The 69,521-nt window shown below is 48.7% G+C and overlaps 4 protein-coding genes across 5 annotated transcripts in view; 3 read left to right on the top strand and 1 right to left on the bottom strand.

Moving 5' to 3' along the window:
- The window catches only part of rap1gap2b (RAP1 GTPase activating protein 2b), a 51,195-nt gene extending 40,397 nt beyond the window's left edge, over nt 1–10,798 (top strand). Inside the window, exons 11-24 of the mRNA XM_030069186.1 lie at nt 493–576; nt 812–912; nt 1,300–1,429; nt 1,875–2,030; nt 2,501–2,572; nt 3,960–4,046; nt 4,238–4,384; nt 5,351–5,455; nt 6,587–6,678; nt 7,914–8,009; nt 8,253–8,337; nt 9,179–9,236; nt 9,936–10,006; nt 10,205–10,798. Coding sequence (XP_029925046.1) covers nt 493–576; nt 812–912; nt 1,300–1,429; nt 1,875–2,030; nt 2,501–2,572; nt 3,960–4,046; nt 4,238–4,384; nt 5,351–5,455; nt 6,587–6,678; nt 7,914–8,009; nt 8,253–8,337; nt 9,179–9,236; nt 9,936–10,006; nt 10,205–10,213 — 1,293 coding nt within the window. The 3' untranslated portion in view covers nt 10,214–10,798. The remainder of the gene's footprint in view (nt 1–492; nt 577–811; nt 913–1,299; nt 1,430–1,874; nt 2,031–2,500; nt 2,573–3,959; nt 4,047–4,237; nt 4,385–5,350; nt 5,456–6,586; nt 6,679–7,913; nt 8,010–8,252; nt 8,338–9,178; nt 9,237–9,935; nt 10,007–10,204) is intronic.
- Nucleotides 10,799–16,819: 6,021 nt separating this feature from the next.
- Nucleotides 16,820–36,274, top strand: ncbp3 (nuclear cap binding subunit 3). Its single transcript, XM_030069179.1, has 13 exons — nt 16,820–17,031; nt 22,087–22,152; nt 22,467–22,560; nt 22,796–22,921; nt 23,136–23,255; nt 23,373–23,512; nt 29,761–29,869; nt 30,083–30,182; nt 30,483–30,592; nt 30,723–31,026; nt 31,571–31,836; nt 33,001–33,183; nt 33,471–36,274. Exons 1-13 carry the CDS (start codon nt 16,849–16,851, stop codon nt 33,809–33,811), a joined length of 2,142 nt encoding a protein of 713 aa, XP_029925039.1. The 5' UTR covers nt 16,820–16,848; the 3' UTR covers nt 33,812–36,274.
- A 4,857-nt stretch (nt 36,275–41,131) lies between these two features.
- Nucleotides 41,132–58,608, top strand: pcf11 (PCF11 cleavage and polyadenylation factor subunit). The gene is made up of 17 exons (XM_030068081.1): nt 41,132–41,488; nt 44,338–44,463; nt 45,221–45,403; nt 45,787–46,008; nt 46,357–47,351; nt 47,676–47,853; nt 49,019–49,430; nt 49,623–49,760; nt 49,859–51,258; nt 51,379–51,445; nt 51,749–51,883; nt 52,187–52,301; nt 53,566–53,749; nt 54,451–54,606; nt 55,021–55,113; nt 57,484–57,519; nt 57,681–58,608. Exons 1-17 carry the CDS (start codon nt 41,246–41,248, stop codon nt 57,903–57,905), a joined length of 4,908 nt encoding a protein of 1,635 aa, XP_029923941.1. The 5' UTR covers nt 41,132–41,245; the 3' UTR covers nt 57,906–58,608.
- A 6,230-nt stretch (nt 58,609–64,838) lies between these two features.
- ccdc90b (coiled-coil domain containing 90B) overlaps nt 64,839–69,521 on the bottom strand; it is a 7,949-nt gene continuing 3,266 nt past the window's right edge. For both annotated transcript variants that reach the window (XM_030068083.1, XM_030068082.1), the window contains exons 5-9: nt 68,827–68,868; nt 68,359–68,430; nt 68,154–68,207; nt 67,462–67,576; nt 64,839–66,985 (exon numbers count right to left, since the gene is read on the bottom strand). In XM_030068083.1, coding sequence (XP_029923943.1) covers nt 66,930–66,985; nt 67,462–67,576; nt 68,154–68,207; nt 68,359–68,430; nt 68,827–68,868 — 339 coding nt within the window. In that variant the 3' untranslated portion in view covers nt 64,839–66,929. The remainder of the gene's footprint in view (nt 66,986–67,461; nt 67,577–68,153; nt 68,208–68,358; nt 68,431–68,826; nt 68,869–69,521) is intronic.

The raw sequence follows: 69,521 nt of genomic DNA, 5'->3' as shown, positions 1-69,521 counted from the left end.
TTTTTTACTCTTACTAGAGTAACATGTCGACTGAGCTACTTTTACTTGTAACGCAGTAAATTTTGACCAGTAGTACTTTTACTCTTCCTCAAGTACTGGGGTCGAGTACTGTGTCCATCTCTGGACATTAGAGGACGTTCGTCACTTCCACTCACTTTGGCTTGATTCTTTTACCACCATGCCGATGCTATGCTAAGCTAAGCTAAGCTAAGCTAAGCTAGACAGAGGGTCCTGCTAGCGGCCCGCCTGCTGCAGCTCTGCAGCTTCAGGGTGACACGACACACGACCCAACATGTTTTAACGTCATTCCTTTGCATTTGCTGCAATTTGACGATTATTTCCTCCACATGGATGTGACGCTTGACAGAAAACCGCCTTGTTGTCGATGGTCTCTTCTGTGATTCACTGATTAGTTGAAAAAAATAATTGCTAGATTAAATAAAAGCCGTGACCAGCAGCCTCACGTTGGTGTCCCTGTGTGTGTGTGGGCAGGCGTCTCAGCTCATCGTGAACTACGACGAACACGAAGTCAACAGCACCTTCAAGTTTGGAGTCATTTACCAACGCTTTGGCCAGGTAACTAACTGACCTGTCTGTCTGTCTGTCTGTCTGTCTGCCTGCCCGTCTGTCTGTCTGTCTGTCTGCCTGTCTGCCTGTCTGTCTGTCTGTCTGTCTGTCTGTCTGTCTGCCTGTCTGTCTGTCTGCCTGTCTGTCTGTCTGTCTGTCCGTCTGTGGCTGTGGCTGTGGTTACAGTTCTGTGATTGGCTGTCAGGTGTCAGGAACAGCAGTGTGTTCTGTGATTGGCTGTCAGGTCTCAGAGGAGGAGCTGTTCAGGAACAACGAGGAGACGCCGGCCTTCAGGGAGTTCCTGGACCTGCTGGGAGACACGGTGCAGCTGCAGGACTTCAAGGGGTGAGAGAGACGAGGGGGGCTGACTAGACATGTTAGTGATGGGTCACAGCACAACACATCCACACGACACACCAGGTGCAGGACCGGACCTGTCTCAACATGGTGTCTCTGCAGGTTTGGGTCTGGGTGTGTCTCAGGACGGTGTCTCTGCAGGTTTGGGTCTGGGTGTGTCTCAGCATGGTGTCTCTGCAGGTCTGGGTCTGGGTGTGTCTCAGGACGGTGTCTCTGCAGGTTTGGGTCTGGGTGTGTCTCAGCATGGTGTCTCTGCAGGTCTGGGTCTGGGTGTGTCTCAGGACGGTGTCTCTGCAGGTTTGGGTCTGGGTGTGTCTCAGCATGGTGTCTCTGCAGGTTTGGGTCTGGGTGTGTCTCAGCATGGTGTCTCTGCAGGTTTCGAGGTGGTCTGGACGTGTCCCACGGGCAGACGGGCTCCCAGTCGGTCTACACCGTGTACAGACAACAGGAGATCATGTTCCACGTCTCCACCAAGCTGCCCTTCACTGAGGGAGACGCACAGCAGGTACACTGCATGACTCAGCAGGTACACTGCATGACTCAGCAGGTACACTGCATGACTCAGCAGGTACACTGCATGACTCAGCAGGTGGTTGCATGACTCAGCAGGTGGTTGCATGACTCAGCAGGTAATTGCATTTCTCAGCAGGTACACCGAATGATACAATCATAGAAGTAGATTGCGCAGAACCGATGTGGGTATCTCTGGCCCATTCCTGTTGCCAAGGCAACGGCTGAAGGGTTTGTTTACGTTGTGGACGCCATGATGCTCACTGGCAACGTTTCAACTCCTTACACAATGCCAGCTCTGGGCTCAGTTTAGTTTCTATGGCAACAAAACATACAACATGACTCCGCATACGACACACAACATGACTCAGCATGACTCAGCATGACCCGTCACGCAGTGCTGTGCAGAGCCTGATGATGCCCCTCCCCCCTCCCTGCAGCTCCAGAGGAAACGCCACATAGGAAATGACATCGTGGGCGTGGTCTTCCAGGAAGAGGCCACGCCCTTCGTGCCCGACATGATCGCCTCCAACTTCCTGCACGCCTTCATCCTGGTGCAAGTGGAGCATCCCTGCTCCGACAGCACCACCTACAAGGTACCAGCCGCTTCCTGTTCATCTGCTCTGTGTGTGTTCTGTTAATACTACTGTTGCTACTCGTGTTACCACGACAACCTCCACGTACTACTAATTCCTAAAACATCACTACCTGCTCTCTAATATATTCATAACTACTACAAACTACCTAGCCTCTAAACCAGCGGTGTCCAATCATGTGGCACTTCACTGATCAGCTCACCTTGCATCAGAGAGGAGGAGCTAATCAGTGAGGTCACCTGGAGAGGTCACCTGGTGCAGGTCACCTGGTGCAGGTCTTGGCTGGAATGGAAACCTGCAGCCTCCTGGCCTCCATGGCACAGGCCTGCTCTAATCAATCAATCAATCAATCAATCAATCAATCCACATGTCAGGATTCTGTCAAGCTAAAGCCTGACACACATTTTCTCTCCCAAAATATCTCCACGCTTTTCTTCATGCCGGTGACGGTGAGACCTTGTGATTGACAGGTGTCCGTCACGGCACGAGAGGACGTGCCGTCGTTTGGCCCGCCCCTCCCGAACCCGGCGCTCTTCAAGAAGGTGAGAGAGGCGCTTTGTTGTTTTTACAGTTTATATGGCGATGCATCAGAGCGCTCCGCCTCCTGTTTATTCAGTATCAGCTGAGATTGAATCAGATTATTAACTTAGAAAAATAATTTTTGTTTTACCTTTTTTTTGGGTCAAGGAGCCACATGGTTTCACTTTGCTGCTGCTGCCTGCCGTGCGTCAGCCTGCAGAGCTGAGGGGAATCCTGCTCACTGTAGCCCAGGATCCCAGGATTATTGTTACTGCTGTCACAGTCAATAACTTGTCAATAACTTGTCACAGGCAGCAGAAGCTACGTGATGTAAAGCGTTCAAACTTTGAGGAAGCATTTTAGAAACCAAACAAATAGTAAAAAACCACAACATTCAAACTTGAAACATAAACTCTTAAACTTTGAAGACGATTCTGAGTTGATATCGTGTGTGTCAGGTAAAGTAAATACTTAAAAAACTGATTTTGCAAATTTGACTCACTGGAACTTCAATATGCTTCAAAACCAAGAATTTGATCTTACTCATTTCTCATATTTCCATCAGCAGCGTGCACGCCGCTCTTCAGGCAGATTTGCGGAGTTAGAAAGCCTTTTTAGTTCCAGTTTAGTGTTTTTCTCATGAATTTGTCGAATTTTTTCTCTTGTAAATTTATGCCCTTTGTTTCCCTTACAATGGCCCTAATATGCCGCTGTAACGCCCACAAATAATTGTACACTGCAAAAACGCAAAATCTTACCAAGATTATTTGTCTTATTTCAAGTCAAAAATGTCTTATTTCTAGTCAAAATATCTCATTACACTTAAAATCAGACATGATCACCTCAGAAGTCACTTGTTTTTAGACAATTTTCATTTGTTTCAAGTGAAAATTCACTTGAAACAAGTGAAAATTTGCTTGTTTCATTGGCAAAATTTGCCAGTGGAAAAAGTGAAAATTCACTTGAAAAAAGTGAAAATTAGCTAGAAACAAGAAACAAATTTTGCCAACGAAACAAGCAAATTTTCACTTGAAACGAGAGTCAATTGTCTAAAAACAAGTTACTTCTGAGGTGATCATGTCTTATTTTAAGTGTAATGAGACATTTTGACTAGAAATAAGACATTTTTGACTTGAAATAAGACAAATAATCTTGGTAAGATTTTGCGTTTTTGCAGTGTAATTACAAAAACAGGACTTTGTGTTTGCTATATTGTCATGTTCTTCTGTGTTGGTGTTGGTTTCTGTGCTGAAAGTGTTGGAGCTGCTTTAACATGGAGGTGAGTGGAGCCGTACAAACCCAGTGCTGAGGGGAGCCTGAGCCAGCCCATAATATTAAAGTACAACAAGTCAAACAGCCAGGGAGCCAGAGCAGGTTGAGTTAGAGCCCTGACCTCCTGTGTGTCTGCAGGGCCCCGACTTCAGGGAGTTCCTCCTCACCAAGCTCATCAACGCAGAGACGGCGTGCTACAAGAGCGACCGCTTCGCCCGGCTGGAGGTGAACACACACACACACACACACACACACACACACACACACACACAGTGCTGTTCAAAGTGGGCTCCTTGTGGGTCTCTCAGGGCGGCAGAGTGAGGAACAGTTTAATGTCACACATTATGGATTAGAACTTAAAGTTTTGTGTGTGTGTGTGTGTGTGTGTGTGTGTGTGTGTGTGTGTGTGCGTGCAGGAGCGGACCCGAGCGGCTCTGCTGGACGGTCTCCATGACGAGCTGCACAGACGCACCCAGAGCATGCTGGGACTGACAGCGGGACCAGAGGAGGAGGGGCGGGGGGAGAATGGCCACGCCCACGGAGGCCTGCTGGAGTCCATTAAGGTGTGTGTGTGTGTGTGTGTGTGTGTGTGTGTGTTTGATGAGCTTCATTGAGGGACATTCTCCTGGCAGACATCAGGGATTCAGAGAGACTGTCAACTTTACATGAAATTCAAAAACACGTCTCAGCAGGAGCGCAGTGTGTTTACCTTCTGAAAAATAAAAGTTTTCGGGATGATGCCGTCACTGCCCCGTCCCCCCGCCCTGTTCAGGACAGGACAGGAGGCCTGTGGGCCGCAGACGTCCAGCAGGTTCTCAGAGTCAGCTGTGTGTGTCGCTGAAGACGACCGGCATGCTAGAAATGACTCTGAGAAATCTGGTAGCTGTGGAAGAACAGCGCCCTCTTCCTGTTCTGTGCTGTAAAGCAACACAGCAGATTCACTGACTGACAACACACACACACACACACACACACACACACACTGCAAAAACGCAAAATCTTAGCAAGATTATTTGTCTTATTTCAAGTCAAAAATGTCTTATTTCTAGTCAAAATATCTCATTACACTTAAAATAAGACATGATCACCTCAGAAGTAACTTGTTTTTAGACAATTGTCTCTCGTTTCAAGTGAAAATTTGCTTGTTTCATTGGCAAAATTTGTTTCTTGTTTCAAGCTAATTTTTACTTGTTTCAAGTGAATTTTCACTTGAAACAAGAGACAACTGTGTAAAAACAAGTTCCTTCTGAGGTGATCATGTCTTATTTTAAGTGTAATGAGATATTTTGACTAGAAATAAGACATTTTTGACTTGAAATAAGACAAATAATCTAGGTAAGATTTTGCGTTTTTGCACACACACACACACACACACACACACACACACACACACACACACACACACACACACACACACACTTGCTGTCACAGTCAATAAGTGTTCAATAGTTCAATAAAGTGATGTCGTCCTGCATCAAACTTTATTTCCATCTCCTCTCTCTCTCTCTCTCTCTCTTTCTCTCCCCTAGAGGGCGATGCGAGGGCGGAGCGTCTCCATGGAGACCATGTCACGGGGTGGGGCGGGCCTGCCCACCAGTCTGAGTGGGGGGGGTCTGGCACACATCAGCGCTGAGGTGAGCAGAGGTCAAAGGTCATAGGAGGGATGGGCCAAAGTGCCGACAGAGGGACAGCGTGCAGTTCAGTGTTTTGTCCATCGGGGGCAGTGCTGAGCACCTGCTAAACCAAAGGGGGACAAAAACCCTAACCCTAACCCTACGTGGTTCCAGATTTCCTGCATCTAAGCTCATAGAAATGTGGATCTTTTTAACCAGCGTCTGGTCCTTTTCACCAACACACAGGACAAAAAGCCCAGGTTTAGCCTCTGTGGTGCCCCCTGGAGGTGGATCATGTCCCTGCAGAGTGGCTGCTCACAGGCTGTGTTTACCTCTAGTTCACTTTCAGTCCAGCAGTGAAGCATCTCGGTTTGAGCTGGAAACCAAACAGAGCAGATCAGACAGGACCCGCGAGACGAGACTCACAACTGGAAACCAGCAGCTTCCATGAACTCCCTTTATTACACACACACAGTTTTTATGGCCAGTTTCATAGGCTAATTTTTGAAATGTATTTTTCATAAATATATATATTTTATAATATAATTTCACTTTTTTTTTAATTTAAATATTTTTTATATCATTTGTCTTTTAATATTAGGTTCCTTTTACTTTTTTCTTACTTTTGGACTGTAAAAACATACTGTATTATTTAATTTTGTATTTTCCTGTATTTATTTACTTAACTGCTTTTTTTTAGCAGCTGATTTCAGGTGAGAGTCGAGGCCCACTCAGAATGGCCCTGCAGTCCACTTTTGGACCACGACCCACCAGTTGAGAACCACTGCCATCAGCTGATGAGAGAGGCAGATCAGATTTGATGTTTGATGTTTTTATTAAAGGTCACAGGAGATGAACGAGCTGCATCAGAGCGTCATCAACATGTTGTTATGATGAGAATGACAGATTAGTCACTGACTGAGAGCCGCCACATCACAACATGTTCACATCACACACACACACACACACACACACACACACACACACACACACACACACACACGAGGCGAGGGCATGTCTCTATTTATGTGGCCTATTTCCATGTATCATATTTAAATGAATGGATGTGCTGTAGCTGTGACAGCATCATCACTGTTGTTGTTGTTGTTGTTTTGATTGTTGATGACTGACGTGTTTGTGTTTCTGTCTCAGTGTAACGTGAAGTCTCCAGTGAAGAGGCGTTCAGGCCTGTTCCCTCGTCTGCTGAGCGTCGACAGCCAGACCGAGAAACACAGCCAGCGCAGGTAACACCACACCTCGGGTCACCTCGGGTCACCTCGGGTCACCATGGGTCACCTCGGGTCACCTCGAGTCACCTCGAGTCACCTCGGGTCACCTCACGTCACCTCGGGTCACCTCACCTTACCACGGGTCTCCTCGAGTCACCACGGGTCCCCTCAGGTCACCTCACCTCACCTCGGGCCACTTCGGGTCCCCTCGAGTCACCTCGGGTCACCATGGGTCACCACGGGTCCCCTCGAGTCACCTCAGGTCACCTCGGGTCCCTTTGAGTCACCTCGGGTTACCATAGGTCACCTCGGGTCACCTCAAGTCACCTCAGGTCACCTCACGTCACCTCGGGTCCCCTCGAGTCACCACGGGTCCCCTCAGGTCACCTCACCTCACCTCGGGCCACTTCGGGTCCCCTCGAGTCACCTCGGGTCACCACGGGTCCCCTCGAGTCACAATGGGTCTCCTCGAGTCACCTTGGGTCACCTCGGGTCATCTTGGGTCACCTCAGGTCACCACAGGTCACCTCAAGTCATCTAGGGTCACCTCAGGTCACCACGGGTCACCTCGAGTCACCTCGGGTCACCACGGGTCCCCTCGAGTCACCACGGGTCTCCTCGAGTCACCTCGGGTCAACTCGAGTCACCTCAGGTCACCACAGGTCACCTCGAGTCACCTCGGGTCACCACAGGTCCCTCGAGTCACCATGGGTCACCTCACGTCACCTCACCTCACCTCGGGTCAACTCGGATCACCTCGAGTCACCACGGGTCACTACAGGTCACCTCAAGTCACCACAGGTCACCTCGGGCCACTTCGAGTCACCTCACCTCACCTCGGGTCACCTCGGGCCACTTGGGGTCACCTCGAGTCACTTGGGGTCACCTCGGGTCACCCCGGGTCACCTCGGGTCACGTTGTTTCAGTTGAAGTTCAGTTTGTTTCCTGCAGCCAAACTGAACTGTTAACAGTGTTAGCAGTTGCTTAATGACGTTTTGTTCATCCTGCTGTAATGTAAGTTTGACCTTGTTCATAATATTATTATAACTAATGAGGGGAGTGACCAGTTACTGAGCCACCTGATGAACACGAGCTAGGGAGGCAGGTGATCCTCATCCTCAGGGTGACAGGGTGAGGTCTGTCGTCAGGGTGACAGGGTGAGGTTCGTCGTCACGGTGACAGGGTGAGGTTCGTCGTCATGGTGACAGGGTGAGGTCTGTTATGTTTAATGTCTGCTCTGTAAATTCCAGTCATCTCAGTGAACAGAGGAGCTTCGACAGCTGCCACCCAGCACAGGAAGTGAGGTCAGAGATGCCGTCCTATCCCAGCTCTCCAGACAAGGACAGGTGTGTGTGTGTGTGTGTGTGTGTGTGTGTGTGTTTCTTCTGTGTGTCTTTGTCTCTGTTATTTTTCTTTTCAGAGGAATAAATAAAAAACAAAACCAGGTGATCAGCACCAAAAAATGAGTAAGCAGCCAGACAGAGAGAAGAGGAACAGAGAGAGAGAGAGAGAGAGAGAGAGAGAGAGAGAGAGAGAAAGAAAGCAGACAGAGGGAGCTGCAGTGTGACTGTGTTGTGTTGCTCCTGCAGGGTTCAGGTGAAGAAGGAAAGCAGCAAAATCTCTCGTTCATCTTCCAGCACCGGCAGCTTCAGCACCGCCGACGACACACACCAGGTCAGAGTGTGTGTGTGTGTGTGTGTGTGTGTGTGTGTGTGTGTGTGTGTGTGTGTGTGTGTGTGCGCGCGCGCACACGTGCAGCTGGATTAAATGGATAGATTATATTAGGCAGACCCCAACACACACACTTTGATATTTGGTAAACAAACACAGACTTTTAACTGCCATTATGCTTATTGTGCTCATTCAGCTGGCAACCACCTAGTCACACCTTAACAACCACCCACAACACCCTAGCAACCACCTAGCAACACCCTAGCGACCACCTAGCAACACCCTAGCAACCACCCACAACACCCTAGCAACCACCTAGCAATACCCTAGCAACCACCCACAACACCCTAGCAACCACCTAGCAATACCCTAGCAACCACCCACAACACCCTAGCAACATACATTTCATTTGCATTCATTTGCAAAAATATTTATTACATTATTAAATAAAATTTAATAAACAATAATTCATTCAGACAGCTGATTTTCTTCACCTCTTCTGTGTGCGCCCCCTAGTGGCAGTGAGGCCCTACAGGCATGTGCCAAGGACGCCTGTGTGCCCATGTGGCCCAGCATGCTTTGCAGTCTGCTCGGCCGTCATGGCTCCTCCTCCTGCTGACCACCCACTTCTTCTTCTTCTTCTGTTTGTTACCAACAAAGAGGAAATCTAAAACGTGTCACTTCCTGTCCAGCAGGAGAGAGCGAGCAGACGCCCGACACCGACTGTCATCATCAACTGATGTCACCTTTAAAAAAATGTCATTCTTCTGTAGACGAAAAAAATATGATAGAACTTGTAACATCTCTCTCTCTCTCTCTCTCTCTCTCCCTCTCGATCGCCCAGGCTCTGACCGTGGAGGGTCAGAGTTCATATCCGCTCATCGTGTGTCGCAGTCCCACAGGTAAGCCCACCTGCTGCCTCCACACACACTTTAGAAACATGTGAGCAGATTTGACAGGAAAACAGCAGAATGAGGCGAAACGCAAAACGCCGTTTAAAACGAGGAAATCCAAGTTCACTGCTTCAAACTGAGATGAAATATTAGAGTTCAATTTTTGTGACGAGCGCTGAAATAGGAGAAATCTGACCTTGATCCAGCATCACTGACCTGACCTTTAGATGTATTATTTTAATAATTATTATGAATATAGTATTCTTAAAACAGATTGTTTTGGCTATTTTCTGATTTTTTGGGGAGTTTTCCCAACAACAAAATTAATTAAATTTATTTTCTGTTAATGTTTTAATAGTTGTTTTGTTTTTCAAGTTTAAGTTTAAAGTTAATTCCAGATCAAAGTTGAAGTTGCACTGGTGGTTAAATGTAATCTAGCTAACCTGAGGTTTAAAGAATAAAAATGGATTCCTTCATATTTGAAACCAGTGTTAAAGTTTGGTGCAACAGATTTTAGGAAACCAGATTTAATCTGATTCTAAAATGAATCTTGTCGGTGCAAGCCAGCCTCTGGAAACCAGCTGAAGCAGCAGCAAACAAACGGGACTGTCTCACCTGGCAGATTGTTTTGAACGCCTTGTGAAGTGACGTGGAGCTGCAGGTGGAGAGTCTGACTCTGTTTCCTCTCTAACCCTCACCCTCTGTCAGAGCTGAGAAACAAGAACTCTCCCAGATCCAACCTGAAGTTTCGCTTCGACAAGCTCAGCCACTCTGCTGCGGTGAGTGTGTGTGTGTGTGTGTGTGTGTGTGTGTGTGTGTGTGTCATGTATTGCATTAAATATGTATCATGTTTGTGTTTGTGGATCCATGAACATGCAATGACAAACATAGAAACACTGTGTCAGAGTCATGTTCATAAAAGTTCTTTATTATCATTATTATTAGTTTCATAATTTTGGTCTGTCCTCTCTCTTCAGACTCACTGAGGCCGCAGGGTGACCGAACATCTGGCTGTCCAATCAGAGGACGAGGGCTACAGCTGCTCATAATGAATACACACACACACACACACACACACACACACACAGAGCTGTGCTCTGTGCAGCAGCATTACAGCATGAAACTGTTCAGCACACACACTTCAGTTTGGAATAAAGTTTTCTTTGTTTTTTTGGGGGGGGGGCAAAGTCCAAAGAGTCCCAGCCGACATGTGGCACCACGTCAGGAGGACACACACACACACACACACACACACACACACAGAGAGAGAGAGAGGGAGAGAGAGAGAGAGAGAGAGAGGGTCATGTTGTTTGCGGTGTGTTTCCTCATTCCTCCGTCAGGGAGGGGGGCCCAGAAGCTCCGAGCCTTCACAGATTTTTTTTTTAATCCCACTGATTCTAATAAACAGACTTTGTGCGTTAAAGGCTCTGATCTCCTGTTGGTCCACACGTCCGTCCCACGTCACGTCCCTCCACAAACTGACTACAGGACCTGGAAGCTCTCAGGACGGTGCTTCACGTGGGACGTCCTGTTCACAGCCGGTCTTCAGTCTGTCCAGGCCAATCAAGGAGGAGGAGAACCTGAGGGGAGCCTGAGGAGAACCAGAGGGCCCACGGCGGTCTACCTGTTCAGGTTCTGTGATCCTCTGAGTGACTGAGACGCTCCAGAGCTGCTGCAACGTCCATGTCCTCACTTTGACAGAGCCAGGCTAGCCACTCCCATACACTTCAAGTCTTTATGCTAAGCTAACACAAAATGCTAACCCAGAGGAACTGAACCACAGGACGTCCAGAGGTGGAAACGGTTTGCAACATCTGGTCTCCATCTGGGAGGTCAGGAAAGGGGGTTCTGACCAAAGTGGTGGACTGTTCCTTTAACAGCAGGGTTGATGTGAGCTGCCGGTCGCCGGGGGAACTCGTCCTTCACGCCGAACTTCCTGTTACTCACACACTTTAGGATGATTTTCTTCTGTTTCCTGGTTGAACTGTGATGACTGTCCCAGACGATCTGATGAGGGACAAGAAGTGAAGAAGTGAATGTTTAGAAAGAGGCTGAGGTGTGTGGAGTGTGTGAACATCACCTGTACACGTCCACATGTCTACCTGTCTCAGTGTGGTGAGACGTGCTGTCCTGAGTGACAGACACACAGGTGTGTTGCTCACGAGGCGTCCCGTCTCAGACTGAGCTCTGAACGTGACGAACAGCACCTGAATGCCTCGTCACGCAGAACCACACACAACCCAGCAGCTCGGTGTGTGTGTGTGTGTGTGTGTGTGTGTGTGTGTGTGTGTGTGTGTGTGTGTGTGTGTGTGTGGCTGCTCTGTGGGGACGTGCTGGGAAGTGTGGACACACTCAGCTGATCAGAAACAGGACTGCACTGAAGCACAAAGGATTTATTTTTTAACTGTTTTCTCCTCAATTTGTGAATCCCTGATCTTTCCTCGTAACATGTTTTGGCCGTATTACATGGCCGCGGTCACATGGACACTGTTTGTTGTTGTTGTTGTTGTTTTTCTGAAAATGCAACTTTAACTTTTAAAAAAAAAAAAAAAAACTCCCTCTACACGTGAACATTTTCAAAAGTCTCTCTGTCCACATGAAAACACACACACACACATCTGCCTCATGGATGTGGGCGTGACCAGAGGGCAGCGTGGGCGTGGCCAGAGGGCAGTGTGGGCGTGGCCAGAGGGCAGCGTGGGCGTGACCAGAGGGCAGCGTGGGCATGACCAGAGGGCAGTGTGGGCGTGGCCAGAGGGCAGTGTGGGCGTGACCAGAGGGCAGCGTGGGCGTGACCAGAGGGCAGCGTGGGCGTGGCCAGAGAGCAGTGTGGGCGTGGCCAGAGGGCAGCGTGGGCGTGGCCAGAGGGCAGCGTGGGCGTGGCTAGAGGGCAGCGTGGGCGTGACCAAAGGGCAGTGTGGGCGTGACCTAAGGGCAGTGTGGGCGTGGCCAGAGGGCAGCGTGGGCGTGGCCAAAGGGCAGTGTGGGCGTGACCTAAGGGCAGTGTGGGCGTGGCCAGAGGGCAGCGTGGGTGTGGCCAGAGGGCAGCGTGGGCATGGCCTGATGGCAGTGTGGGCGTGGCCAGAGGGCAGTGTGGGTGTGACCAAAGGGCAGTGTGGGCGTGGCCAGAGGGCAGCGTGGGCATGGCCTGATGGCAGTGTGGGCGTGGCCAGAGGGCAGTGTGGGCGTGGCCAGAGGGCAGTGTGGGCGTGGCCAGAGGGCAGCGTGGGCGTGGCCAGAGGGCAGCGTGGGCCGTCACTGTGATCGCACCCCGTTGGTCTGTAAAGGTGTGTGCAAACCTGAACAGTTCGGGCGGTCTGATTCCATACAAAGTGACGCAAAGACGAGACGAGGCGAATGATCCGAACGGGGCGGTGCGAACGACGCAAACGGTCGCTTCGGGATCTTCGGTATCTTCGATATCTTCGGTATCTTCGATATCTTCGATATCTTCGATATCTTCGGTATCTTCGATATCTTCGCCCCAATAGAAAAAAATCCAGCTGGGCGACGTTGGCTTCCCCCTGACTCCAGCCATCGCGTCCTGACAGCCAATCAGCGTTGATGTTGTCTGGAAACCAGGAAATTATTTTTTTCCCGGGGCTTGTTTTTCCCGGGGTTTCTCATTTTCCCGGGGTCGCATCGCGATAAAGCGACTGAAGTGTTTTTTTTAACCAACGCGGACCTGTGCGACCAAAGTGAAGCGATAGATGCGTTTAGATAAAAAAGAAATAGCTCCAGGTTTGCACGCACCTTAACGCAGCCATGTGACGTGTTGCTGTCCCTGAACGCAGCGTCACTCTGCCCTCCCTGATGTGCTGTCACCTGTTACTGAAGGTCTTCAAGCAGAGAGACGATACCAGCCTGACGCGTCTTTCAACAAAGACTGCCTTTGAACTGTCAAACATAAAAATATTCAAGATTCAAGATTCAAGATGGCGCGGACGAGTCCAGACGATACAATTATGCTTGATATAATTGTATATAATATATACACACGTACAATCTATGCTGAATTGATAAAATCACCAAAACATCCCCCCAAAAACTTTTACCTAAAAACCTAAAGTGACTTTGTGAGGGTGAAATAAAAAACTCTTCAGGTTGTTCTTCATTTGATTTTCTCACAGGAAAACACTAAGGCCTCTTTTTGGTTTTCACAAGCTGCAGCTCTTGAGTGAACTTATTAAACAACTCTCCGAACGTTTCTTGGGATTCTGAGATCAATATTTTACTGATTGAGAATAAAAGAGCAGATTTTTGGTTCCTCAGGTGAATGTAAAATGCGTGGAGCAGCCTCGGTCCGTGTTCAGTGTGACCTGTGTTGTGTTTTGATGTCACAGGTGAACGTTTTGTCGCTCCCTGCTGCAGCTGGCCAGGCCGAACTGCGGCAGCCATGTTGGAGCCTTTTGAGCTGCATGTCACTGTGTCTGATGTGAAATTAAAAATAGCAGCCATGATCTGCTGTGTCACAACTCTCTCCTACTGCATCATTCAACCACTGACGTTGTTCACTGGAGACCTCCCACATATCTGCTGCCATGAAAAAGCTTCACATCTGGATGATGGCTCACATCTGGATGATGGAGCCAACATGGCTGCCAGTGAACACTGAATCTCATCTAACCAGCTGGAAAAAGCTGCTTTTTGGAGTCTGTGGTTAGGATTAGGTTAAAGTTAGGATTAGGTTAAGGTATGGATTACATTATGGTTTGGATTAGGTTTGGGTTAGGATTAGGGTAAAATTAAGATCAAGTTAAAGTTAGGATTAGGTTAAAATTAGGATTAGATAGATAGATAGATACTTTATTCATCCCGAAGGAAATTCACAGTTTTCAGTAGTATCCACAGAGTACAAGATTAAGTAAATAAAAAATAAAGAATAATAATAAAAAAAAAGAATAATAAAAAATAAAGAATATAAAAAATAAAGAATAAAAGATGACACTCAAGATCTAAAGATCTAAGTACCCAATGTGCAAAAAACAATGTGCAAAAAAACCCCCAACTAAACCAGTGTGCATCGATGTGTGCATAGATGTGGGCAATGTGCAAATTTACAGTAACAGTACAGGATTAGGTTAAAGTTAGGATTAGGTTAAGGTTAGTATCAGGTTAAAGTCAGGATGGGGTTATGGTTCGGGTTTAAATTAGGATTAGGGTTAGTTTCACTCCCTCCGGGACATAAACTGCACCTCTGTTCTTCATACAGATGACTTCTGTTTAAACGGCTTGTCACCTTGTTGTCACCACGTCACCGTCCAACTATGAGCACATACACAAACATAAATACATGATTAGCGGATAATTATATACAAAAAGATATCAAATAAAAGTACAATAAACATAACTAACAGTGTTGCTGGCTAGCAACCTTACCTCAATGGCTGCACATGACCGTGAGGGAAATGAGTCCAGAGGAAATCTTCAGAACTTTCTTCTTCCAAGTCCAGAGAAAAACGTAAAACTTTGTCTCTAAATGAGCAAATGTCCTCCAAAATGTAGACTAAGAGACAAAGAGGCTGCCACCATGACTTATTGGCAGCTGAGACATGTCTGAACAACGCCAGCTTAGCAGCTGTCCATCTTCACCGTATGCAAAAAAACCCCAAAAAACATAACAATTAGGAATGTTCCTCATAAAATCAAAAATGCAATTCGGTCATAAACTCTACATGTAAATTATCAATTTAAATCAATTTGACTAATTGGACTTTTACAAAATAATAAAATTACAACAAAATAATGGCAAATTACAATTTGGCAGTTAAAGTTAGGGTGTAGTGGTCATTGTTGCAGCTGGGGTAAATCTCTTGAAATGAATGTAAATGCATGTGACGTTCCCCAAAGTGACGTCAGTCAGTGTGTGTCACTGCGCCTTGAGAGATTAAGTCACAAATATGTGAGAAAAATTCTGAGATTTAAGTGATAATGTTCTAAGAGAAAAACACAAAATTTCTGAGATTCAAGTTGTAAATTTACAAGAAAAGACATACGTGTCTTTGGAGATCAAAGTAGGAAATTTCTGGGAAAAAACTCAGAAATTTCTGAGATTGTAAAGCTGCAAGTCTACAATAAATACAAGAAAACTAAATCCCGTCTTAAAGCAGCACATGTGGAGACTCAGAAACTGAAGCTGTGTCCCAATTCAGGGTCTGCATCCTTTGAAGTCCGGGTCCTCCGAAGGACCTGGACTTCCGAGGACCCGGACTTTGGACGACGCGTCCTCCCCGTCAACCAAATGGGACGGTCTAGCCTTCGGAGCAGTGGCGGCTGGCCCATAGGGGGCGCTGATGTGGAGGGGAAAAATCTCTAATTTACAAATTTTATCATCAGTGTCAGTTTTACTTAATAGTGTGTGCCTACATGCAATCTGAATCATTTAAACAACATTTAATGAACTGAAATGAATTAGGACACAGCTTAAGAAGCAAAGCTATTCTCTGCTGAACCCTAAAAGAGCATGTCTGTGAGTAATATTTAGCCTCCCTTTTTATGTTAAATTTACCTGTTACCAGTGTTAGTAGTTAATATTATTAATAGTTAATAATTGTATGGCAAATTAAAAACGGGAGCGATGCTAACGCGTTAGCCTGTTTATGGAATTTGCAATGTTAAGTTAGCATTAAGCTAACCGACAGTTAGTTGTTACATAGTTGCTAATCCCGGATCATTTCAGCACGTTTTTGTGTGTTTGTGTTTTATATAATGATGAATTACCCAGTGTTTGTTGATGTCAAAGAAAGTTACAAATTGTAACATTTGATTTATTTATTCTTTAACTATCTGCCAAGCTACAAATCAACTACATCCTGGCAAGGGCAGAATAGTAAGAGTATAAGAAAGTGAAGTAAAAGAAAACTATTTTTTCTTGTAAATTTATGAATTTATAAGATCAGAATTTTCCAGAGAGTTTTTCAAAAAAGTATTTTCTTGTAAATTTCCAACTTGAATCTCAGAAAGTGGGAGTTTTTAGCCAAATTGTAGTGGCACTGCAGAGGCGATAAAAAGCAGTTTTGGTGGTGTTTTTCAAATCTCTCCAGGTCAGGGAAAACTAAATTACTTTTATCTCCTTGTAAACACTTGTGAGAGAATCAAGAGTGGTCATCTTCTGGCCAAGCAAGAAAGCCAAACTTTATTTAACCAGCTGCAAACCTGATGAGCAGGAAATGGAAAATTAAAATCTAGAAACCACAGAGCGTGATCTACTTTGGCTCGGCGTCTTTTGATCAGGACAGAAAGATTGGATCCTGTTTTTCTTTATTCTCGACTTCATGGATTATAAAGAGTTATTTCTTCAGCGTAATGTGGGGAAAACAACTTTATTTATGCAGACTGAAAGTCATCAGGGATTTAAAATAGGGGTTAAAGGATTAAAATTTATGAAAAAATGTCAGTGTTTTTTTTTTTTTTTCCTCTAAATTGTCCCCACATCCTCCGTGCAGTTCATTCTCAACACAGCAGAAAAATCTGTAAAATATGTAAATAAATTAAAACTCTATCTCGGTGGTCCCGGGCTTGTGGGCGGGGCCATCCCCGCTGCGTCATCAGCCAAGCGGAAACAGAAGCGCATGACTAGCGCCGGGTCACGAAAACAACCGCAACCGTTCCAAGTGGCGCCATGGCGGCTGTGCGCAGCTTACGGGTGTCGGTGAAATCCGACAGTGGCTCCGATCGCTCCGACTCCGACTCCGACTCCGAGTCCGACAGAGAGGCCCGCGAGTCCGAGCCCATGGAGGTGGAGGAGGGCGAGCTGGAGGCGGAAGACATCTCCGTGAACCGCTCCCTGAAGGAGCTGCTGCCGGTGAGTGAGGGGGCCAGGCCCGGAGGCTCCGCGGGCTCGCCTGCCGCCAAGCCCGGCGGAGCTGCGCCGAGTGCCGCCGCCTGTTAACCGCGTCTGCCAGGCTAGCCGGGGAGCAGCCGCTCGCACCGCGGCTGTTTGTGTGCGGCGAACCGCCTCTGACACGGGCCAGCAGCGGCCTCACCGCCCGGGTGGCTTTGTTTATTAGCTAACGTTAGCTATCAGCAGCCTGTTGTTTGAATCACTTGTTGCTAGCCTGCTAGCCGCGGTGCGCGCGTCCCTTCCTGGATGGAGCGCGCCCTCAGCGCCGCGCCGCGCCGGCCTCCAGGCGGAAACCTGCCGCTTCCACGTTTAGTCGCTTTGCGGACAAAATTCAGACATAGATGAAAAACACTCGGAGCGCCTGGCGAGTCGACAGGAGCTCCTCTTTAATTCGGCTTGTATCCTGTAACACTCAACAGTTTTTGCTTCGCCGTCCCGTCAGCTCTCCGCTCCGCCTTGCCGCTCAGTGCCGCGGGCTGGTTCCGCTAACACGCACCGCGCCGAGCGGTGAGCACCGAGGCTGGGGGCTGGAGGCTGCGGGCTGGAGGCTGGAGGCTGGGGGCTGGAGGCTGGAGGCTGGGGGCTGCAGGCTGGAGGCTGGAGGCTGGGGGCTGGAGGCTGGAGGCTGGGGGCTGGAGGCTGGAGGCTGGGGGCTGGAGGCTGGAGGCTGGAGGCTGGGGGCTGGAGGCTGGGGGCTGCAGGCTGCGGGCTGGAGGGTGGGGGCTGGAGGCTGGGGGCTGGAGGCTGGGGGCTGCAGGCTGGGGGCTGCAGGCTGGAGGCTGGGGGCTGGGGGCTGCAGGCTGGGGGCTGGAGGCTGGAGGCTGGGGGCTGGAGGCTGGAGGGTGGGGGCTGGGGGCTGGAGGCTGGGGGCTGGAGGCTGGGGGCTGGAGGCTGGAGGCTGGGGGCTGGGGGCTGGGGGCTGTGGTGATATGTGGCAGAGCCGAACCATTCATCGTCATCATATCGTTATCTCGATATGAACATGCAAGATATTCATAGATAGATAGATAGATAGATACTTTATTCATCCCGCAGGAAATTCGCACATATCTCAGAAGGCAGCTATGGACAATATCAGCTGTGGGGTTAGAGGTTAGCCTGAGACAGTGATTGGGCTGTTGTGATCAATCAGATATTTTGAAGTAATTGCAGTTTCTGCATCCAGTTGGTGTGATTATGCTGTTTGTTTGTTTGTTTGTTTGTTTGTTTGTTTTTTTGAATGCCCAGTTTTCACTGGTTGCAGCAACATGATTGGTTTTAGTTTTTTACCATTTAATGCAGCCTAAGAGATGATTGGTCTGATAAATACAACAGGTTATTTAGCTGCATTTTCTACGGCCATTTGCTGTTATTGTGCTGTTTGTTCTAGAATGCTTAATTTCACTGTTGCTACACTTAAAATTTCAAAAAAGTGTGAAGCCATAGTCATATATTGTCTTTCGTTGAGACACTTGGCATCAGTATTATAATGTCCATATGGAGCAGCTCTAGTTTGTGGCTTGTATATTATTTTGGAGTGTTAAAGTGGCGAGCCTGAGGCCTGCAGAGGTCTTGTTGTGTACGCTCTAATGGTTTGTTAGATATCTGTTAACTTTGAGACTCTCTGACTTCACGCTGAGTTCATGTTTAGTTTTACACTCGTGTTCACACTGCAGTGACCAGGCTGGTCTCATGGTGTGTGGTTGTGGTGGTGAAGCAGCACAGCGTCATGTGGGGTTGTTCCTCTGTGTGTTCTTGATGTCTCTTTAAGAATATGTCGATTTTCAGGTGATTTGCGGTGCTTTGTTTTTGCGTTTCTGTGCTCCTGTCAGTTGCTTTGCCTTGGCCCTGGCTCCACCTGGCACTAACATCTGAGTTCAGGTGGAAACAGCAGCAGTGTGTCCTCAGTGCGTCTTGAGATCTGATCTCTCAGGACATTCAGAGGCCTGAGATGCTTTAGTCCCCATTGCATTAGAGGTGTAAACACACGTGTCCCAGGACGCGTTGAAGGACCGCCTGTTCACCTGACGTCCTCTGTCTTCAGCTCTGGTCCAGACCAACACCCTGACAGACCGGCCAGACCGGCCCTTTAAAGACATGATAGGAGAAATTTGGTGATCTCTAAAATATCTATTGAGAACATGAAGGGTTTTTCTTCAATATAAAATCAGGAGGTGGCAGCCTTTCTTAAATTTCTTGCTCCAGCATAATTAAGCAAATTCCTTCTAACACTTGATGCATTTGAGTTAGTATAGATACCACAGAAATACTACAGGTGCCAGTGTGAATGGTTGAAAGTCATTTTATAGTTCACACACTGTATGCCTGACGCTCGTTTCACCTCTTTTTTTAATCTAGTCTGTCATTTCTGACACACATCAGAGCCGCGGCAGTGGAAGAGGCCCCGCCCACCTGCCCACCTAAACATGCAGGTTGATTTATCCACCGCAGCGTAGAACCTAACCCAACTACAAAACACACGACACAACTAAAAACCTCAACTCAGAAAACAACCTGCAATGGAAATCGTGTGTTTATCTGCACATGGAGTGGGAAAGTTTAAGTAAAGTAAAGTAAAATAAAGTATACTTTATTGTCCCGAGGGTAGCAGGGCAGATCCCTGATACAGGAAGTGAGTGGGCTCTGGAATCCTCAGTGCCTCCCTGAGCCCTGACCTTTCAGACAGACTGCATGTGACCCTGCTCTGGGTGACCCACACTCTGCAGGGCGGTTTGGACCGGACACCCCAACCTGGACTTGAACTGACCCGTCAGACGTCCCAGGTCTGCACGCCGTGCTGTACCACACTCTGTAAAACCATTTGGACAAATCCAAACAGGAGCCTGCTGCTGACAGCGTCCAGTCTCAGTGTTGTGAGAAAGCTCAGTGCAAACACCTGAAAACACCAGGTGCTGTGTGAAGACACCTGACGTGTGGCTGTGTCATGGAGGCTCACTGCAGGGGGTCAGAAGGCGCTCTGGGTCATGGACCACATTAAAGACTAGGTGGTGGGCATCACCCCAGTCTACACACTCACAGAGTGAGACCTGATCACAGGTGAGACGCAGGTGAGACGCGTGGTGATGCCAGGTGTGAACACACACACTGACGGCTGTATACCTGTGTTTGCATCACTTCAGTGCAGGTGGAGACGGAGCGGGACTGGGACCAAGGCTGCAGTGGGCTGATGGGTTTTGGTGGATTTTCCTGTACAGATCAGTGTCATTGTCTGATGTGGGCCACTTACAGCACGCTGCTGACTGTTCTTTCCTCTGCATAGATAGATAGATAGATATACTTTATTGATCCCAAACAGGGAAATTCTGGAGTGTTGGTGATCCCAGCCCTGGATCAGCCTTTACTATCTTGTCAGCCTTTGTCTTTGTGTAACGGTGTCCTTCTGTGTTTGAAACTTTTTTTTTTTTTTTTTTTTTTTTTTTTTTTATGCTGCCATTTTGAGCAGGACTCCCTGGAAGAAGAGACGTTGTGTCTCAATGGGACCTTCCTGGTAAAATAAAGGATAAATAAATTATGAGCCGGTGGAGAAGTGAAGTTGGTTTCCCATTGAGAGTTTAGTGTGATAGAACATGGATGGAGAACACACACACACACACACACACACACACACACACACACCTGTAGAGGTGTGAAGACGGCACACGTCTGTCTGGCAGTGAAGAAGTGATTTCTCAGACTGTGTGGGAGTTATCGTCATGTTTCAGCCTCTGACCTCAGGGTGTGACTGTTGGAGCGATCGACACACTGATCAGTGCTGATTGATCAGTGCTGATTGATCAGTGCTGATTGGATGAAACAATCTCATACAATAATTCATTTAGTTCTTCAAAAGTCCAAAGTAATCTCGTCAGATTGTTCGTCCTGTAAAGCTCAGCCCTGCAGACAGACGTCTCCTCTGTTAAATACGAGGCTTCTCAACTGGAATCAGTGACTTTGATGGAAAAAAAAAAATCAAAAGAGCTGCCACCCGCTGAGTTATTTTACATCAAAGATTTTTTTTCACAGTTTGATTTTCAATTCCAGATTTATTTATTAATGACTTTGCCTTTGATGTTGAGTGATCCAGATTTATTCATATTTTATGACTTTTACTCAGACGCTGGGTTCAACAGTTTATCTAATAAAGTCAAACCCAGGTCATTTTCCACAGCGTCAGATCTTTTTTATGTCTTTATGTTTTTGTTTCCACGCAGGGCGGCCGGGGGGGGGGGGATATTGTCCAATTAATCAGCTGTTGGTGTTTTCCCTCCCCAAAGTATACTTATATTGTTTATGCTGAGTTTTGGTGCTTCAAACTAAATTTCGTTGTGTTTTTATATACAATGACAATATCTATCTGTCTTATACTGGCCTTAAAAATGTGTGCAAGCAGCATTTAGCGCACTGCAAAAACTCTAAATCTTACCAAGATTATTTGTCTTATTTCAAGTCAAAAATGTCTTATTCCTAGTCAAAATATCTCATTACACTTAAAATAAGACATGATCACCTCAGAAGTAACTTGTTTTTAGACAATTGTCTCTTGTTTCCAGTGAAAATTTGCTTGTTTCATTGGCAAAATTTGCCAGTGGAAAAAATGAAAATTCACTTGAAATAAGTGAAAATTAGCTAGAAACAAGAAACAAATTTTGCCAATGAAACAAGCAAATTTTCACTTGAAACAAGAGACAATTGTCTAAAAACAAGTTACTTCTGAGGTGATCATGTCTTATTTTAAGTGTAATGAGATATTTTGACTAGGAATAAGACATTTTTGACTTGAAATAAGACAAATAATCTTGGTAAGATTTAGAGTTTTTGCAGTGCAGCTGTCCAATCAGGACACAGGGTGTGTCCCCGCCCAGTCCATAAGCACACATCCCCATTAAAGCAGTACAGAGGTGTGGAGGTGAGCACCTGAACTCATCCTGACAGCACCAAGGAAGTCAAAGCTCAAACAGACGACCAGGAAAAGTCGAGCTGCAAAGTGTCCCGTCCCCCCGGCTCTGACCCCGTCCTGTCTGTCTGTCTGCCTTTCAGGACACGAGTCGGCGCTACGAGAACAAAGCCGGGGCGTTCATCACCGGGATCGACGTCAACTCCAAGGTACGCCACCGACACACACCTTCACCTGCCCTCAGCCTGCCGGGCTCTCGTCACCGCCAGCCAGCCGGACGTCCTGTCAGCACACGACACACACCGCCACACCACGCCATGCAACACACCACGCGACACACACCGCACAGCGCCACGACACACAACACACCACGCTACACACACCGCACAGTGCCATGACACACAACACGCCACGCGACACACACCGCACAGCGCCACGACACACACTGAGTATGTGAGACCTGCTGTGTTAACTCTCTCTCTCTCTCTGTGTGTGTGTGTGTGTGTGTGTGTGTGTGTCTCAGGAGGCCATAGAGAGGAAGGAGAAGCGTGCGAGGCGGTTCCACGTGTGCCTTGCTCAGAGGAGCGTCGTGCTCGATAAAGACGTGCTGAAGACAGGTACCAACACCAGACCGACTTCACTGCACAGCCACTGCACTGTTGGCTTTACCAAACACACTTCACTGCCCCCGACTGCCCTGTCAGACACATCAAACTGTAGTTTGTACTTGTGTGTGTGTGTGTGTGCGTGTGTGCGTGTGTGTGTGCGTGTGTGTGTGCGCGTGTGTGTGTGCGTGTGTGTGTGCGTGTGCGTGTGTGTGTGCGTGTGTGTGTGTGTGTGTGTGTGTGGCAGCCATCCCCAGGGTGCGTCTGGAGGCGGTCCATGTGACGGGCGTGGACGACATGAGCACGCAGGACGTCTTCGGATACTTCAAGGAGTATCCACCTGCTCACATCGAGTGGATCGATGACACTTCCTGTGAGGCTCACACACACACACACACACACACACACACTCACACAAAACACAGATGGCTCTTCCTCCATATCCTCCTTCTTCTTCTTCTTCTGCCTCCTCTTCTTCTTCTCCTTCTTCTTCCTCTCCTTCTTGGAGCTGTGGCTTCAGAATCTGTTGACATGAAACGCCTCACCTTCCTCTCTGGTTACTGAGCGGCGCTCTCTGTGTTTCCTAGGCAACGTGGTGTGGCTGGATGACATCACGTCCACCCGGGCGCTCATCAACAGCAGCCGCATGCCCGACCTGGAGGCCGTTACCACGGAGATGAGCAGCAAGCCCAGCGAGCCCAGCAAAGGTATCAGAGCAGACCACACACACACCGCTGTTACACACTCTGTGCACAGCAGTGTGTGAGCATGATGTGTGTGTGTGTGTGTGTGTGTGTGTGTGTGTGTGTGTGTGTGTGTTGCAGGTCGGCGGGGTGAATGCTCAGATGAGGATGAGGATGATGAAGAGGAGGGGGAGGTGGAGGAGGAGGCAGAGAAGAAGAGCAGCGAGGAGATCGAAGCTAAAGAGAGCGACACCGAGCAGAAGAGCACCGAGCGCACCCAGGTGATCAATACTGATCAATACTGATCAGTCCTCATCAATACCAATCAGTCCACATCAATACTGATCAATACTGATCAGTCCACATCAATACTGATCAGTCCACATCAGTCCTGATCAATACTGATCAGTCCACATCAATACTGATCAGTCCACATCAATACTGATCAGTCCACATCTATACCGATCAGTCCACATCAGTGCTGATCAGTCCACATCCTGATCACGCCCTGATCACGTACTGATCATGTACTGATCTCGTCCTGATCACGTACTGATCACGTCCTGATCTCGTCCTGATCTCGTCCTGATCTCGTCCTGATCACGTCCTGATCACGTCCTGATCACGTACTGATCACGTCCTGATCACGTCCTGATCACGTCCTGATCTCGTCCTGATCTCGTACTGATCACGTCCTGATCACGTCCTGATCACGTACTGATCACGTACTGATCACGTCCTGATCTCGTCCTGATCTCGTCCTGATCTCGTCCTGATCACGTCCTGATCACGTCCTGATCACGTCCTGATCACGTCCTGATCACGTCCTGATCACGTCCTGATCACGTACTGATCACGTCCTGATCACGTACTGATCTCGTCCTGATCACCAGCCGTCCAGCTGTCCTCCTCTGGTTGGGCTTTGGTTTTGGCTGACCTGCTGTCAAGCCAGTTAGTGTGACGGGCGTCTGGTGGGCGTGTGACGGGCGTCTGGTGGGCGTGTGACGGGCGTCTGGTGGGCGTGTGACGGGCGTCTGGTGGGCGTGTGACGGGCGTGTGACGGGCGTCTGGTGGGCGTGTGACGGGCGTCTGGTGGGCGTGTGACGGGCGTCTGGTGGGCGTGTGACGGGCGTGTGACGGGCGTCTGGTGGGCGTGTGACGGGCGTCTGGTGGGCGTGTGACGGGCGTCTGGTGGGCGTGTGACGGGCGTGTGACGGGCGTCTGGTGGGCGTGTGACGGGCGTCTGGTGGGCGTCTGGTGGGCGTCTAGTGGGCGTCTGGTGGGCGTGTGACGGGCGTCTGGTGGGCGTGTGACGGGCGTCTGGTGGGCGTGTGACGGGCGTCTGGTGGGCGTGTGACGGGCGTCTGGTGGGCGTGTGACGGGCGTCTGGTGGGCGTGTGACGGGCGTCTGGTGGGCGTGTGACGGGCATCTGGTGGGCGTGTGACGGGCGTCTGGTGGGCGTGTGACGGGCGTGTGACAGGCGTCTGGTGGGCGTGTGACGGGCGTGTGACAGGCGTCTGGTGGGCGTGTGACGGGCGTGTGACAGGCGTCTGGTGGGCGTGCACAGCAGTGGAAATGTTGAAGAGTTTTTCTTTCAGTTTCCAGCCGGACGCTTCGCCCCCGGGGAAATCCTCAGGAACCAGCGGAGGCTTTGCTGCTGGGCTGCAGGAGGGTCTGATGTGAGGTCAGGAGCGTCGGGGCGGTCCCACGCCGCTCGGGTCAAACTCGACGTCTCAGGCCGTTTGTCTCTCAGTGTTTCTGTCCTGCTCTGTGACTGGTCAGCTGTCATCAAACTGATGATGTCACATTTCAAAACAGAGGGACAGAAATGATCTGTCCTGTTTATGTTTCAAAACCAATTTAAATAAAAAAAAAAGAGGCTGCTGAAATTCAGACTCTTGTGTGTGCATGGCCCCTGAGGGCCCCCACTGCATCTGCACCTGCTGTGTTTGTTCCCAGGAACAGGAGCAGCTGGCAGGTAACACCTGACCTTGATCTTCTCTTGGAGCCTCTCAGCACAGCACAGCAGCTCTGCTCAGGCTGACACCTGCTGGTCAAATCATGTCATTACACTGGTGTTACTGGCTGGGACGGTTATGTCATACTAGGTTGATTAATATTGATGCATCTAATCAGATTGATTGATCCGCTGGCTGATGTGCTGTGGTCTCATGAGGCTCTGCTCTGTGGTGTGTGTTAGTGTGTGTGTGTGTGTGTGTGTGTGTGTGTGTGTGTGTGTGTGTGTGTGTGTGTGTGACGTCAGCGTTGTGTGTTCCTTGTTTTAAAGGCGGCAGTGCAGTGCAGGAGCTCATCTGTCATTTGTCTCATATCCACATGATGCATGCCCAGTGTACACGTCCTCACAGCTGGGCCTGGGTGACGGGGTCACATGGTCATGTGGTCACATGGTCACATGATCAGCGTCCCGTGCCCGTATGATCAGGCAGCAGACAGCAGCTGTCTGATTGGCTCTGCGCTGATGAAGCTCACATCAAAGCTGCAGACGTCATGGCTGCAGCCGCTGAGACAAAGCCTTTGCTCCAAAGCAGCGTGAGGGCTGATTTCTCTGTGTGAATGTAGGATGAGGCACGGTGCCATCTGTAGCTGCAGAGCAGACCTCAGGTCAGCTGGTTGGAGACACGTGAAAACCGGCATCACGTCGTCTTCATCGACCGGCATGAAGCACAGAGGTCACGCAGAAAAGTGAAGTGGGCCTCAGCGGTGTCACGTCGCTCAACATGGAGCAGGAAGCCCCAGCGGCGCCCTCTGCAGGAGCCACCTCTGCGTGTGTGCATTTTGACAGGAGCGTAAATGGCCTCAGTCAAAAAATGTGCCAGCATTGGAAGCGTGCACAGATCAGCAGTGGACCTCCTCCATCACCACACCTCCACTTTACATAGCCAGATTGTCCATGCATCCATCCATCTTCTATCGCTTATCCGGGGCCAGGTTGTGGGGGCAGCCGTCTAAGCAGAGATGCCCAGACTTCCCTCTCCCCAGACACTTCCGCCAGCTCCTCAGGAGGAACCCCAAGGCGTTCCCAGGCCAGCCGAGAGACATAGTCCCTCCAGCGTGTCCTGGGTCTTCCCCGGGGCCTCCTCCCGGTGGGGCATGCCTGGAACACCTCCCCAGGGAGGCGTCCGGGGGCATCCGAAACAGATGCCTGAGCCACCTCAACTGGTTCCTCTCGATGCGGAGGAGCAGCGGCTCTACTCCGAGCTCCTCACCCTATCTCTAAGGGAGCGCCCGGCCACCCTGCGAAGGAAACTCATTTCGGCCGCTTGTATCCGCGATCTTGTCCTTTCGGTCATTACCCAAAGCTCATGACCATAGGTGAGGGTAGGAACTTAGATTGACTGGTAAATCGAGAGCTTTGCCTTTCAGCTCAGCTCCTTCTTCACCACGACGGACCGGTACACCGACTGCATCACTGCGGAGGCTGCACCGATCCGCCTGTCAATCTCACGCTCCATCCTTCCCTCACTCGTGAACAAGACCCCGAGATACTTAAACTCCTCCACTTGAGGCAGGACTTCTCCACCAACCCGGAGAGGGCATGCCACCTTTTTCCGGTCGAGAACCATGGCCTCGGACTTGGAGGTGCTGATTCTCATCCCCGCCGCTTCACACTCGGCTGCAAACCTCCCCAGTGCCTGCTGAAGGTCCTGCATCGATGGGGCCAACAGGACGACATCATCCGCAAAAAGCAGCGATGAAATCCTGTGGCTCCCAAACAGGACTCTCTCCGGCCCCTGGCTGCGCCTAGAAATTCTGTCCATAAAGATTATGAACAGAACCGGTGATAAAGGGCAGCCCTGCCGGAGTCCAACATGCACTGGGAACAAGTCTGACTTATTGCCGGTAATGCGAACCAAGCTCCTGCTCCGGTCGTACAGGGACTGAACAGCCCTTAGCAAAGGGCCTCGGACCCCATACTCCCGGAGCACCCCCCACAGGGCACCATGAGGGACACGGTTCTCCAGATCCACAAAACACATGTGAACTGGTTGGGCAAACTTCCACGAACCCTCAAGCACCCTCCGGAGGGTATAGAGCTGGTCCAGTGTTCCACGGCCGGGACGAAAACCGCATTGTTCCTCCTGAATCTGAGGTTCGACTGTCGGCCGAATCCTCCTCTCCAGCACCCTGGCGTAGACCTTCCCGGGTAGGCTTAGAAGTGTGATCCCCTGGTAGTTGGAACACACTCTCCGGTCCCCCTTCTTATAAAGGGGGACCACCACCCCGGTCTGCCACTCCAGAGGCACTGTCCCCAACTGCCATGCGATGTTGCAGAGGCGTGTCGGCCAAGACAGCCCCACAACATCCAGAGACTTGAGATACTCAGGGCGGATCTCATCCACCCCCGCCACTCTGCCACTGAGGAGCTTACAAACCACCTCAGTGACCTCAGCTTGGGTGATGGACGAGTCCACCCCCGAGTCCTCAACCTCTGCCTCCTCAGCAGAAGACGTGACGGTGGGATTGAGGAGACCCTTGAAGTATTCCTTCCACTGCCCGACAATATCCCCAGTTGACGTCAGCAGCCCCCCACCTGCACTGTAAACAGTGTCAGTACTGCTTCCCCCTCCTGAGGCGCCAGACAGTTTGCTAGAATTTCTTCAAGGCCGACCGATAATCCTCCTCCATGGCCTGCCCAAACTCCTCCCAGCTTCGAGTTTTTGCCTCTGCCACTGCCCGAGCCGCGGCACGCCTGGCCTGCCGGTACCCGTCAGCTGCCTCAGGAGTCCCACTGGCCAACACGGACCGGTAGGACTCCTTCTTCAGCTTGACGGCATCCCTTACTTCCGGTGTCCACCACCGGGTTCTGGGATTGCCGCCACGACAAGCACCAGAGACCTTGCGGCCACAGCTCCAAACAGCCGCATCGACAATGGAGGACGAGAACATGGTCCATTCGGACTCAATGTCCCCAGCCTCCCTCGGGAGCTGGGAGAAGGTCTCCTGGAGGTGGGAGTTGAAGACCCCCCTAACAGAGGGTTCAGCCAGACGTTCCCAACAGACCCTCACAGTACGTTTGGGCCTGCCAGGTCTGTCAAGCTTCCCCCTCCGCCAGCGGATCCAACTCACCACCAGGTGGTGATCAGTTGACAGCTCAGCCCCTTTCTTCACCCGAGTGTCCAAGACATACGGCCGGAGATCAGATGAAACGACAACAAAGTCGATCATCGACCTCCGACCTAGGGTGTCCTGGTGCCACGTGCACTTATGGACACCAGTTGCTCGAACATGGTGTTCGTTATGGACAAACTGTGACTAGCACAGAAGTCCAATAACAGAACAGCACTCGGGTTCAGATCAGGGAGGCCGTTTCTCCCAATCACCCCACTCCAGGTGTCACTGTCGCTGCCCATGTGAGCGTTGAAGTCCCCCAGTAGAACAATGGAGTCCCCAGTCGGAGCACTAACCAGTACCCCTCCCAGGGACTCCAAGAAGGCCGGGTACTCGACACTGCCATTTGGCTCGTAGGCACAAACAACAATGAGAGCCCTCTCCCCAACCTGAAGGCGCAGAGAGGCGACCCTCTCGTTCACCAGGGTGAACCCCAACACATGGCGGCTAAGCTGGGGGGCTATGAGCAAGCCCACACCTGCCCGCCGCCTCTCACCGGGGGCAACTCCAGCGTAGTGGAGGGTCCAGCCCCTTTCGCGGAGCTGGGTTCCAGAGCCCAAGCTGTGCGTGGAGGTGAGCCCGACTATTTCTAGCCGGTACCTCTCGACCTCCCGCACAAGCTCAGGCTCCCCTGTCCCCATTGCCAGCCGTTGCGTCCAGGGATCGGGTCGCCGAGGCCCTCGCCTTCGACTGCCGCCCAATCCACAAAGCACTGGCCCCTTACGGCTTCCCTTGTGGGTGGTGAGCCCGCAGAGGGTTGGACCCACGTCACCAGTTCAGGCTGGGCCTGGCTGGGCCCGGCTGGGCCCCGTGGGCAAAGGCCCGGCCACCAGGCGCTCACTCACAAGCCCCAACCCCAGGCCTGGCTCCAGGGTGGGGCCCCGGCTCCGCCGTACCGGGCGATGTCACGGTCCTTGGTAATCTTCTCTTCATAAGGGCTTTTTGAACTGCACTTAGTCTGGCTCATCACCTAGGACCTGTTTGCCATGGGAGACCGTAACAGGGGCAAGATGCCCCCGGCAACATAGCTCCTAGGATCATGTGGGCACACAAACCCCTCCACCACGGTAAGGTGGCAGTTCAAGGAGGGGATAACCAGATTGTAGAATGGCATATGATGATGATGATGTACTTTTTATTTGTCGGGTATATCATTCAAAGTGTAAAAGCACAATAGGCCTCTCCATGTGCTCACCTTCATATGAGCTGTGCGTTCATGTGGTTTACTGAGAGATCACACTGCATCCTCAGTGTTCATATGGAGGTGTCAGGTCACAGGTACTCTGCAAGGCTGAAATGGAAAATGTGTGTGTGTGTGTGTGTGTGTGTGTGTGTGTGTGTGTGTGTGTGTGTGTGTGTGTGTGTGTGTGTGTGTGTGTGTGCGTGCGTGCATGCCAGGTGTCAGACCTCTCTCAGGCTGAAACAGAGTCTCTGCTCAGAAACGACCTGCGGCCGGCCATCAAACCTTTTAAAGGCAACAAGCTGTTCCTGCGCTTTGCCACACAGGGTGAGACACACACACACACACACACACACGGGGCTGGAGTGTCAGTGTTGGTGAAGCAGGGTTTCTCTCAGACCAGAGTGTGTGCACGCTGCTCCGTTAGCAGTGACCCAGTCAGTCAGCTCAGCCAATCAGAATAAAGCATATGAAGTGTGTGAAGTCTGTGCTGCTGCAGCGTGATTGGCTGAGCCTGTGTGTGTCACTTCCTGTTGTCAGACGATAAGAAGGAGCCGGGCGCCGCTCGCCGCAGCCGATACTACATGAAGTACGGAAACCCCAACTACGGAGGCATGAAGGGCATCCTGAGCAACTCCTGGTACACACACACACACACAGTTTTTTGGTATAAAAACATGCGGGCGTGACAGGCAGAGTGGGTAAAACAGCTAAAAGACAGTTCACTTCACGTTCCATTTTAAAAATAAATCTTTAGTGAACATCCTCTGGGGTTCAGTTAGGCTCCGCCCCCTGACGGACAGGGGGCGGAGCCTAACTGCTGCTCTCCTTCACCGCAAGGAGGATAGATTCACATATTTACTCTGGAAAAACAACTAAGAAATATCAAATATTTGCTGACGTGTGTGTGTGTGTGTGTGTGTGTGTGTGTGTTCCACAGGAAGAGGAGGTATCACACCCGCAGGATCCAGAGAGATGTCATCAAGAGCAAGAAGCCTCTGATTGGTGACAGCATGGGACACACCCCGCCGTACACACACCGCCACTCTGGTACACACACACACACACACACATGCAGTGTCATGGGTTTCAGAAGAATTTCAAACAGACAGAGCAGGGCGGCTCTGATTGGCTGAGTGAGCAGCCAATCAGAGCCGCCCTGCCGTTGCTGTGTGTGCAGCCGACCTGGTGAACCTGCCAGAGGAGCCCATCAAGGAGGAGGAGGAGGAGGAGGAGGAGGAGGAGGAGCGGGCCGAGGAGGACATGGACTCGGACGACAGGGTGGTGGAGTACAAGGAGCGAGGGCTGCGCTCGGCGGGGGCGGGGCTCCGCGGCCGGGCGGGGCGCTCGCCCTCGCCCTGGTCCGAGTCGGACGAGATGGACTACGACCTGGAGCTGAAGATGATCTCCACGCCGTCGCCCAAGAAGAGCATGAAGATGACCATGTACGCCGACGAGCTGGAGAGCCACCTGAAGAGCATACGGTCAGACAGAGCCCTTACCTTACTCACATCACCCTTAACTTAATGTGCTCACACTCACCTGAAGTTCACATGTTAACTTAAACTTTACCTGGAGCCTTATCCTGTCACCTTTCACCTTTAACCTTTAAACGTCACCTTAACCCACATCCAGTCAGCCAGCTGCTCATTAAAGTTTAACTTAAACTTCACCTGTTTACCTTTAATTTGACCTTTTAACCATTAAACCTTCTTTACTTCTTCACCTTTTTACCTTTACATGTCACACGGACCTTAAACCTCTAACCTGCTCCTCGACTCTGTGCTCCTCTGTTTTTACCTTTAGCTTTGAAATGTTCAAAGATACCTTACCTTAAATTCACCCTTTACTCCTGCACCGGATCGTCTCACCTTGACCTTTTTACATTTTCCCCTGTATGTGTTTACAGCCTTTTTATCTTTGAAAGTTCCCTCTTCACCTTCACCTCGTCTAGACTTTATCCTTTTCCATGTTCCTCTTCGCGGTGCCTGGCTCGGTGTGGTGATGCTTCTGTGCTCCTCTGGTCAGGAACTCGGTGCGGAGCGACGGCGGCTCGGCCAGCAGCTCGGCTGGCAGCTCGGCCGGCAGCTCGGCCGGCGGCTCGGCCGGCGGCGTCAGAAACCGAATCGGCAGCAGCTCCATGAGCAGGACCAAAAGCACGTCGCCCAGCAAGGTGACGGACGTCAGGCAGCTGCTGGAGGAGAAGAGGCAGGGCCTGTCCCAGCACCGGCAGCAGCAGCAGCAGCAGCAGCAGCAGCAGCAGCGCCCCCCGCTGGCCACCGCCTCTAAGACAGGTGAGTGCGGGGTCACGGTTCGCCTAAAACTGCAGAGTGATCATCCTGGCTGCTTTCCCCACTCCGGTGGAAGCAGTGAGAACCAGAATCAGAAGAAAAACTTTATTTATTTAGAGGTTGTTCTTTAGATGGAAGATTTCAGAGATTAAAGTTGTAAATTAATGAGAAAAAAACTTGGATATTCTGTGAGATTGAAGTGTTAAATTTACAAGAAGAAACTTACAAATTTATGAGAAAAAAACTGAGATATGATAGTCACAAATTTGCAAGAAAAAACAGTGAAACCAGTTTGTCCTCCTCCTGTTGGGATCCAGTCTGAAGGAAATCCTGCTGGTCTGAGTCCAGAACCCCAACCTCCTCCTCAGCATCTGGACTCTGAAGAGACGTTGCTGTGACTTGGGCCGATTCAGAAGAAAACAATCTGCTGATTCTGGGCTCAGATCAGCAGGATCTCCTTGTTCCTGAATCCCATGTCAGAGTCGAATCTGCTGAGGGGATCAACTGCAGGGTTAGGGTCAGGTTAGGGTTAGATGGCACTCGATGTCTCACGCCAACTCCTTGATTGGGAGAAAAAAAAAAAAACCAACAACACAAGTATATGGGCTGGGTTGGTTAGGGTAAGGAGAAGGTTAGGGTTGGGTATAGTAGAAGCGGTCTAAGGTTAGGTTTAGGTATGGTTAAAAAGGTTAAGGTTAGGGTTAGGAGAAGGTTTGGGTTAGGTATGATTTGGAAAGGTTAAGGTTCGGTTTACAAAAAGGTTAGGGTTAGGTATAGGTTTGGGTTTGGTTAGGTTTAGGAAAAGGTTAGGGTTAGGTATAGTTAGAAGGTCAAGGTTAGATAAAGGTTTGGGATCGGTCAGGGTTAGGAAGAGGGTTGGGTTGGGGGTTGGGAGATTAGGGTTTGGGTGGTGGGAATCGCGAGGGGGCTTAAGGGCCGCGTGGCTGAGCCTGATGCCCAGGACTGGGATGCAGGATCCGCCAATCATGGTCCGGTTGGTCCCTCTAAAATTGATAGGGCTCAAATCAGCAGGATCTCCTTGTTCCTGAATCCCATGTCAGAGTAGAATCTACTGAGGGGATCAGCTGCAGGGTCAGGGTCAGGGTCAGGGGTTAGGGTTGTAAGGGGTATGTAAGTGTTGTGTTAACTGAGTGTGTGTCGCTGCAGACGTGAGGCAGCGGTTGGGGAAGAGGCGTTACTCTCCGGACAGACGACGCTCCGCCTCCCCCGTCTCCCACAGAGACACGCCCCCGGCCCGAGAGCCAATCAGTGACGTGCACAGCAGACTGGGCGTGGCCAGCCAAGACGCCAGAGGCCATTACTCCAGTTCATCCAAAGAGAGAAAGACAGGTGGGGACAAGCTGCTGAATGTGATTCTGGCTCATAAACATACACATAACGCTTTATTTAGTTATTTAGTTATTGTTACTAATCTCTAATACACATTTTTCTGTTTCTTATTTCTTAGAATTTCACTTCCGCTAATAATTCAGTTTTTCTCTTGAGGATTTGAGTGTCCCGCTTTGGGATCAGTGAAGTATCTCTGAGGCTGATGAGGCTGATGGGGCAGGTGGGGGCTCAGGTGTGTTGGGGGGTGAGGGGGGGTTCGGTGTGTGATGATGCCTCTGTGCCTGCAGGCCTGTGGAGCCGCCTCGGCTCCGCCGACGACGACAGCAGAGCCGAGCACGACCGCCGGCCGAGCGTCCGGGCGTCTGGCCTCTTCTCCTCCTCCAGGCTGGGCGGCGCCGATGGTGTCAGCAGCGGCGGCGGCAGCAGGAGGCGGGGCCAGCAGCGGGAAGAGGAGGATGACGAGGAGGAGGAGGAGGAGGACGACTCGACGCTGCAGAAGGTGTGGGGAGCGATGATCAAGGAGAAGCAGGAGCAGCTCTCCCACCGCATGAAGAAGAGCCGGCTGGACAACCTGCCGTCGCTGCAGATCGAGATCAGCCGCGACAGCAGCGACGAGTCGGAGCCATGAGGCGCGGCGCGGCGGGGAGGGAGGGGGCGGGGTTTCCTCACCTTTTACAGTCACCTTCATCACCAAATAAAGCTGAAAGCACCACTGTACACCGAGTCCCAGCAGAGCGCCGCACATCACCACGGAGCCGCCGGGACACGAGATCCTTTTCCTGCCAAAAGACTCCCGACGCTCCGCCTCCCCCCTCCGACCGCCACACCGGCTGCCCCTCGTTTAAAGGGACACGTCACCCATAATGCATCATTTCTGAGTCTGCACCGTGTGCTGCCTCGAATCCCCTGACGAAAGCTTTTCTCACAAGCTCTCATGTCAAACTGCTGGAGCGCAGGACAGAGGGTGGAGGCTCACAGAAACACCCCCCGAAACTAAACAGGCCCGCAGATTAACAGGAACCGAGACAGTGACCCGAAAATTAGCCACAAAAAAGAAAATATTTTTGCTGTATTATTGTAATTATTATAATGATTATATATACACAGTTTTTTAATAGTTGGATATTTTACTCTAGTTCCAACAACTTTCCAATAATTTCTTTAGGTCAGTTTCTTTTTCCTGTGTTCCTCCTCCATCGTCATCATCCTCTCCTTTTAGAAAGCTAGCGTCTTGATAATTTGGTGAAAAAAACAAACAAAAAAAAAAACAGATCTTTGCTCGAATCTTCAACTGTTGTTCTCACTTTTTAAAGCCCGCCTCCAGCTTGCTCATTGGTCAGGAATTCTGCCATTCATTTAGCTGTCTTAAAAGCGCGGATCTGCAGCTTTGGAATATTTTTTTTTTTTTTACCGTGAAAGCTTTGGAGTGAGGAGGCGGCACACGGCGAGGACTCACGGGGTGAACTGTCCCTTTAACAGGAGCGACGCCTCGTGGCTTTGGAGGCGAACCTGAACGACAGGCCGAGCTTTTCTTCTTTCATTCCACAACTTTATCGTCTGGGACGGCCCACGAAGACCCACCACTCCAAACCGGTTCAAACCGGTTCAAACCGGTTCAGGCCGGCTGCAGCGGCGTGCGTCTGAACCTTCGACCCCGACGGCGCCGGGGCCCGGTCAGCTGGTCTGTGTTCAGCTGTGGGCGTCGAACCTGCAACCTCATGTGTGTTTATTCAGTTTGTTTCCTTCCTCTTCCTTTCCCTGCGGCTCTCCGCTCACACGCCTCAGAAGTTTCAGGACTTTGGGATCAATAAATCAGTGAGCGGAGTTTTCCTTATTCCTTCAAAATAATTTATGACATTTGTTTGAATATGAAAAAGAAGGATGGATGAAGCTAGAAACAGCAAACTGCTGCCAGCTGAGACGCTTCTGTTGTCGACAGGAAGAGGTGGAGGGGGGAGGGGGGGGGGGAGGAGGGTGATGATGGGACAAAAACATGGAGTTTCAACACTGATGAATTATGATGGAGCCAGAATTCCAGATTTGGGAAAATGACTGTAGTCCAATATGACCTTTGACCTCTGAGGTGCGTGTCACAGCCCCTCGTATGGCGGTGAATCAGGGCCTTTTGTAAGAAAAAAATCATTCTGAGATAAAAGTCGTAAATTTATGAGGGAAAAAAAATCAAATTTACAAGGAAAAAAAAAAACATTTATTTTTATTATTTTATTTTATTGTTTTGGTCAATGAACTAAGAACCTGAATCAGCAAAGAAAACCTCAGAATTTTCTGGATTGAAGCGGAAAATGTACAAGAAAGAAACCCTCAAAAAATAGTTTTATTTTTATTATTAATTTTTTTTCCGTCAAGTGATGTGATTAGTTTCCTCGACCCCAAAAAAATGGAGTAAACTTGAGTTTTTTCTTGTAAATTTCTGACTTTAATCTCAGAAATTTTTTCTCAAACCCCCCTCCCCCCCGCTCCTCCATTTGTTTTGTGTTTTCTTGTTGGACTTTGTGACACGAGGCTGTGAGCTGTACTTCCTCAGAAGAGCCTTCATCCCGTGTGTCCTCCTCCTCCCCCTCCTCCTCCTCCTCCTGCTGTCGGGGGGGTCAGGCTGCCGGACGTTCTGATTGGCCGTCTGGCCGCTTCCCTTTTCCTGGTTTGAGGACATTTTCTGTCTGTTCTTTTTTTTTGTACATCACATCTTTGTGGACCTTTTTTTTTTTTTTTTTTTTTTTTTTTTAAGAGGTGTCTTTCAGCACTGTCACATGAAGTGGGGTTCAGCTGTCTGTTACACACACACACACACACACACACACACACACACACTCACACTGTATCATATCTGTCAGTGCTGTTTAAAACTGGTTGTGGCATTCATTCTTATTTTAGTGATGAACCCCGAGGCTCGGCCCATGCAGGCTGAGCTGCTGCCGTGTTTACACACACACACACACACACACACACACACACACACAGAGCGTGACTCTTCCTCCAACATGGCCGACACCACTGACGCCTGCCAAGAAACTCCTGCCCGACACATTCACACCAGGGCTGCATCTGACTTTTTTTTTTTTTTTTTTTTTTTTAATGGTCAGTCAGTCTACTGTTTATTTTTTCAGTGAATCATTCAGTGTATAAAGTGTGAAAAATAAAGCCAAAGTCTGATGGGAAATGATCCGTCTAAAGTGATGTGTTCAAATGTCTGAGCAGCGCCAAAAAAAAAACAAACAAATCATTTTATTGTGAATGTTTGACTGTAGGAAGGTTTGACTTGATAAAAGGTTTTTTTTAAAAAATTATTATTCCTTTGTTTAAATTTGGCAAAACATCAAGCAACAGCCCAGAGCACCATAGCAACGGCATAGCAACACCCCTACGTATCATAGCAACCGCCTAGCAGTACCGTAGCAGCTACCTGGTAACCACCCAGAACACCCTAACAACCACCTTGCAACTCCATAGCAACCATCAGGAAAACCATAGCAACCACCAGCAGCACCATGGCAACAATTTAGCAAAATATTCCGTATCAAATAAATAAAGGACAAGGCGGTTCGCTCACGGCCACCAGGCGTCAGGCAGCTCGGTTGAAGGTTCGAAACCTTTAGCCAGTTCTAGTTGAAGTGATGGTTGAGTTTTCTGTTGATGGGCGAACTGGTTGGACGTTTTCCTCTGAAACCTTCGACGCCACGCAAGTTCATAAAAAAATGAATATCATAGAAATAAAGGGAGGAAGAAAGAAAGAAAGAAAGAAGAAGCAGGTAAATGGAAAACGACAAAAATGACAATCACAGCAGAAAGAAGTCTGAGACGCTTCTGTCCACATGGCATCAGAGGTGTCAGTCATGTGACCCAGGACGGACTGAAGCCCCGCCCACTCACCTGCCGTCCTCTGTCCTGAGCTGTGGTACAGAGCAGCTCAGCGTCTGCACAGCTGGGAGGCAGGTCAACATCTGGGAGGACGTTCACCTGCTCCGACAGGCCGATGGCAGCTGAGGCAAGAACCTCCAGGCCTCGGGCCACAACAGCTGGCAGACATCACAGCTGTGCAGAACGAAGGAGCGTCCAGGAGCCGGACGAGAGGCTGGAGGCTGCTGGGATGGAGGAGGAAAACCTCCACCGGCAGCCGGAGAGCCTCGGTGAGACCAGTGAGACCATGCCATACCACATTTATTTATACAGCACATTTAAATACAAACAGTTGTGCCAAAGTGCTTTACAATAGATTATAAACATAAATCAATCAAAACCATATCTACAACATACCCAGTGCCACATAAAACATCAAATGCTCAAGCTGAAGATGGAAAAGCCAAAGTGTAGAAATGAGTTTTGAGGCGTGTTTTAAACACCTGAAGGGGAGGGGCTTGGGGGCTGCCACAGCACAGGCCCGGCTGCCTCTGAGCTTCAGTCTGCTTCTGGGCACGGACAGGAGAAGCTGGTCGGAGGATCTGAGTGTCCTTGAAGGAACATGGGGCTCCAGCAGGTCCGACCGGTATACGGGTGCCAAACCATTTAGACACTTAAAAACAAAGAGCAAGATTTTGAAATCAATCCTGTATTGCACTGGAAGCCAGTGGAGGGAGGACAATACAGGGCTAATGTGGTCTCGTTTTCGTGTACCTGTAAGCAAACGGGCAGCAGTGTTCTGGACTAACTGCAAGCGAGAGACGGAGAAGGAGGCTCTCCGCCCAGAACTGGACCAACTTAAAGAAAAGCTGCAGATCTGTGAGGTGGAGGACAAGAACCTCGAAGAAAAGTGCCGCACCTCCAAGAGCTCACTGATGAAAAAGACAAACCATCGGCCGGTTTCACCTCAGGCTCCGGGTCGATAAGAGCAAGACCAGGTCCCTACGCTCTGAGCACAAGGAGCTCAGATCCATCCTCCAGGAGCAGGAGGAGCGGAGCATGAAGCTCCGTGCAGGTGGAGGCCGTCCAGCAGGTGAAGGAGCTGCTCCTCCACCAGCTGACCTCCAGGAGGACCCTGTCCTCCAGAAAAACTCCTCCACACAGAGAACAGGAAACATGCGATAGCGACCGCGACACAAAGAAAGAAGAGTTTAAAGTTCAACAGTTTGGTTTATTTTCCCAACAAAATCAAATAACTGAAGGCAACTGACGGATAAACGTTTGACTCACTGACGTCACAAACCAGAGCTGCCAGATCCTCCAGGTTCCCGACTCCTAGAAACACATCAGGGACACGCATGGTTTCCTGAAGGGCTTCAGGCAAAAACACGTTTCCCTCAACACACACACACACACACACACACACAGACACACACACACACACACGTCCCTGTGTCTTTATTCATGCAGTAAAAGTGGCTCCTCCTCACTCCTCTCACTTTGTGCGGTGTTAGATCGACTCGCTGCGTTCAGAATATCACAGTTGGGCTTATTCTGGCTGTTTGGATGTTTTCTACACCAAAATGGGTCAAAATGACCACATTGTTGAGATAAAACTACCAAAACCTGGGTTGAAAAATCGAGCCCAGTCTCTGGGTTATCAGCATCACTTGGGTTAAAATTACTTATTTTATTTTGATCGACTTCTGCATAAAGAAATGAGTTGAAGAAATGAAATTTTTATGAAAAGCAAAAAAAATCAAGTTAATCACATATCAAACCAGCTGACCTGGAACCCAGCACAGTTTCAGCCTTACGGGCTTGAACCCCTAATAATAATAATGATAATGATAATAATAATACACATAATAATACACATATTATTATTATTATTATTATTATTAATAATATTATTATCATTAAAGTATAACACCAGTAAATAATCATTAAAAATAATTCAGCTACTATATTCAGCTAATATTCAGCAAGATTACAGATTAACTGGTTATTTGTTATTCTTCTACAAGGTTTTGGTGTGTGTTTGGTTTGTCAGACTGTACAGTGAAACACAAGGTCAGCAGGCACATCTGAACACACACACACACACACTCACACACACACAGCAGGCTGGTGTCCCCTCCCTGTCTAAAAATAATATCCTCCTGCAGCTTCATACATGGCAGCTGCACGTCCACAGATCACCTGTCAGTCAGACGCCGTGGGCGGGGCTTGGGTTGTTTTCAAGTGAACCGCATCGATCTGCAGCGCCGCACAAACGTACAGCGGCCTATCAGGGCCACGTTCCAGAGAAAACAATTACAGAGCCGGAGGAGAGAGAGAAAAAAAACACAGCCTCTGAAATTAAAATGGGAAATTTACAAGAAAAAAACTTGGATATTCTCTGAGAAGGAAAAAAAAATCACAAATTTATGAGAGAAAACCAGTGAAAACCAGTTTGTCCTCCTCCTGTTGGATCCAGTCTAAAGGAAATCCTGCTGGTCTGAGTCCAGAACCCCAACCTCCTCCTCAGCATGTGGACTCTGAAGAGACGTTGCTGTGACTTGGGCCGATTCAGAAGAAAACAATCTGCTGATTCTGGGTCAGATCAGCAGGATCTCCTTGTTCCTGTAGGATCTGCTGAGGGGATCAGCTGCAGGCCTGAGACACGGCCAGCAGGGGGCAGCACAGGTGGAGCCACAGGCAGGAAATAATTAATAAATGATTTTTAAAAAATTCCTTATGGTTCATGAGACAGTGTGCACAAACAGCAAATGGCCCAGTCGGCTTACGGTCATGTGTGGATTGTAGTCATATCCACGTTTTGGATCAGAAAAAAATTATCATCCTCGCTCATAGCAGATGGGTGGAAAAAAATTAAATCCTTTCAGTGTTGATAATAATGACAATAATACGAAGTGCGGTATAATTTCAGCCTGTAGGCCTTCTTAACAACATGTATTTATTTATTTTTTAACATCATTTTGTAATAAAGTGCAAATGTAAATCACAAACTTATGCCATTCCCATTTCCACATTTTTTCATCACTGTTGTGTTTCTTTGTTGTATAATATTAGTATAATGTTAGTTGTATAATATTACTTAATATTTTTCCGCCCAGAGAGATCAGACTGCCCGCGGTTTTATTACACTCTGATCTTATTTTATAATGCTTGATGAGTAAGAAACAAGAGAAACAGAACAGAACAGAATGTTGCAGTAAACAGAACAAATGTCACAGTAAATATGAAATATGAATATTTACTCCACTTTATAATGTTTGCTATAATATAGACAAATGATTGACAGCCTGTTTTGAGTTTTGGAGGCTTGCGGCAACTTTTCATAGCTTCTCTTTTTGATTTAATTTACAGAATAATTTCTCCAAAAATGTATCCAGACTGGCTGATATTATTACTCATGTTCAACAACCCCAATTTTTCAGCTGATGAATCTTACATAATTCATTTGATCATTATTTTGGCCAAATTTTATATCCATTAAAATTATTTGGCCTAAAGAAAAAAAAAAAAAAAAAAAAAAAAAAAAAAAAACTCCTCTTAGATTTTTAGATATTCTGACTTCAAAACATTTGACTGCTGTTGAAAATTTTAAAACTCAGAAACGACAAACTAAAACTAAAAACTATTAAATCATTCAGACATTTCAAATTTACTCTGAAGGGTTTTGTTTGTCTGTTTGTTTGTTTGTTGCTTTCTTTCTTGCCCCTACATTTTGTTATTTGCCTTTCGTTGTAATTTATTAATATTATTTTTTTTATACTGGTGTGTATTTACAGAGTCTTTTCACGTACTTGATCTGATTTTAATAAATAAAAGAAAAAATAACAGGATATCAGGTGGGGGGGCTCTCGGGGTCACGTGAGGTTTTCCGAGCGTTAGGTAATCGTCTTTTGGAAGCGTATTACGTAACAGGAGCGCTCTGATTGGCTAATTTGTCTGACCGTTATCTCTTCGGACCAATGACAGCAAATGACCCGGTCGCGAAACCACGCGCCGAGCCTATGGAAGGGCACTGACGTCACGGCGGGTATATATAGTTGTATGTGACGTAGGAGGCGACCAAGCAGCAGTCGCCATTTTCTCCGAAACGGAAAAGAAGGAGAAGGAGCAGGCGGCGGCTGAAATACGAACAACTTGACGTCTTTTTGCAGCGCGTCGGGGCATAATTAGCTAGCTAAATGTGTTCATGGACTGTCTGGTGATCAATGGTTATGGTATCGATCAGATTGGGTTAGATTTGTGCCGATCGCTCAGCGCAAAGATGGACGACGACGCGGCGCGGGAGGACGCCTGCCGAGAGTACCAGTCCTCCCTGGAAGACCTGACGTTCAACAGCAAGCCGCACATCAACATGCTGACCATCCTGGCCGAGGAAAACCTGCACTTCGCCAGGGACATCGTCGCAATAATTGAAGCACAAATAAGCAAGGTTTTTATGAATATAGAATTTTTAATTTCAGATGCTTTTGTGTCGACGTAACGTGCAGGTCGAGTTAGCTGGTAGCTAAACATGGCGGCTAACGTTCCACGACATGTCACCTGCCCTCGGCGTGCGGGCTAGCGGTTAGCCGTGTAGCATGGCGCCTCTGTTTGCCCTCTCTGTACGCAGGAGACCACAACCAGTTAACAGAACCGGCCTCAGACAGAACAGCTGCTTTTTAAACAGTAAATCCTCTGTAGAAAGTCGCCTCATTGCTTTGAAATCAGCTTCAGCGAGGCTCCGTGAAGTGAAAATCCACCGGCACCGAGCGGCTCCGCGCCGTGACTCCCGCAGCAGGCAGCAGGCTCCCGGGTCAGACCGGAGCCCGGAGCCCCGCTGAGGCTCACCCCGAGACACCCGAGCAGATCCACTCAGTCTCAAAATCAGGATATACTTTCTATTAAATTACAAAGAACTTATTAAATTAAAAAAAAAAAAAAAAAAAAGCTGCAGGGTGGTTATAATGAATTCGCCAGGAAATTACCAAAGTAATGGTTAAAAAATACGTGAATATTACTACTAATGCATCCCATTTAAAAAAAAATCATACAAAAAACGACCAGAAAATTGGTAAAATAAAATTTGTAAAACCTGAAATAAAATACACGACTGGAAATGAATCAAAACATTACCAGAAATTAAGTTTTTTAAAACAAATAATTATTCTAATTATATATTTTAAATTAAGTTACGGTAGAACTAGCACTAACTTGCAAAATAATGTTACAGGCAGTTATCCACTAGGAATTAACCAAACGTCACTAGAAAATTAGTAGAAAAAAAAAATGTACAGTTAAAATCAATTTTCCATAGGGCTACAACTAAATTGTAAAACAAAAATATCAAGAATGAATAAATAAAAAATTAAAAAATTAAATTTACCTTGAAATTGCCACAAAATTACATCACATTAGTCACATAAAAAATAGTGGGATTTGTCAGAAAAGTAGCAAAGTTGAATCAGTAAAATGTGAAAGAAAATTTGCAAATAAAGTTTAATGGAAATGAAAAATTAATCTTAATACAGAAAATCCCAGGCAATTATCCAAAATCCCACCCAAAGTAAAAAAAAAAAAAAAAAAGAGAGAGAGATTTTGTTTAAGTGTTTTTGGAATTATAGTGTAAAACTGTTAATTTATGGCTTTTTTGTTTTGTTTTTGGAATTTAATCTTAGCTACAGAATGCCTTATAAGTGAATGTGCTCAGGTTTCTAGGGGTCATAGATGGTAGTTGAATGAAAACTTTTCATATGCAAGCAGCCCTGGAACAAAAGCCTCAACTGGTTGTAACATAAACCATTGATGAGCCCATAAAGTCCGACCCCCGTTCATATCAATGGGGCAGAACGTGTCCGTCCTGTTTGTCAGGCTTCACCAGCGCCGCGCTGACTGGTGGATTTTGACTTCCATGTTGAGCCTCAGGTCTGATTTAACTCCCTTTCCCAGAATAATCCCGCTGCCCGTCACTGTATTTCCACCACACATTCATTTCTCCACATGATGACAAATGAGAAATAAAGCCCGTTGCTGTGTCCAGCTAGCTGCCATCGCCACTTCCTGACCTGCTTCTCAGTCTAGTTGATTGTTAATAAAGCTTGTCGACTAGCTGCTATTGAATATGGGAGTCAAAGCCCCTTCAGAGGGGACACCCCCCACCCCCACCCCTTTTGTAGAAATGCATTGTAGTCAGCAGTTTGAGATGCAAATGAATCTTTGTGGTCAGTGTTTGCATTTTGACGACTGGCAAAGTCATTCTTCGGTCACCTGAAGCCTGACCGGATAGTTATTTTTCTTATATCTGATAATAATTAATTCACTAGTCAATCTTGAATTATTTTTTTGAAATGTCAATGAATGGTTTAAACATGTTATAATAAAAAATGTGAAATGTGCTTTTTGTCATTTTTTATTTCCCAGTGTAATTTATTGGTATGACTCTGGTTCCATTCACTCATCAGTAGCAGATGTGTTGGCTCTGGTTTGCACATACAGTCTCACTCAGTTTGGTAACCTGTTGGCACTAATGCTGCACTCTAGTAACAGTAGGCTTTGGCTTCCAGCCTTTTTAGTGTAAAGAGTTTAAATCCAGCTTCTTAAATGCCTAAAAACCAGCCTGTCATCACTATTTGTAATGGGTTAACAGTTTATTTTTTAAAAACTGAAGGGAAAACATGTTTAAATGGTCACATTTTCCAAGAGTGTGTGTGAATAAAGCTCCTCTGTGGAGACGAGTTGAACTCACTGACTTCTGGGTAAAGTACAAAGAGGGTGACAACAAACCCTCTTTGGAGGTAAACTGAAAGGTTCCTGACCAGCGGACACAAATCTCAACTTTGTTTTCCCCTTAACGGATAATCTTTTTGACGCTTAACACGTGGATCTGAATTTTTTTTTTTTTTTTTTTTTTTTTTTCCCTTCAAGTTTTGTGATGGAATTTCAGCTTTGATGTTGGACTTCATGGACACAACAGATCATCTGGCTCCAGCAGCTCCTTTCTGTTTTGAAAGTCCAGTGTGAGGATTTTTCACCCGTTTTGAGAAGATTTTTTTCTTCTGGATGGGGAAGGATTTGGATTTTTTTTTTCCCTGTCGTGATGCTCTGGACATGTTTTCCTCACCTGACACAAACTTTTTCATTTTTTGTCCTGAGTTTTTTCTTTTTTGTGACGTCTGTCTCCTGTGTTTTTGTGGGTGGGGATGGGGGTGGGTGGTGGTGGTGGGTTGGGTTGGGGTTGATGCTGAAATGTTGGTTTTTAACCCCTGTTGTTTTCTAAACTTGTTGAGTTCTCTATTGCTCCAGGCGCCACCCTCCGAGAAGCTTCCAGTTTTGTACTTAGTGGATTCCATAGTGAAGAATGTTGGAGGAGAGTACCTTGCAGTGTTTGCTAAAAACCTAGTCACTTCATTTATATGTGTCTTTGAAAAGGTACACACCATTTTCTCTTTGCTGCCGTTTAGCACTGTTACAGATAAAGCACTAAGACACCTCCCCTCCCTCCTGCTGTGTTGCTTGCTTTCCATGTCAGTCTCATGCACTCTGCCTTGTTGTATTTAATGCCATTTAATGCCTTTTTTACTAATAAAGTGGTGGGTGGATGGATTGTATGCATCGCTTTTAAAGTTTTACAAATATATGCTGAAATTGTTTTCACTGACTAATTTTTTAACTCTTTGAAACCCAGAAGCCTGTGGGTGGGCTTTTATACTGAAAAAATTTATTTCACCCTCCGATCAAAATTCACTTTTGTATTATTTTTGAAAATTGTATTCACTACTTTTTTGATTAATTTTAAGAAAACGGATTTGATAATTTTATGGTAAATATTTTGCACATTTTTTTCTTTTGGTCATTTAAAAAATGTTTTTTTTTTTTTTTTTTTTTTGTATCTTGCATTTTTGGGAGATTCGGTGCCAATTTTATCATAATTTTGAATTTTTTTCCAGTTTGGTTTCTCTTGTGGTAATTCAACATGAATTATCTTGTCATTGAATTCTAAATATACAATGTTTTTGAAAGGAAAGTGAATTTGCTCAGGTTTCAAAGGGTTAAAGTGTGTCCTACACTTCCCAGTTGAGGCAGTCAGGGTATGGGGGGGGGGTCAGACTAACACCAGAACAGTGAGTGAGTGATACTGCAGGTGTGTGTTGGAGGCTGTGGACCAAGCACTGTCCTCTGTTTGTAGGTGGATGAGAACATTAGAAAGAGTCTGTTCAAGTTACGCTCGACGTGGGACGATGTGTTCCCGCTGAAGAAGCTGTACGCTCTGGACGTGCGGGTCAACAACCTGGACCCGGCCTGGCCCATCAAGCCGCTGCCGCCCACCGTCAACGCCAGCATTCACGTCAACCCAAGGTTTTTAAAACAGGTGTGTGTTGTGCTGCGGGGCTCATCTGGGACTCTCTCTGTTGAGTGTTTGTTTCCTAAATGTCTCACAAGCGGGAATGAAAGTCTATTCATTCTCAGCTCCACTTTGTTTTGACCAAAACCTGAAGCTCGCTGCCGTCAGGTTCAGTTTGACACCTGGAATCTGAGGAGAATTTGGGACCTGAGTGGTGCAGATCACTGGATCTCAAGTTCTGGTCCACAGAGCTTCTTGGCAAAGTGTCAAAAACCAAAAAAGTCACCGCTGGGTTTCAGTTGAAATGTTAAGCACCAGTCAGATCTGAATAAACCCTCTAGATGTCATGTCTCACATCTGCACTGTTTCTTCTCTGTCCCACTCTGACTGAACCCCGGCTGTGTGTCCAGTCTGAGGAGGCGTCCTCTCCACGGGCCACCACACCCCAGCCGACACCCCCCGCACCCGTCCCGGCCCCTGCTCCGGCCCCCGTCCCTGCGCCGGCGGTGAGCGAGGCCAGCCTGACCCAGGAGCAGCTGATCCGGCAGCAGCTGCTGGCCAAGCAGAAGCAGCTCTTGGAACTGCAGCAGAAGAAGATCGAGCTGGAGCTGGAGCAGACCAAGGCTCAGCTGGTAGGAGGAACAGCCGCTCCACTTCTGATCTTACATGTTTCACAGGCAACACGGCCACTGGTTTCTCCTGATGAGAGACTTAACACACCAATCCTTCCTGACCTGTCATGGTTGTATGTTTTTTTTTTTTCTCAGCTTTGATTTCTTTTCAGCTTTGTGTTGACACATGCAGTTCAGGTTGTCTTGCCAGTTTTCATTTCAGTTATTTGTGCCTGTGTCTTTGATACTTTCATGTTGTCTTATTGAACAGAGAGTGATCTGCACACAGAAACTGGGTCACAGGCTGAGAAGTTTCTTTTTTTCGTTGGTGGCTGGCTTGTGAATAATCTTTGCCGTCCTCTTTTCCAGGCAGGGGGCTTCGTGTTAACCACCCCTTCTACAGCCAACACTCCACCGGCCTCCGGCAGCTCAGCGCCAAAGGCAGCCAGCCAGCCCGGCCCTGTCATCCGGCCATGGATCCCTCCTCAGCCCGAAGCAAAGCCTTCCACCAGAGATCCCCGCCTCAACCGCTCTGGCCCGGCGCCAGGCCCCCAGCCCAAAGAACAGCCGGCGGGTAGAAAAGACGAGTCCGGTACGGTAGGCCCCGCCCACACACCGGAGAAACGTCTGCCAGAGAAATCCAGCAAGCCAGACAAGAGCAGGACTCTGAAAAGAGATGCACTGGAAGAGAAGCCCAAATCCAAATCCCCGTCTCCTATGGCCAAAGGCGGACAGAGCAAGAACAAGCACGCCGAGGCCGAGAGCCCGAAGATGCCCGATGTGGCCAAGAAGGACCCTCGGCTGCGCAAACGCCTGCAGGACAAGAGCAGTGAGGCCCGAGATGACGAGCAGAAGGAGAAGAAGCGATGTGGTGACAAGAAAGAGAGAGAGGAGGCGACACGGGCGGCCGAAGCTCAGAAGCCCAAAGCGAAGCTGGTGAACGGCTCGGTGAACAAACACGAGCGCGGCGCCTCCGCCGAGAAAGCAGAGTTCAAGAGCGGCGGCAACGCGCGTACCAACGCCAGGAAACGCACGCGCTCGCGGTCCAGGTCACGCTCGCCCTCCACGTCCTCGCCCAAGAGGAAAGACAGGAGGTCGCCCAAGAGCCGAGCAAGGAGCAGCTCCTCCTCCCCCTCGCCGTCTCACAAACTTGGCAAACCCAGGAGAGCGCACGGCGACGAGCTTCAGCACGGCAAACCCGGCCGCGAGGAGAGGCCGGCGCTCAAAAAGAACACGGCAGAGAGCCGCAGGAACAAGAGGCCGGCCGAGGAGAGACACTCCGAGTCCAGAGAGTCCCACTCGCCCCGCAAGGAGAGCAAGGAGCTGCCACACCGCTGGAGGAGCGGCTGGGAGGAGAACAAACAGTGAGTCAGAACTGCTCTGGGGTCAGAGGTCACACAGGTTAATCCAGCGGCGTGCAGGCAGACTCAGCTGGGCTCAATGAATAATCTGTGTAGAAACTTTTAAACTTTAATTCAGAAGAGCTTTACTCTAGTCATCAATGTTCTGTATTTTTTGCGTAGTACAAATTTAGAGTCATTGAATGTCGACAGCCTCAGATAAAAATATAAATAGGGATCTGTGTTGGTTTGAAAAATCCCATTTCAGTCTGTTCTGCTGCTTTATCATTGGGAAATTGTTAGTCGTGGCTCCTTTTCAAAGTGAAAACTCATCCTGTGTCTCCTCAGTCTGAAGCAGTGTGAGGATTCGTCCCACGGGAAGGCCAGCGCCCAGAGACACAAGCCATACAACACGCTGCCACGGCCCACCACGCCCCGAACCCCCAAACACCGGCTCAGCGTGGACGCCAACCTGCAGATCCCCGAGGTCCTCAACTCGGCCAGCAAGAGGGACCTGCTGAGGAGGGTGTGTCTCAAACTGTTCACTGTCACTGTTTGTCTTCTGATGCCGCCTTCATGGCTTTGTGCTCTTTGCCTCCACAGCATCTATGATTGGTAATTCATATCTCTAGCCCCTTTTCCACTAGTACCTACTCAGCTCGACTCTACTCGGTTTAAGAGCTTTTCCATCAGGTGGTAGTACCTGCTAGCAGGTCCCATTTTGGGACCCACTCAGCCGGGGTTCCAAGCGAGCTGAGTCGAGCTGAAAATGTGACGTTAACGCCATGCAGGCAACTGATTGGACAGGGAGTGACAAGAACGACTCCTGCACGAAAACAAAACCCAACATTTAAAAAAAAAAAAAAAAAACGGCAACATGCAAAGTCGGAAAATGGCAAGCAAACCGCTACCGTGGTCAAATAAAGATGTGGAGACTTTTCTGAGCTTGATGGCGGCCCAAAGAATCCAGAGGGAGCTGGACGGTGCGCCGCCTTGCTGTGACGACTCCACCCACGGCGAGGTGCCACTCAACTGTAATGGAAAACCACCTAAACCGTGTCGAGTCGAACCGAGTAGATACTAATGGAAAAGGGCCATCTGTTACTGCACCAAAACCTCAGGCGTCCAAAGTTTCCCCATAATAATCCTGAAGCCACAAGGGGAGCTTTCACTGCCTGTTTTAACTGGACTGCGGTCTGTTCCTTTGTTTATTCTTATTGAGATGTGACAATTCAAAATTTGATTCATAATGAACAAACAAACTGATCTGAAAAGTCAGGACTTGCTGCGTTATTTCAATTCAGAACGGGTGAAAAACAAGTGCAGCAACAGTCATCCAGCCGGGAATGACAAGCCGGGTGTCCTTTCAGAGCTCCGTGCTCTGATGTTCTGTTTCAGTGACGTTAGAGCCGACAGGGGTTTGACAACAAGTCACCCTTTGTTATGGTGAGATCTGAATCAACAGAGAAATGTTTCTTCAGCACTTCACTAAATCCTGCTGCAGACAGCGGCCCCCTGGAGGAAAATGCGGTGTTTGCTCTTCTTGGCGTCCACTTTTTCTGAGTCAGCACCTTGAACACAACATGGTGGAAAATTGGTTAGAAACGTAGTGGTAAATTCCAGTCCAGTTCAAAGAGGATAATCATGATCTCAATATTATAATAATACTGAGCCGTCCTCTGTGTCTGCAGGCCAGCAAACGTCTAGAGAGCGGCGAGATTTCCCAGGAAGACTTCTTGAACGTGGCCCACCAGATCAAGCAGCTCTTCCAGTACCAGGAGGAGAAGCAGCAGCGCTCCGATATCTGGGAGACCTCCGGCGACCAGCAGAACAAGTTCCCCGGCAAGAAGCAGCCACTGCTGGCCACGCCCCCCTCGCCTCAGTCCCGGGCACATGACGCCATGGGCGAAGCCGAGCTGTCGTACTACGAGCACAAGTCCAAGCTGAGGAGGACGCAGGTGAACCGCCGACCGGCCGGGGATGAATGGAAGGACGAGGACAGTCCCGAGGACGGTGAGGACGCCGGCCAAGGGAGCAAGCAGGGCGGCCGGGGCCCCGCACACCCCCCACACAAATACAGCCTTCCACCACGGGACAGGCAAGGTAATCATCGCACTCTCACATACATACACTCACACGGGACAGGCAGGGTAATGTGAAGGCAGCCACACGCACACAGCCTGTATTTGCCTTTAGAGTGTCCAGAGTCTTCAGCCTGGCTGGGACACTCAGATGTGACCAGCTGGTTGTCCCGTGGCCACCTGTCCTGACTCTGACTCTGGTGTGTTTTGGCAGGGGAGCGGCAGAGTAAGGAGCGTGAGGAGCCGCCTCAACCGGCTCAGACTCCCATGATCGAGGAGTACAACCACGGCAAGGAGTTCCCCACCCTGAAGGGGCTGCGCTTCAGGAGGAGGGCGGACCCCCGAGAGTCCAGTGAGTGTAAAGGTGTCCTCCTGTGCAGAGGTGGTGTTTGTTCAGGGGCTCAGTCTTCAGGTTAAATGTTCTTTGTGTTTCTTGATGAACCCTTCCAGGTGAGCGGGAGTGGAACTCTCCCCTGACCGAGCGCCAGCGTTACGACGAGAGGGAGGAGCAGAAAAGCGGTTATGATGCTCCAAGGAGGTTCGGCGAGTCCCGCCACCCTGACCCACGGAGGCAGGAGCGCCTCCCTCCCTCGGCCACCGTGGTGCACAGGAACTGTCCGAGCCCGGCCGGCCTGGAGGCGCCGACCCGCCAGTCCCCGGTGGCCGGGTACGAGCGGGAGCGCCTCTCACCGCTCCACCAAAAAGACTCGGCAGAGATGAGCCCCATCCCGCGGTTCGAGAGCCCCAACAGTGAGCACTCGGACGACGGGCCGTTGAACCTGGACGTACCACCTCCTCACCCTCACCCCCCTCCCCGGTCCATCCTCAAGGCACCCCCCCGCGGGGGACCGCTTTCCTCGGTCCGCCAGCACAGCGACTCCCCGGGACACACGCCGCCTCACGAGGGAGCCCACGCTCACTCACGGTATGACGGCCCCGGACACACCGGCCCGTCCAGGCCGCACCCCCCGGGACGGTTCGAAGGCGGCGGCCCCGCGCGCTTTGATGAACCCTCTCGGTACAACGGCCCTCACCACCAGGGCCCCGGCAGGTTCGAGGGCGGCGGTGCGCCTGGACACAGCATGCCAGAAAGGTTTGACGGACCCGGTCGCTACGACCCACCCATAACTCACGGCCCGATGAGAGGTGGGGACAGCATGGTGAGGTTCGAGGGCCCGCCCCACTCTCAGGGCTCCGGCAGGTACGACGGTCCCATCGGCCAACAGCCACCGGGCCGGTTTGACGGCCAGGGGCCCGGCCCCGCGCACTTTGACGGGCCCATGCAGCGCTTCGAGGGGCCGCGGCGGTTCGACAACAATATGGCGCCCGGGCCGGGACACGGGCCGATGGGCTTCCAGCAGCAGCAGCAGCAGCAGCGCCCCATGCGGTTCGACTGCCCTCCAAACCAGATGGGCCCGATGCGGTTTGAGGGCCCCGGCCCGATGCGGTTTGAGGGGCCTGGACCGATGCGGTTTGAAGGGCCGGGCCAGCCCGGGCCCCGGTTTGAAATGCACCAGGGCATGCCCCCCCGCTACGAATGCTCCCCCGCCCAGCAGGGCCCGCCCCAGTACGGCCCGCCCCACAACATGCAGCACCCCATGAGGCCCCTGGGTCCCCCCGTCTACGAAAACCCGGCCCCTCCTCAGCAGAACTTCAACGTGGCTGCCCAGCGCTTCCCGGAGCCCCTGAACCCTCAGTACCCCGCCGGCCCGCTGGCCTTCCAGACGCCGCAGAACCAGAACCTGCAGGGGGCCGGCTTCAACATGCAGCCCGCCCCCCCCTTCAGCCAGCCGGCCCCCGGGCCCTTCTACAGCCCCGCGGCCCCCGCAGGCTCCATGCAGCAGCAGCAGGTGAGCCACCGCCCCTCTGTCTCTGAGCAGCACCATCTGACCGAGTTTGTAGTAGGGTGTGTGTGTGTGTGTGTGTGTGTGAAGTGTTTACTGACCACTGACCTGGTCTTCTGTCTTCAGGTGAACTTGATGGCCAACCTCAACCAGCCCTTCCTGCCTCAGAACGCTGTGCCTTTCAGACAGCCAGGTGAGCCCCCCCCCCCCTCTGTCAGGACAGGTGCACACAGGTGCAGGTGCAGGTTCAGGTGATGACATGCAGAGTGTTTGAGGGAGCAGAACTCCTGAAGGTCATGTCAGGTTGTTTTTCATGGAGCAAAATGAAGTGCAGCTGCTAAACCTCTGAAGCACACAGGTTGATTTTAGTGTTGATTCTTTACCTCTGAGATGTTTAGAGACCCTCAGAGATCTCAGTCTCATAACTCAGTGCTGCATCGCTCTGCGTGCTGCTGGTCTCTGGTTTCACTAACTGGTCTCACTGGTTTCCCTGCAGCTCCCCAGTTTGTTTCTCCAGAAAGCCACTTTGGTCAGGTTGATGTCAACGACTTGCTGTCCAAACTCATCTCCACCGGCATCATCCCCGCGGCCAAGCCTACCCAGACCGACACCACGGCAACCACTGAGACCGGTCAGCACACACACACACACACACACACACACACACACACACACACACACGTCTCTCTGAATAGAATGGTGCCATATCCAGTTCGACAGGATTTTTTTTTTTCAGTTTTGTGGAAAATTTGCATGTCTACTCATAAAATGAATAATTAGTGTTGGTGATTTTTTTCTCGTTTATGTTTTAGTTGCAGGATTTTAAACTGCCACCTTAACAGGTGATGAGCTGCTTGAGAGGACTGAAATATTTCCCAGAATGCTCTGTGTCAGGAGTTGTGCATTTCAGAGGCTGACATACGTCTCGTTGCAGAGTCTGCGGTGGCAGCTGCCCCCGGGCCGGCGGCCGAGGAGGAGGAGGAGGAGGAGCAGGAGGTGGAGGAAGACGTGCCCGACCTCACCAGCTTCCACATCGAGGACATGAAACAGTGAGTACACCTGTCTGACTGCTGACACACACACACACACACACACACACACACACACACAGGGCTCAGTGTGGAGTGAAGGGTTTGCATAGTTAAGTGTTGACTCCCTGTGGTGAGAAGTCGATGTTTGGCTGAAACTCTGACTACGTTTACATGCACACCAAATTCCGGTTCGACTCTGAATTCTCTCCAACCGGAATATGACCTTAATCTGGTTCAGTGTGTTTACATGACACGTGCACAACCGGAACATTGAGGATATTCTGGTTAATACAGGAATAAGGTGTGCATGTAAACGTGCTCAATAAAACATGAGAGGAGCTGCCGGCCTGTGCCACGTGATGTCAGGAGTGAGCTGCATCACTCCTCCACCTCCTGCCTCACCTCCTGCCTCAGCCCCTCCTGCCTCACCTCCTGCCTCACCTCCTTCCTCAGCCCCTCCTGCCTCACCTCCTTCCTCAGCCCCTCCTGCCTCACCTCCTCCTGCCCCTCCTGCCTCAGCCCCTCCTGCCTCAGCCCCTCCTGCCTCACCTCCTCCTGCCCCTCCTGCCTCAGCCCCTCCTGCCTCACCTCCTGCCTCACCTCCTTCCTCAGCCCCTCCTGCCTCAGCCCCTCCTGCCTCACCTCCTCCTCCCTCAGCCCCTCCTCCCTCAGCCCCTCCTCCCTCAGCCCCTCCTGCCTCACCTCCTCCCTCAGCCCCTCCTCCCTCACCTCCTGCCTCAGCCCCTCCTCCCTCACCTCCTGCCTCAGCCCCTCCTCCCTCACCTCCTGCCTCAGCCCCTCCTCCCTCACCTCCTGCCTCAGCCCCTCCTGCCTCACCTCCTCCCTCAGCCCCTCCTCCCTCACCTCCTGCCTCAGCCCCTCCTCCCTCACCTCCTCCTGCCTCACCTCCTGCCTCAGCCCCTCCTCCCTCAGCCCCTCCTCCCTCAGCACCTCCTCCCTCAGCACCTCCTGCCTCAGCCCCTCCTCCCTCAGCCCCTCCTCCCTCAGCCCCTCCTCCCTCAGCCCCTCCTCCCTCACCTCCTGCCTCAGCCCCTCCTCCCTCACCTCCTCCTGCCTCACCTCCTCCCTCACCCCCTCCTCCCTCACCTCCTCCTGCCTCACCTCCTCCCTCACCCCCTCCTCCCTCAGCCCCTCCTGCCTCACCTCCTCCCTCAGCCCCTCCTCCCTCACCTCCTGACGGCGCAGGGCGTCTGTTGGTGTCGTGCGTTGTGGGATGTTGTCCTGTTGCCGTGGTGATGATGTGCGTGCTCTGCGCCTGCAGGCGTTTCGACAGCGTGGTGACCAAGCTGTACACGGGCATCCAGTGCTACTCGTGCGGCATGAGGTTCACCGCCGCCCAGACCGACGTGTACGCCGACCACCTGGACTGGCACTACAGACAGAACCGCTCAGAGAAGGACGTGAGCCGCAAGGTCACACACCGCCGCTGGTACTACAGCCTGACGGTGAGCGCACACACACACACACACACACACATACACACACACACACACACACTCTGTCCCTCTGCATTAGACTGCTGGGGGGTCAGAGTGTGATAGATCCTCCAGGTTTGGTGTGTCGGCTGCTTCCCAGAGGAGAGAACGAGCAGCACGACTGCTCCTCTCCAGAATGAATGACGTGGACGAGCAAACAACATTCAGAGCTGAAAAAAAAAGCAACACGTTTGTTTGGGATTCATTTTCCACGGTGTTTCCCAGCCCTCTTTCTCACCAACTGGTGGAACTACTTTGTCTGTGTATCCCTACGCAGCAGCAGCTCTCCCTAGTGCTGTGTGTTTGACAGCTGCTGGGCGGAGTGACACACAAACACAAGAGCTGAGGAAGGGAAGCAGCTGATTGGTCAAACCCAGAGGATCTGTTAGACTAAAGCAGCGCTGGAAGAAGCTGGTCAGGAGAATATTTTGTCACATGCGTTTTCTACATCCAGCTGGTATCACGACGCTGATTCCTGAAGAATGCAAGAATTAAAATGTCAAAGAAGTGTGTATATCATGTTGCTCTGTGATATTTGGCATGGAGGTATTGAAGCTTGTCCCTGTCATGCAGCTCCAGTCTGGACTCTATAAAAATAACACCAGTAACACCCATCTCTGACTGTGTGTGTGTGTGTGTGTGTGTGTGTGTGTGTGTGTGTGTGTGTGTAGGACTGGATTGAGTTTGAGGAGATCGCTGATCTGGAGGAGCGGGCCAAGAGTCAGTTCTTTGAGAAGGAGAACGAGGAGGAGGAGCAGAAGAGCCAGGAGGCGGCGAGGGAGAAGGAGTTCCAGAGCGTCCGGGCCACGGCCGACGTGGTGGGAGAGGTGAGCTCGCCACACCTGGAGACGGGACGCCGCCCGGCTCCCTCCAGCAGGAGGAGTGTGTGTTCTGCTGCTCGTGTATCATCATGAGGGTTTTTTTCACGTTGTGAGGAAATCATATTTGATGTTCGTCGGTGCAGCATCACCACATTCTGGCTGTGTCGTTGCCATAGTAACTTCGTTTCGGTTTACACCACTAAAACTGGATTCTGGATTTACTTTACTGGCTTGCAGCAGGACAGGGGGATTCTGGGTAATGAAGTTCAGTTTTCAGGGCCTCTTGCTGGAAACAGTTCATTTCATTTGGTTGATTCAACTGAAACAGGAAGTGAAGCAGAAAGACTGATCTGCGGTGTGTGTGTGTGTGTGTGTGTGTGTGTGTGTGTGTGTGTGTGTGTGTGTGTGTGTGTGTTGCAGTCATGTGACATCTGCCAGGAGGCGTTTGAGATGTACTGGGAGGAAGAGGAGGAGGAGTGGCACCTGAAGAACGCCATCAGGGTGGACGGCAAGGTATGACATCACCAGTGACATCACTGCTCAGGGTTGAGTGTGTGTGTGTGTGTGTGTGTGTGTGTGTGTGTGTGTGGACTCAGATGAGCGTCAGTCTGAAACCTGCTGCAGTTTAAATAGATTTTAACAAAGAATTTTAAAAACTGAGCGTCTGCGGCACATCAGGATGACTCAGCAGCTTCAGCCTCAGCAGGCGATGACGCTTTGTGCTGAGTCAGCTCGTTGGTGGAAGAGTCAAGTCAACTTTATTTCATCCAGAAAAACAGAAATTACAGCGCCTGTACCCTCCGTCATGCCCACAAAAGACCTCAGTGAAGAGTAGGGCTGCACAATTAATCGAATTTTAATCGTGATCACGATTTTGGCTGCCACGATTAAATGAGCCTGATCGTCGGCGATATTTACATTTAAAATGCGGCTCTGCTGCGAATCTAATCAAGCACTTTCTCAGCCAGTAGTCAGCCAACCACCAGGGGGCGAACGCACGGTTAAGGCTTCATTAAGCTGCCTAAATAACAAGCAAGCGCACCTGCAGCAGCAGCCTCAAGTTACTCGGTGGACTAATGAGAGCGAGTCATGTCGGGAGGAGAAGGGAAACTACGGCAGTTCCTGCAACAAGTTCCCCGTCAGAGAGGCTCCTCAGGGCCGCTCACACAGGGCTGTTTGCTCCGTATCGTGCTAAAGCAAAAATCCCCCCCTCCCCAGTCCCCGGCTGGCCTGCACTCACATTACCTAAAGCCCAAACGCGCCCAAGCGCGATTTCCCCTGGTGTGCACGTCGTCACGTTCAAATATGACAACAGGCATGTTCAGACGTCATCATGAATCAATGTAGTTCAAATACATTCATCATGTCTTCCTTTTAACTAAAAGACGTTTCTGTTTCTTTTAATCAGACATGGGATGTTTATTTACCTTGACAGTTTCGGAGGTAACTGCCTCCTTCAGAAAGGTCCAACTGACAGCTGGGGCAGCATGTCAGCTGGCTGCTACATTCACCCGGGTGGCCACGCACACAGCGCGGTGCTGCAGCCAGCCCACCTGATGCTGGCTGGTGCTGCGGCCGGCACCGCGCCCACCTGGTCAGGTCTGCCGGATCTGACAGGTGCGCGGCGCACACAGACTGCTATATATACCTTTCATCATAAATCAACTTTTGTTTATACACGGTTGCAGCAGCACAATGGACAGCGAGACAGACAACATGGTTGATTATTGATTGCACAACGCGGCGCTGCGCGCATTAAGCGATTTTGCGGAGGCAGGAGGAAAGTTGCATGATTTACGTCATATCCACGTTCGCGCGCTGCGTGCGTGACCGTGCATGTGCTCGTGCATGAACGCCCGTACCGTGCTGGAGCACACCCCTTCCAACCGTGTCAGAGCGGGGGAAGTGTGCTGTATTCAAGCACGGAACGGAGCGATCACACTAGTCAAATAATTTTATTAATTTATTTATTTTATTATTATTAAGCATTTAGTCTTATTTAAAGTTTCATTTTGCATTGAAAACTGTTCATATATTGTTTGTTTAAAAGTAGTACAATAAAAATACAGATGCTTTCCCTAACATGATGAATAATCGTGATGAATAATCGTGATCACAATATTGATCAAAATAATCGTGATTATCATTTTGGCCATAATCGTGCAGCCCTAGTGAAGAGTAAAAAATAGTTACAGGCCAAGATAAAACATTAACATGAATTCACACTAAAGAAGATCATAAATAAACATTAAATACATTAAATCCCTTAAAGCTAAAAGTTCTCCTAATGTACGTTTAAAGTCTCGCTAAAGAGCACCTTAACCATGACCTCTGCTCCCACAAGCATGAGGAGGAGACAGGAGGCTGACAGGAGGAGACAGGAGGCTGCGTGGTCTTAGACGTCAGTTTGTCCAGGAGGTCAAAGTTCACATCGTCCATGAAGGTTCATGAAGTCTAAACTTTATATTTCCATGGTTCACATCGTTCACTCCGCTGTGACTGTCTGCCCGGCCATGAGGGCCTTTGTGGGGAGAAAAAAATAACTGAAGTGAAAATTTACTGAAGTTTTTTTTTCGTCGCGAATTTATGAATTTATTTTCTCATAATTTGAAAGTTGGTTCTCATAAGTTTCTTATGTTTTTCTTGTAAATGTACAGATTTAATGTAATTGTCTCGTACAGCATCGGCAGCTAAACTCAGCTTTTTAATCATCAGTCAGCCTGAGCCCACTTTAAAGTTTAGCTGTTCTGCCTGACAACAAGTGACACCGAGCAAAAGCTGCAGCTGATTGGACGGACGTCAGCGTGTTCACCTGGAGGGCAGACAGACAGGTGTGCTCAGGTGATCCAAACTCTAACCTGTCCTCTGTCTCCTCTGTTGCAGCCGTACCACCCGTCCTGTTACGAAGATTACAAGAACGTAAGTATCTTCTGTTTAAAGGGACATTCTGCAGTAGTTTGCTGTAGCTCAGCGGGGGGTCAGGGTCAGGGTCAGGGTTAGGGCCTGGGTATCAAAGTCCCATCAGCCTTTGCGGCTCAGTTTGATGAGTTGTGCTGACCGGCGTGCGTTTCCCTCCTCAGACGTCGTCGTTCCTCGACGCCACGCCGTCGCCCAACAAGCTGCTGACCGAGAACCCGCTCAGCGCCTTTGTGAAGCGCGAGCCGGAGGAGGACGAGGTCACTTCCTGTGACGCCGCCGTCAAACAGGAGGCGGAGCCCGAGGACGGCGGGGCTCCGGACGTGAAGCGGGAGCAGGAGGAGGTTCCTGTGGAGGCGAGCGTCACGCCGGCGAGTGCAATTTCCTGAAGCAGGAAGGGCAGCAGAGCGCGTTTTGTTTTTTAAAGGAGAAGATATTGATATTTTTTTACAGCTGAGGCGGGGCTTCAGCGACGCCACGTGATGAATACATTTTTGTATTTGGATTCTGCCTGTTCCTTTCAGGTCTGTTTACTGGACTGAAACATCAGAATTGCAAAAAAAAAAAAGAAAATATATGAAAAAAGTTCTTTCGTTTTTCGGGGGAAAATGTATGTAAATAATTTAATTTATAAATTAAAGTATTTTTTGGTATCTCTTGTGTAATATTGATTGAATCTAAAAGGGCCGTGATTATGACTCTCAGAAATTTGCTTTAATGGTTTTGGCTCCCTCAGTCAGTTTGTACAGAGTTTAATTTTATTCCTGAGGTTTCAGTCTGAGTTCTTCCTGAGTTGGATGTGAATTAACTGTAGCTGAAGTGCCACTCGTTGTTGTTGTTGTTGTCGGCTCCGTTAACCAAGGTAAGCATTGAAACCCCGCCGGTTTGGATCCAGATTGATCCGGTTTGGTCCAGTTCGCCTGCGCCGAGGCTTCCCGGTCGGAACAGGAAGGTGCGTTTGATTTGTGGGCCGGTCTTCAATAAAGAGGAGTCTGAAAGTGGCTTTGTGTTGGTGTGAACAGTGATTGGTGTGTCTCACTTTTTATTGTCACTTCGGTTCTGAAAACTAAATAAAGGTTCTGTGGATTTAAAGAGCCAGTGTCCCGATTCTGATTTCGTGTGAAGGAGTTTCTGTCTGTCTGGCTGTCGCCAAGGAAAACTGACCAAACAAGAACGAGGTGTGAAAAAACATTTTCATGAACTGAAGGAAAGATGAAAGCAGGGCTTCACTTTAAAAATCAATAACACGGGGCGTCCCGGTGGCTCCCTGCCTGAGAGGGCGTCCCGTGCACCGAGGCTGATCCTGGGTCTGGACCCGACCTCAGGCCCTTCACTGCAGCAAAACATGTAAATGTAAAATCACAAAGTACAGAAGCTGCTCCGTTACAGAAACTAAAGTAAAAGCCATGAATTCCTTCCTTCCATCCTGCTGCTGTATAAACTTCCAACCACAGGGGGGCGCTGCTGTCCCACATCATTTAATTGTATTTTCTTCAGGCGAATTAAACTAAACAAAACACTGAATAAACAGCTGAGGAGGAAACATTTCACTCAGGTACCAACAAGACACTGCAGGGAAATGTTTCACCACCGTGTCCAGCGTCCCACGGGAGGAAGAAACACACCCGACCGGGTTTCTGGCAACATCAGACGGGCCTGAGCGTCACCCCTCCCCGTGTGGGACGGTCTCACAGACCCGCTCTCTGCACAGTCAGACTGTGAGGGCAGATCTCCTGGGGTTTCTGCTTTATGTGACCATCACAGCAGAGAGAGAGAGAGAGAGAGAGAGAGCGTCATCTGCACCATGGACGAGTTTCCTGACAACAAGGCGTGGATGACAGGATGGAAACCTCCCGCTGAAGGCTCACCTCACCGGGGCGAGCCTGCAGAGGAGCATCAGGGACCCAGAGCCGCTCTGGCACCTCAGACCTCCTCCAGGCGGGGCGGGGCGGCACCATCGCACCAGCAGCAGCTCCAGAAAAGACCAGCGACGACCACCGAGCCGGCCCACGGGGTGTCACGCCACAGGGCGGGTCCTCAGAGGCTGTCCATTATCATGCCAGCTCCAAAGCAGACAGGGGTGACATCCCTCAGGCCTGTAATCCTGAAGAGCCTGGGCCTACTGTGACCGGCTGTGTCTGAGGAACAGACTCAGGCGAGGATGTCTGTGGAGGCAGTCTTCATTTAATCTGACGAGAGTAGCATAAATACAAAATCCTGCGGTCAGGATCTTCCATAAACTGTGCCCCTACACAAATCAAATGACACAGAAACATGCACATCGCAAGCACCTCAAGACAAGTCCAGATCCTTACACTGGCTTCCTGTGTGTCAAAGAATTGACTTCAAGATATTGCTGTTGGTTTATAAAGCACTAAATGGTTTAGGGCCAAAATACATCTCTGATCTGCTGCTAAATTATGAACCATCCAGACCTCTTAGGTCGTCTGGGACTGGTCTGCTTTCTGTCCCCAGAGTCAAAACTAAACATGGAGAAGCAGCGTTTAGTTTTTATGCTCCACATATCTGGAACAAACTCCCAGAAAACTGTAGATCTGCTGCGACTCTCACTTCTTTTAAATCACAGCTGAAGACTTTTCTGTTTGCCGCTGCCTTCCATTAAACCACATTAAGGTTTAATATTTTACACTGCACTGTAACTTTTAACTTCCTGTTCTATCTTATTCTCCTTTTAGCTTCTTTTTATTAATTGTTTTTATGTATGTTTTCTTATGTTGCTTTTATATTGTTTTAATGCCTTTATGCTCTAAGTAAAGCACTTTGAATTGCCTTGTCGCTGAAATGTGCTACACAAATAAACTTGCCTTGCCTTGCCAAGCTAGCCAGCAAACCTACAAATGCAGTCAGCAGAGGCTAAAACACACATTTCTCTCACCTCTCCCACGGAGATCAGCAAGAAAAGGGGAAGGTCAAGGCACCAAAACACGAGTTACAGAGGCGCTGTCGCACCGTACGGGAACGTAGGGCTGCAGACTCAAATTAAAGCTCCACATAGTTTTCAGATGTTTTGAAAATACCCATAGACCCCTCTGCTATTATGGCAATATTTGGAGTAACTCCACCAAATGTACATGTTAGTCAGGCAAAAAATATGATGGCTTTTGCATCCCTTTTAGCTAGACAACTAATTTTGCTTAAATAGAACAAAATCCCTGTGTATTTTAAGCTGTGGATTAAACACCGTATGCTTCATTTCACACCGGAGAAAATTCGCTATTCTACAAGAGGGTGTGCTCATAAATTTTACGATATATGGCAACCATTTCTTAACCATAAAGAAAACATGAACGCCACTGATATTTTGTAGCTTTATAATTTTGACCCTGTTTTATATGTAATTTTATCCTTTTTTCTTCTTTCTTTCTTTTTCTTTAAATTGTGTATGTGTGTATCTATGCATATGTGTATATGTATGTGTGCACATACAGTTTTTGTCACATTGAACGTATTAATTATATACACGATTATTTGTGAAAATGTTTATTTGATGGTACAATATTTGGGATGGGGCTCTGTTGGAGCAGAAGGGGGTGGGGGGTGGGGGGCTATGTTGGGGTTTATTCAACTGGACCTGTGTATATATAAGTATATATAACTGTATTTGTATAATCTTAACTACAAATAAAAAGACCTTGAACAAAAAAAAAGTTCCACATCCTGACTCAGAGGCCCAACCTGTCAGGTATAGACTAAAATAAATAAAAATAAAATAAATTTAAGGTCACACAGATTTTGTGTAATTATAACACAGTAACTACTGTACATCATCTTTTACACATAAACATATTGCTGCTGCACAATTGACCCTGTTACACTACAACACACCAAGGCTGCTCTGCCACCCGTCCACCCCGGACCACCAACCAAACACCTGCAGAGGGACGAGGCCAGCAGAGGGCGCCACCTCCATCACCTCCACGCTGCACCGCACCACCTGGAGCAGCAGGGGGCGTGTGGGCGGCACGTTGGCACTGAGTGTTCCAGGTGTGTCTGCAGCATTCCTTTGTTTTCATGACTATTTATAACTTATTTTAATAAATGAACCAGGCCCTTGAGTGCAGATGGTTTTCAGTGTCAGTGTTAGTGTCAGTGTCAGTGTCTGTGTCAGTGTCAGTCTGTGTCAGTGTCAGTGTCTGTGTGTATCAGTGTCTGTGTCAGTGTCTGTCTGTGTCAGTGTCAGTGTGTGTCAGTGTCTGTCAGTGTCAGTGTCAGTGTCTGTCAGTGTCTGTCTGTGTCAGTGTCAGTGTCAGTGTCTGTCTGTGTCTGTCTGTGTCAGTGTCTGTGTGTGTCAGTGTCTGTGTCAGTGTCTGTCAGTGTCTGTCAGTGTGTGTCAGTGTCTGTGTCAGTTTCTGTCTGTGTCAGTGTCTGTGTTAGTGTCAGTGTCCGTGTCTGTGTGTGTCAGTGTCTGTGTCAGTGTCTGTCAGTGTCAGTGTCAGTGTCTGTCAGTGTCTGTCTGTGTCAGTGTCAGTGTCTGTCAGTGTCTGTCAGTGTCTGTCTGTGTCAGTGTCAGAGTCTGTGTGTGTCAGTGTCTGTGTCAGTTTCTGTCTGTGTCAGTGTCTGTGTTAGTGTCAGTGTCCGTGTCTGTCAGTGTCTGTCTGTCTGTGTCAGTGTCTGTCTGTGTCAGTGTCTGTGTCAGTGTCTCTGTCTGTGTCATTGTCAGTGTCTGTCTGTGTCAGTGTTAGTGTCTCTGTCTGTGTCAGTGTCTGTCTGTGTCAGTGTTAGTGTCTGTGTCAGTGTCTCTGTCTGTGTCATTGTCAGTGTCTGTCTGTGTCAGTGTTAGTGTCTCTGTCTGTGTCTGTGTCAGTGTCTGTCTGTGTCAGTGTCTGTGTGTGTCAGTGTCTGTGTCTGTCTGTGTCAGTGTCTGTATCAGTGTCTGTCAGTGTCTCTGTCTGTGTCAGTGTCTGTCTGTGTCAGTGTTAGTGTCTCTGTCTGTGTCAGTGTCTGTGTCAGTGTCTCTGTCTGTGTCAGTGTCTCTGTCTGTGTCATTGTCTGTGTCAGTGTCTGTGTCAGTGTCTGTCTGTGTCAGTGTCTCTCTGTGTCAGTGTCTGTGTCAGTGTCTGTGTTAGTGTCAGTGTCTGTGTTAGTGTCTGTGTCTGTGTCAGTGTCTGTCAGTGTCTGTGTTAGTGTCAGTGTCTGTGTTAGTGTCAGTGTCTGTGTCAGTGTCTGTGTCCGTGTCTGTGTTAGTGTCTGTGTCCGTGTCAGTGTCTGTGTTAGTGTCAGTGTCTGTGTTAGTGTCTGTCAGTGTCTGTGTCAGTGTCTGTGTTAGTGTCTGTGTCAGTGTCTGTGTCAGTGTCTGTATCAGTGTCTGTGTCAGTGTCTGTGTCAGTGTCTGTGTCAGTGTCTGTGTCCGTGTCAGTGTCAGTGTCAATGTCTGTCTGTGTCATTGTCAGTGTCAGTGTCTGTGTCAGTGTCTGTCTGTGTCCGTGTTAGTGTCTGTGTCAGTGTCTGTGTCAGTGTCTGTCTGTGTTAGTGTCTGTGTCTCTGTCTGTGTCATTGTCAGTGTCTGTCTGTCTGTGTCTGTGTCCGTGTCAGTGTCTGTCTGTGTCAGTGTCTGTGTTAGTGTCAGTGTCAGTGTCCGTGTCTGTTAGTGTCAGTGTCTGTGTTAGTGTCTGTGTCAGTGTCTGTGTTAGTGTCAGTGTCCGTGTTAGTGTCAGTGTCTGTGTCAGTGTCTGTGTCTGTGTCCGTGTCAGTGTCTGTCTGTGTCATTGTCAGTGTCAGTGTCTGTGTCAGTGTCTGTCTGTGTCCGTGTTAGTGTCTGTGTCAGTGTCTGTGTTAGTGTCTGTGTCTCGGTCTGTGTCATTGTCATTGTCAGTGTCTGTCTGTGTCCGTGTCAGTGTCTGTCTGTGTCAGTGTCAGTGTCCGTGTCTGTTAGTGTCAGTGTCTGTGTTAGTGTCTGTGTCAGTGTCTGTGTTAGTGTCAGTGTCTGTGTTAGTGTCAGTGTCCGTGTCTGTGTTAGTGTCTGTGTCAGTGTCTGTGTTAGTGTCAGTGTCAGTGTCTGTGTTAGTGTCTGTGTCAGTGTCTGTGTTAGTGTCAGTGTCTGTGTTAGTGTCAGTGTCCGTGTCTGTGTTAGTGTCTGTGTGTGTCAGTGTCAGTGTCCGTGTCTGTGTTAGTGTCTGTGTCAGTCTCTGTGTTAGTGTCAGTGTCTGTGTGTGTCAGTGTCTGTGTCTGTGTCAGTGTCTGTGTTAGTGTCAGTGTCCGTGTCAGTCAGTTTCTGTGTCAGTGTCTGTGTCAGTGTCTGTCAGTGTCAGTGTCAGTGTCTGTCAGTGTCAGTGTCTGTGTCAGTGTCAGTGTGTGTCTGTCAGTGTCTGTGTCAGTGTCTGTCAGTGTCTGTGTCAGTGTCAGTGTGTGTCTGTGTCAGTGTGTGTCAGTGTCTGTCAGTGTTAGTGTCAGTGTCAGTGTCTGTGTCAGTGTCAGTGTCCGTGTCCGTGTCAGTGTCAGTGTCTGTGTCAGTGTCAGTGTCAGTCACACCACAGGGAGCAGCTGCAGGCAGTTTCAACAGTTTCTTCCTAAAAACGTCAGCCTTCAGTTCAGTGAGAGAGGATGGATCAGGATATGTCAGAACCAGAGGAAACTGTCAGGAGACGTAAGAATTAGACTCGCTCAATTTGAAATCCTGAATGGTTTTTATTGGACACACTAATCCACACTCTGTGGCCTCGCCGCCAAATGCAGGACTTTTGGGGGGAAAATCCTTAAATGCATAAAAAAGAAATGACTGGAAAGGACTTTGAAGCATCACGTGGGTTTGATGTGCTGGGAGATGTTACTGCCATAAAACATGTCCTTATGTTTTTATCGTCGCCTCCCTCTCTCTCTCCCTTCCTCCCCCCTTTACCTGATATGTTTTTATTTATTTACACCTCCTCTTGTTCTTCTGCTCCATTTAAAGTTCCCCTCCAGGCATTTATTAATCCCCTAAAAATCAATATTACATATTTAGAAATGTTTTCCATGAAAAAAAAAATCCCTTGACGTAACATTAAAAATGTGCAGATCTGTGAATATGCAATAGGCTCCGCCCACTCCATGTCCTGAATATTGTGCCATATTTTATAATCTGACCATGAAAAGGTGTTGGGTTTTTTTTCCAGTGAATCTTTTAGTTGCACTGATGTTGTTGATGTGAAGCCGTCGTTTCAAATCAGCGCCCCGACATCTGGCAGCTGATTGGCTGTGGGGTTTGTGACCCGGGCTCCATCTGAATCTCTCTCTCTCTCTCTCTCTCTCTCTCTCTCTCTCTCTCTCTCACACAGACTTTGACCAGATACAGTCAGCAGTCAGACTCACATTTTAGACAGAACTGAATGATGACATTAAGTTTATTCATCAGGATATGAACCCCCTGGTTTTCGACGGGGTCCTGACACACACTGCGAGCCAAAGCCAAAGACAAGAAACAAAACAGAGACTTTTAAAGTGACAGAAAAGACAAAAACACAACAATAATTCAATAAACACAACAGAACTGAGAGAACCAACTCACAGCCATCAGAGAGATGAAGGCGACCACTAGAGGGCCACAGAGAGGCCATGAACACGTCGTGCAAAGCTTGGCAAAAATAGACTAAATAATATAGAACACACTCTGAATTTTATGTTGTATATAGATAGCATCATCTAAAACATGCACAATTAATGTCAAAATAAGAAGACAGACTATTTTTAAAGCTGTGAAATGACGTGTGAAGGTGAGAAATTCCAGACTGAAGGAGCCTCAAACATAACAGCTCATTCTCCAGCTGTTCTTCTGACTGAAGGAGTGGAACAGAGGAACGCCTCATGAATGTTCTCAGTTCATATTTGGATGAATATGGCGCCAAAACCTGCTGCAGATCATGAGCAGAGTTCAAATGTCCACATCTGAAGAGGAACTGAAGCCGCTGAGTGTCTTCCTACACCGAGCCGAGGCCGAGTTCTGCATCACACAACGTGGATTTCTGCAGCAACATCCTCGAGTATGAGGGGCTCCAAGGTTAGTTTTAGATGCATTTTGATAAACAACATCAGCAGAGTGAAAACATGGCAGCTGTGAGGCAGGTTTCTTTCACATCCGGAGAGTAAAACGGTTTCTGGATCTGACTAACACGCTGGCTCCAAAACATTTTACAGAGACCAGAATTAATGTGAGGCTTGAATGTAAGTTCAAACCCGAGTATTTAATTTGATCAGGACCATCATGACACTTTATTATCGGATCATTACATTTTGTTTTAAGGCCACGTCTTGATCCAAGGGTCATGATGTAATATTTTGTTTTTCTCAGCAATAATTTACTAGATAAGAGTTTTGTAAGGTATTGAAATCAGATTGGAGGGCAGTTTGGATTTGCAGTAAATGAGGTTTAGAAGTATAAATGAGTATCATCTGCATATGGCTGTACAGAGGAATTAGAGCAGATTAAAGAGAGATCATTAATAAAAATAAAGAAAAGTAGTGGACCCAGCATCGACCCCTGGGGTACACCTCTTTGTTAGACAGAGACAATTTACTCCCTTGAATAACAACATATTGTTTATGTTTGTTGTTTATATAATGGAAATATAACATACATGTTTAACAAACAAACGTTTCATTTTTGTGACTTTACAATAAAACAAAAATTTAAAAAGCAGGTTAAAAAATCTTATTTTATTATTATTATCTAAAATGTTATTACTTTGCAAGACTCATACTTCCACGTTTTAGGATTGCAGAATTGTCAACACTCAAATTCCCATAATGCCTTGTGCTACACACAACGGTCAACTCCGCCCATCTGCGCTTGCTGCCACCGCCCTGATGGAGGCCAATCGGTGAACAGGGACGTTTTGTGACAGGAAGTACAAGACGCCTCGATGCACTTCATAGGATTCCGACTCCCCGGAGGTTTAAACTGCGTGAGCTCTGCAGGTTCAGGCTCCACGCGGTTTTTAGGTCAAGTGTTGTTTTAATTAGCCTCTTCAGGGATGACCAGTAATAATAATAAAGATGTCTGCCACTTTAAAAGAATTAAAAAATGATGGAAAGGAGCCAAACCTGCAGCCGAGCTGACGATGTGCTTTTGGTTTAAAAGATGAAACAAATCAAAGGTCGGCTGAGGTTTTTGTTTTGTTGTTTCTTTGCGTTTCATTGCAGCCCAGCCAGCATCACTGAACATTAGAGCCGCACCGGTCCACTGTCTGTTATTATCTGAATGAATCATTTTGTGTATGAAGCGTGAAAAATAAATCCAGAGTCTCCTTCAGGCCAACAGGTACGGCATGTAAAACCAGACCAAGCAGCTCTGTTGGTGTTTCCACTGGATAAAATCAAAAACCTTTCAATGACTATCAATATTAGAAGTGATTGGTGATGCGTGGGCTGGCTGATCGGCTGGAGGTTTGAACGTCGGTGCCGCGGCGCTCTGGGCTCCTTCACCTCCACAGCCGGTAGAAGCCGAGAGCGATGGCCAGGCAGGAAAACACCGTCGCTGCAGACAGGAAACAGGAAACAGGAAACTTTAGTCCGTCTGTCCGAGAGCCGACACACACCGACACACACCGACACACACTGACACACACCGACACACACCGACACACACCGACACACACCGACACACACTGAAACCACGGCCCCTCACAGCGGCTCGTTTAGCGCTCAGGTTCCTGGATCGTGTGGAACCAGACTAGCGGAGAGACATCGGCTCCATTTTGACGAGGAAAAAACTGGCATGTCGCTCTCTTGACCTCTGACCTCCACACGTCTGAACGAAAAATATATTCCCACCTGAATGTACTAACACTCACACACTCTAAATAAATAGAAAAATAACCAAACCACAATGTTTATTCAGATTTATGACCATAATAATGTGACACGCAGAGCGGAGCTGCAGCTCAAATTCATCTCCAGGCTCTCAGCTGATGGTCCGGACACACACACACACACACACACACACACACACACCTGCCAGGTAGCGGATGGTCTCCAGCTTCAGAGACTCCAGGATGGTTTTGAGCGACGCCACCTGCAGGTCGATCTTCCGGTTGGTCTCCATGTTGTCGTGCTCGATCTCCGCCCGCTGAGCAAGGCAGCAAAGAAACACACAGAGTTTCACTGAACTGATTTGAACTGAATCCCAGCTGCCCTCCCTCTCCAGCCAATCAGTGTCATGCAAACATGTAAACATGTGAGAACGAGCCAATCAGAGGCCTTCTTGCATGACGTGGTGAAAAGCAGCAGCAGCATGAAGGGCCCTGTTCTCTCCTGGGTGTCAATGACTTTTGGCTCATGTTACGTTTTATTTTGACATTTTTTGCCCATTTTCTTTCTTTCTTTCTTTCTTCCACTATTTTTTTTTTTTTTTTAACAAATTTGCTGACGTTCTGGTAATTTTCCTACAGTTTTTACCAGACGGTTTTCTGAGACTATGTGCTGGTTTTCTCGTAACTTTGTAGTAAATTTTTCCTTTTTTTTGCTGATGTTGTGGTCATTTATGTGCTGATCATCTCTTTTTTTCTGACGTGGTCGTGAAGGAAATCGAGCGTTTCAGAGGATTTATTCCAACATTTCTGTTTTTTAATCTGTGGACGTGCGCGGCTCCATCATGAACACAGAGCAAAGTCTCTTTTCATTCTTAGTTCATTCATTTCTTTTACCTTCCGGTGAAACTCGCTGCTCGCCTCCATCAGCTTCTTCTCCTGCTCCGTGAACTGACACACACACACACACACACACACACACACACACACACACAGATTACACACGTATACACACCGGCTGCTGTGTGCTCTACAGAAACAGGTGTTTTGTGTGTGTGTGTGTGTGTGTGTGTGTGTGTGTGTGTGTGTGTGTGTGTGTCACCATGTCGGACATCCTGCTGCTCTCCAGGTTGATGTCCAGTTTGGCCTCGGCTCTGATCCTCTGGCTCTCCTCCTGCAGACACACTCAGATCAGTCTGCAGACACTCCTCTGCTCTTTGGTTTTTTTTGTTTTTGTTTGTTTGTTTTCTGGTCATGTGTCACTAAGTAATTAACTAACTAACTCTTTGGCGCCTCTGGCGAGAAATGGCCCAAAGATTTGCAAGAAATTAGAAAAAGTTACAAGAAAATGATCTGCCAACCAAACAAAAAAACAAAAAAGTGAGTAATGAGAGAGAGAATTAATAGATAATGATGACAAGGCTGGGAAAAATGTCCAGAAAATGATCTATAAAATATCTATAATTATCTTATAGCTATTATAATAATAATAATTATTATTATTATGATTATTATTAGAATTTTATTTATTGGCAAGATTTTTTTCTTGTAGCCGAGAGGAGCTTCTCACCATCAGTCTGTTCTTCAGCTGGTCCAGCTCGCGCTTCATCTTCTGCACACACACACACACACACACACACACACACAGACACACACACACACACACACACACACAGACTTCAGTGTCTCTTCATCTCCATGCTAAAACCTTCCAGTGTTTCCACATCATTATTGTTATTATTGTTGTTGTTTTCATGATTATTATTGTTATCATCATCATTCCTGCTCAGAGGCTGTCCTCTGAAGGCTCCACATCCCCAGGCTGTGTGTTCACTATCAGGCTCAACCAAACCTGAAGCTCCAGTCAAAGTTAAGTGGTGTCACGACGGCGGTTCTCATCAAGGTTTGTTAAGCCCGGCTGTCAGCTTTGTGCTCTGTGCGCCTTCACAGAAAAGGGGGCGTTTTGGCATCATATGATTCTACTTCCATGAAAAATGGACCGTTCACGGGCTGCATAGTTCATGCAAGAGCAGCAGCTTGTCCTCATGGAAAGATATGAACATTTTAAAAATAATATTAACGCTAAGAGCAACACTGTGGCCGCAAATAAGGCGAGAGAGGAGAGCTGGCAGAAAACTGCTGACCGAGTGAATGTGTATGTCAACACTGACTCTCATTATATTCTATACATTCATTCAGTATTATGGATTTTAATTTAGAAATATGTAACTTCAGTAGCTTTATGGGAGTGTTGTAAAGCCTGAG

This window comes from Myripristis murdjan, chromosome 14 (assembly GCF_902150065.1).
Source record: "Myripristis murdjan chromosome 14, fMyrMur1.1, whole genome shotgun sequence".
In the NCBI taxonomy this organism is placed as follows: domain Eukaryota; kingdom Metazoa; phylum Chordata; class Actinopteri; order Holocentriformes; family Holocentridae; genus Myripristis; species Myripristis murdjan.
This window is presented reverse-complemented; position numbering and strand designations above follow the sequence as displayed.

Bases quoted from the DNA above. Each gene is read 5' to 3' on its own strand.
- ncbp3 (XM_030069179.1), top strand. From the start codon at position 16,849: ATGGCGGCTGTGCGCAGCTTACGGGTGTCGGTGAAATCCGACAGTGGC. The intron at 23,256-23,372 runs GTATCAGAGCAG...TGTGTGTTGCAG, and splicing joins GCCCAGCGAGCCCAGCAAAG to GTCGGCGGGGTGAATGCTCA. The intron at 23,513-29,760 runs GTGATCAATACT...CGTGCATGCCAG, and splicing joins AGAGCACCGAGCGCACCCAG to GTGTCAGACCTCTCTCAGGC.
- pcf11 (XM_030068081.1), top strand. From the start codon at position 41,246: ATGGACTGTCTGGTGATCAATGGTTATGGTATCGATCAGATTGGGTTA. The intron at 46,009-46,356 runs GTAGGAGGAACA...CCTCTTTTCCAG, and splicing joins AGCAGACCAAGGCTCAGCTG to GCAGGGGGCTTCGTGTTAAC. The intron at 47,854-49,018 runs GTGTGTCTCAAA...CTGTGTCTGCAG, and splicing joins AGAGGGACCTGCTGAGGAGG to GCCAGCAAACGTCTAGAGAG.